General features: G+C 40.4%; 1 protein-coding gene across 1 annotated transcript; it reads left to right on the forward strand.

Moving 5' to 3' along the window:
- Window positions 1–20,410: 20,410 nt before the first annotated feature.
- On the forward strand, window positions 20,411–41,813 carry LOC136874958 (U5 small nuclear ribonucleoprotein TSSC4). The gene is made up of 2 exons (XM_067148671.2): window positions 20,411–21,322; window positions 40,085–41,813. Exon 1 carries the CDS (start codon window positions 20,588–20,590, stop codon window positions 21,296–21,298), a length of 711 nt encoding a protein of 236 aa, XP_067004772.2. The 5' UTR covers window positions 20,411–20,587; the 3' UTR covers window positions 21,299–21,322; window positions 40,085–41,813.
- Window positions 41,814–72,089: the final 30,276 nt, after the last annotated feature.

A 72,089-nucleotide genomic window follows, 5' to 3' on the forward strand; every position in this document is an offset into this window, starting at 1 on the left:
GCTCTGTGTAAACGTCAGTCAGGTCAGGTTCAGATGATGATGAACCTCATCCTAAAAGAATTCATGGAGTGACCCACCTTTGCAGATGATGTTATTCTGTACAGAGTAATAAATAAGTTACAAAATTGTGAGCGGCTGCAGGGTGACCTCAATAGTGTTGTGAGATGGATGGTGGGCAAGGGTATAATGATCAACGGGGTTAATAGTCAGGTTGTGAGTTTCACAAATAGGAAAAGTCCTCTCAGTTTTAATTACTGCATTGATGGGGTGAAAGTTCCTTTTGGGGATCATTGTAGGTATCTGGGTGTTAATATAAGAAAAGACCTTCATTGGGGTAATCACATAAATATGATTGTTAATAAATGGTACAGATCTCTGCACATGGTTGTGAGGGTATTTAGGGGTTGTAGAAAGGATGTAAAGGAGAGGGCGTATAAGTCTCTGGTAAGACCCCAACTAGTGTACGGTTCCAGTGTATGGGACCCTCACCAGGATTACTTGATTCAAGAACTGGAAAAAATCCAAAGAAAAGCAGCTCGATTTGTTCTGGGTGATTTCCGACAAAAGAGTAGCGTTACAAAAATGTTGCAAAGTTTGGGCTGGGAAGACTTGGGAGAAAGGAGACGAGCTGCTCGACTAAATGGTATGTAATGAAAATCATTTTATTTTCTGTATTCAAAGAATCTCAATAATAATATAAGAGAATTTATTGGACTCCAACCTATTCAATACATTACAGGATGTTAACATTTTTAGTTAAACATCGTTAAAGTGGAGACATGTTTCGCCCCCCAAGTGGGGTATCATCAGTCATATCAAAGCACCTCAAAATTAAACCAGACGTCTGGTTGGAAATTATGAACATAATATGTAAGAAAGAGTACCTACATTAAGAAACACTTACAAAGGTCCTGTTTTGTGGTCTGGTACAAGTTACTGAGTGGACTGTATAACGGTTTGCATTTAGTTGCGCGGCACAAATAATCACTCGGATCTTTATAATGCATAAAATATAATTCATGTTGGTTTATTAACATTGATTATGTACACTGAAACACTTAACAATGGAATTACAAGATAAAATGAAACTCCACATAGCTATAGAGCTTGATGTTCGTGAGGCATCTTAGCATTACTCGAATCACGCGTGTATCACACCATGTTGTCTTACAAGTATCTGAGACGCTCTCATCGGAAGTCAACCCCAGCGCCCCGGGAACACATTGCTGGAGGCGCGTGCTACCTGAAAGGTGCTGCACTCTGATGAGCAACTATTGAGATACACAGTAACATTCTCCCCCCTGTTGATTGTTCACAATCAAGACAAAGAGAAACACTACAAGTTTTTACACACTGAAATACTGTCACAAGAAAACACAAAAAAATAAACACAAAACACTCAAATAAAGACTGTCACTGGCAGTTATGCAGGTAGTTCATTCAATAGGTAAAGGACTGAGTTTCACAATGGGTCGCTTGAATTGACCAATTGTCATTTTTACAGTCGCTACTCTGACAAGTCCATCTTTCCCAGGATGAAGTTCTTGGACCACTGCAAGCTTCCACTGCAGGGGTGGCAAGTTGTCGTCCTTGACTGCGACCACAGTTCCAACCTTAAGGTTGGGTTGCTGACTGACCCACTTGGGCCTCTGCTGCAACTGAGTGAGGTACTCCTTGTACCATCTGGACCAGAAATGCTGCACTATCTGCTGAAGACGTTTCCAATATGTTAATCGATTGCTGGGAACAAGTGTCAGACTGGGTTCAGGGATTGAGGATAGATTGGTTCCGATCAAAAAATGTCCTGGTGTTAAAGCCTTAGGATCTGTGGGATCAGAGGACAGAGATGTGAGCGGTCTTGAATTTAAGCAACTTTCAATTTGTGTGAGCACAGTACACATTTCTTCATATGTAAGAGCTGCATTACCTACAACTCTGCGCAAATGATACTTTACTGATTTTATGCCTACTTCCCAGATTCCACCGAAATGCGGGGTTCGTGGAGGTATGAAATGCCAGTTAATGCCTTTATTACTCATGCTGTTTGTAACTTCCTCCTGGAATTGGTTTGATGACATGAGCTGATGAAGATCTTGCAGTTGCTTGTCAGCTCCGATAAATGTTGTTGCATTATCGCTGTATATGTCAACAGGTTTCCCCCTTCTCGCTATGAATCGCCGCAGGGCAGCTAAAAATGCTTCTCTAGTGAGGCTACTTACTACCTCAAGGTGAATTGCCTTAGTAGAAAAACAGACGAATAATGCTATATATGCCCTTATTCGCACCTTGCTCCTTTTGTTGATGGGGCGTAAAAGAATAGGGCCACCATAATCAATTCCACAAGTGCTGAATGGTCGAGTTGGTTGCACACGATGCTTGGGTAGGTCGGCCATGATTTGCTGCGCAGTTACTGCTCTTAATCTGTGACATCTTATGCATTTGTGTATCTGATGTCTTATCACATTTCTACCATTCAGAATCCAATATCTTTCCCGAAGACAAGCCAATAACAATCCAGGTCCTGCGTGGGACTGTTGAAGATTTTCATGTCTTATGATCAGCTCTGTAAGATAATGTTTTGATGGCAACAGTATTGGATGTTTGGATGAAAACGGAATCGATGCATTCTTCAATCTGCCTCCGACCCTTAGAATATTGTTGTGTAAGAAGGGACATAGGTTCCTTATCTGGCTCTTCTTAGAGACTACGCCTCCGTTTTTCAGGTCTCCGATCTCTTCTGAGAAAGCTGCATTTTGTGCAATACGAATGCAGACTTCTAATGAATGTTCCAATTCTTCAACATTTAAAGGTCCAATTTTCTTGTCCCTGGCATGCTTAGTGTTATGCAAAAATCTGTAACAATAAGCTATTATTCGTTGCAGTCTTATTAAGAGGCGGCCGTAGTCAGCTCAAGATCCATCTTTTATTTCAAAATATCGCCACTAGTCTCGTTGATGTCGACAACTAACTCCACTGATAGTTACATCGCGGGTGCATAGATGGCAGTAAGAAAGGCCGAGGCCGAACGAGCGATTCCCCTCTCACCCTCCAGCGTCACATAGTCTGTCACCAGGAAGTTGTGATACAGTACTTACACGGAGCTGAGGGTGTTGACATTTGTACGGAATGCGAAACATTCCAGGAAATTATTGAGCATCGGTTAGTGCTGAGCAAAGCAGTCAAAATAAGGTACTGTTTCCGACAAAAATAAATGAAATGGCGTATGGCTTTTAGTGCCGGGAGTGTCCGAAGACAAGTTCGGCTCGCCAGATGCAGGTCTTTTGATTTAACTCCCGTAGGCGACGACCTGCGCGTCGTGATGAGGATGAGATGATGATGGATACGACACATACACCCAGCCCCCATGCCAGATAAATTGACCAATTATGGTTAAAATTCTCGACCCTGCCGGGAATCGAACCCGGGGCCCTTGTTACCAACGGCCAGCACGCCGGACACTATTTCCGATGTTGAAATGAACTAGTGCATCAACCCCGTCCCCGCCTCACGTCTTTCCCCGTACCAGCCAGTAAGTGATACATAATATAATTCTATCCAATGAAAATACAAACTGATATAACAGAATAATCCATTTACGCATTTTTTAGTCACACAGTGATAATTTGGACATACGATAAAGATTGTAACGCGACCAAGAACGGAATTTTACAACAACCCTGAGTAAAAACAAGCCTTATAAATTTATAACAGTTCTTTTTCCCTTGGAAACAAAGAGTTCTGAAATATATAAACAATGTATAAAACATCCCACTGCATATTGTGTTAAAATTTGAATTCGATAAAATAACTTGTTTTCGGAGACGCAGAGGTGGCGGAATGTTGTCCCGCAAGAGTTCTTTAACGTGTTGACCTTCCAATACCCCCGCATTGAGCCAGGATCGAACCTGCCAAGAGGCAGAAGGCCTGCGTTCCATCCTTCGAGCCGTTGTGAGAGTCTCTTTGTCTTTACAAAGACGGATTTGAAGCCGTATGTTTTCGTATGTTTTAAATAATAAATGTTACAGCATGTAAAGATCCATTAGTTCTGTATTTCATGACTTGAGTGGAGTGTAATTAGAGTAACTACTAAGCTCAAAAAAGTACCACTTCATTCTCGCTCTCGGTGACGTCAGGTGCTTTAGCCAATAGCAGCGCTGCTCTTCGGAATGACCTATCTGACCTGTGAGTTATTCTAGTTATGTTGGGAAACCCCATTTCCAAGAAATACAAGGATTGTAAACGACGGTTTTGTATACCTACCCGTTATGAAACTGAAACGGTGCTGGTAAAGAACGCCACAGCTGAGGGGCACTGCAATTTCCCTCTGTAGGTGGGGGTAGTAAAATAACACCCACAGTATCACCTGCCTGTCGTAAGAGGCGACTAAAGCGGGCCCCATGGGCTCTGAACTTGGGAGTCTGGGTTGGCGACCACGGAGCCCTTAGCTGAGTCCTAGCTTTATTTCTACTTACTTGTGCCGGGCTCCTCCACTTTGATATATCCCTCTTCATCAAGTGTCATCTGTTTTTTTTTGTTAGTTGCTTTACGTCGCACCGACACAGATAGGTCTTATGGCGACGATGGGACAGGAAAGGGCTAGGAGTGGGAAGGAAGCGGCCGTGGCCTTAATTAAGGTACAGGGCGAGTTGGCCGTGCGCGTAGAGGCATTTGCCTGGTGTGAAAATGGGAAACCACGGAAAACCATTTTCAGGGCTGCCGACAGTGGGGTTCGAACCTACTATCTCCCGAATACTGGATACTGGCCGCACTTAAGCGACTGCAGCTATCGAGCTCGGTGTTAAAATGTTTAATAAAGTTTAATGTCTTATTACAAATCAAGCATTTTTCCATTCCATTGCACTCGGTAAGAAATATAACGTGCTATTGAAAGTTCATACCACAACTAGCGAGTAACGAAGTATTGTCAGCGTGTCCACTGCCGCTTGTTATGAAGCAAGGGTGAGGAAGCAACTGATAGCAGCTGAAGACCTCACTCACCACATCCCTGCATGGGTAAGAGCTAATCTGTCATCATCCCTCTTCAAGGACAAGGCTTTGTGACGCTGCGGCATCTGACGGAAACTGGCTGAACTACCAGCACTAGAATTCGGCTGACACTCGGAAGTCAATAAGCAGAGCTTTATTCAAATCACGATTAAATATATAAAGAATCCCTAATTTTGAAATATGTTAAAGTAGCCGCTTAGAGAAAAAAATAAACTTCCCTACGGTATAGTTTGCTTCTAATTTGAACACCATCTTGACTTAAAACAAGTTTAGGAAAACCGCGGTTCAGAGCTCAATTTCATATGGAGATTCGTTATTTTAACTACCATTTTATAACTATGCTTGCATTTCTTTTTAAAATGCTTTTACACTAATGAGAAGTGTATCACAGACTACCGTACGCTATAAAAACAAAATAATTCTACCTTGTTCCGTTTCCTTATAGAAACTCTTACAAACTTTTGACCCATGTTACAACAACTACTGAGCTGGTGGCCGGCCGTTCCAGCTCCGGCCGCCTCTTAATGATGAGAAGTTCTCAATAATAGTTCCAGATTGTGTCACTACTAATAGTGTGGATGATTGTCGCTGCTCTGCTATGGCGAGCGAATCCTCAACATTGTTGTTCTGCGGCCAATTTAATTCAGAAGTGGACAACCAGGCGGGTCCTGACCACCAAATGGTTGAGTTTTGCAGATCTGCTGGTCTGACGCCTCGTGAAATTAAGTCCGCTGGATTATCTTGTGATGGTACATGATGCCAGTCACTAGTGTTCGTTGACTGTTGAATGTGAGCTACCCTATTTGCTACAAAGGTCTTCCAACGTGATGCTGGTGATGCTAACCATGACAGTACGATAGTGGAGTCTGTCCACAAGTGTGTTTCATTAATGGCCAAGTTTAAGACTGGCATGGTTTTGTGTACCAACTGAGCTAATAATGCTGCACCGAGAAGTTCTAAACGAGGAAGAGTGACTCGTTTAACCGGAGCTACGCGCGATTTAGAGCATAACAGTTTGACTGATACTTCACCCTCCTGATTCACTGACCGAAGGTAGATGCATGCGCCATAAGCTTGCTCGGAAGCGTCTGAAAATCCATGAACTTGAATATTTGCTAAGTCACCCTCAATTAATACATGGCGTTTTATTTGTATATTGTCAATGTGTGCTAGCTGCCCTTGTAATTTTGCCCAGTCTGATGCTAAGGGATCTGGCAGTGGATCATCCCAGTGAAGTTTATGTAACCGTAAGTCCTGCAAAAATATCTTGTATAGTATCACTAATGGGCTGATCAATCCTAATGGGTCAAATATAGATGCTACAACTGAGGTTGCTGTGCGTTTGGTTACTTCATCTTCTTGTGAGATGTGTTTAACCTTGTTGGCAATTAAAAAGGTGTCTGATGTTGGGTGCCATGACAATCCTAAAGCCTTCACAGTGCTATCATTATCAAAGTGAAATGGTAAATTCATTTCCCTGTCTGTGGGTGGAACGCCTTCGAGAATGGCAGGATGATTAGCACACCATTTTCTGATGGGAAAACCTCCCTTGCTCAATAATGCTATTAGTTCTTTCTGTAGCTGCAGTGCTTCTGTGATGCTTGATGCTCCACACAATGCATCATCTACATAAAAATCCCTCTGCAAAATCTTAGATGCCTGTGGATAAATGTGTGCTTCGTCTTCAGCAAGCTGATTCAGACACTGTGTTGCTAAATATGGCGCTGAGGCAGTGCCATATGTAACCGTTAATAGCTCGTAGGTTTTCAGTGGCTCTTCTGGGGATTTTCTCCATAATATTCGCTGTAATTTTGTGTCATCTCTGTGAATTCTGATTTGTCTATACATCTTTGTAATGTCTGCTGTGAATACAATGTTGTGTGTTCTAAATCGCAGGACAATTGAGTACAGATCCTGTTGTACAGTTGGTCCTACCAGTAAGATATCATTGAGTGAAACACCTGTGCTGGATTTTGCCGATCCATCAAATACAACTCTAGTTGCGGTGGTGGAGCTGTCTTCTTTGAATACTGCATGATGTGGCAGATAGAACTGAAGTGTGTCCTCATCGTTAGTTATTTGTGCTTGTTTCATGTGACCTAGTTCCTCATATTCGGTCATGAACTGTACATAACATTTGTGTAAATCAAGATGCTTGTTAAATTTGTACTCTAGTTGGTGGAATCTCCGGACTGCTTGGTCGTATGACTTTCCCAACTCTTGACAATTCTCCTTTAGAGGTAGCCTGACTCTGAACCTCCCCCCACTGTCTCTTGTTGTGTTGTCCTTAAAATGTTGCTCGCATTGTTGTTCTTCCACTGTTCTGGGTTGTGTGTTCAATTCTTCGATTTCCCAAAACTGACGTAGCTGATGATCGAGGTTTTCCTCACTTCTTATGAAACATGATGTCACAGGGTTGTCATTTACAGTATGGTGTTGAACCTTGCCAGAAACTATCCAACCTAATTCAGTGTTTTGAAGTACAGGAAAATCACCTGTGCGAGTCTTTCTTTCCATTATCAAAATGTCATGAAATAGTTCCGCCCCAATAATTATATCAATGGTAGCCGGGTGGTAAAACTTAGGATCTGCTAATGTAATGTTATCAGGAATGTTCCAAGACTTGTAATCCAGTGGCATTGTGGGCATCTGTCCTGTTATGACTGGAACTACTAAACAGTTAATATTAGCCTTGAACGAGGTTGCAATGGAATGTATCTCAACGTCAACGCTGTGTGTAATTGACGAAGAGGCCTGATTAATCCCTAGCACAATTGTGTTATTTCTCTTGGTTCTTAACTGAAGTCTGTTGACAATGTCTTCAGATATTAGATGGGTTTGACTGCCACTGTCTAGCAGCCCTCGTACCTTGTGAAATTTTCCTTTGTGATCTCTAATGTTAACAACAACAGTTGACAATAATACATGTGGTGTATCATTATGACTTGGCCTGGGTACTTTTCTTGCTGTGTGCACGCTGGCAATGACTACATCATTAGATCTAGGATGAGTAATATCTCTACTTGTACTGCTGCTACCACGGGAGGTGTTAGTGTCTATGTGCAACAATGTATTATGAGATTTATTACACTTGCGACAATGACTAGAAGTGCACTCTTTAATTGCATGATCTGGTTTCAGGCAATTAAAACATAATTTATTATCACGTACACACTGAATCATTTGGTAGTGCCTAGTTTCTGAAATATTTCACATGCAAACAATTTATGCTTGTGATTACAACAAGGGCATTGACCTTCAGTGCGAGTCATATGTGTGAAGGTATGAGGTTTCCCCTTAGACATGTGAGTCTTAGAAACAGCAGGTCCTGATTGACCTTGAATGGAGCTGGATTGTATGCTTTCTAATGCTTGACATTTATGCTCTAAATGTTTAAAAAGGTGCTGAAGTGTTGGATTTTCCATAGAATCTAACTCAAATTCCCAACCTCTCCTTGTTTCATGATCTAACTGGTCTACTGCATGCTGTGCTAAGATAGTATCTTCCAATGGATTGTCTAACTGAAGGGCTTTCAAGGCTTGCAAATTACTGGAAAATGTGTTTATGAATTGCCTAAGTTCAAAAGCTGATTCTCTTTCTATAGGCTTAATATTCAAAATCTCTCTAATGTGTGTTGATGCAATTAACCTTTTATTCTGAAATCTACTGCAGAGCAAGTCCCATGCAACACTGTAATTGGTTTCAGTAGTAGGTAAGTTTTGAATTAATGCCTTGGCTTGGCCTTGCAGTGCTCCTAACAATAATGAAACTTTTCAATTGTTCCCAAACTTGCATTATTATGAACTATGGCCTTGAAGTTATCTGAAAAAGATAACCAGTCTTCGTAGTTCCCACTGAATGTCGGCAACTTGATTGCAGGTAACCTCAAATTTGAGCTATCATGTAAGGCACTGTGAGCTGAACTGGGACTACTTGCACTGTGAGCTTGCGATGGGAATAATAGTTCTTGCATCCTAGCCTTCAAACTATATATGACAGTTTCCATATTCTCCCTATCCTTAGTCTGGTCAGTGGCTACATCTTCCACCTCTAGCTGTGACTGAATGGCGTCATATTTAGTGTCTAAATCACTTAATGTATCATAGCGCACTCTGATTTCATGCAAGTTGTGTTCACTGTTGAATGAGTCCACGAATGTGCTTATTCTTGTTATTCGCGCCTTAATACTGGTTCTTTGCTTTATTAACTTTTGTAGTTGCTGCTCATCCATCTCGGAATGGAAAGGATAACAAATAAGAAAAGGAAAATCTGACCTGTATAATACTTATTTTCCCTGCATCCTTCGTCTTGTAGTCGTGCTGATAGGATGAACCCTGGACTCCACACACTGCGTTGTCGTGTTGGGTAGTCGAATTGAAGTTTTCAGGCACTAATGTTCTCGTGAACCATGCCAGTTTTGGACCACTTGCTGTAATTTGATGTGATTTCAGTAACAAAATACACGCAGCCTTGTGCTAAGCTTTTACCGCGTCTTCCGCGCCACGTGGTGTGATGTAAGCACTAGTATGCACACGATGAAGGAAGCGCCGTCGTAGATTTACTTCGCATTTTCACAAATTACGCACGATTATTAAAGATCCGGGTCCGGTGATGACCAAAATGTTTTGTGGTCTGGTACAAGTTACTGAGTGGACTGTATAACGGTTTGCATTTAGATGCGCGGCACAAATAATCACTCGGATCTTTATAATGCATAAAATATAATTCATGTTGGTTTATTAACATTGATTATGTACACTGAAACACTTAACAATGGAATTACAAGATAAAATGAAACTCCACATAGCTATGGAGCTTGATGTTCGTGAGGCATCTTAGCATTACTCGAATCACGCGTGTATCACACCATGTTGTCTTACAAGTATCTGAGACGCTCTCATCGGAAGTCAACCCCAGCGCCCCGGGAACACATTGCTGGAGGCGCGTGCTACCTGAAAGGTGCTGCACTCTGATGAGCAACTATTGAGATACACAGTAACAGGTCCTATCTTAGACGAAATAACAATAGACTAGTTATACATAGTAAAATACGCTACTGGTTTCTTAATATTAAAATGAGGCCATCATATGTACAGTATAATAATGAAAGTAATTAAAGTCTATGTGATATTGAGTTCGAAGGTAGTTCTACGTAGTATATAGAAATGTTGACAAAGTAAAATACAATTTACAATTACTGTACACTTATTTATAATTGTTAAAATTGATGAGGTGAAACATTCCAATTTTGTCTATTTGTGATTTTGGCTCCAACCAAAATAATTCGCCCTAGGATTCATGAGGTCGTCAACTCCGTTGGTCACTCTCTATATGAATGGAGTGCACAGTGCAAGTGAACAGCTTTTGTTGATTATAAAATGAGGCTGTGCTAAGACAGAATTAGAAACAACACTGGCTTCAAATGAAGACAGTTAAAATATCAATTCTTTCTAGTTGACCAGAGGTTTGCGTATATTTTTGTTGTTGAAGTGTGGAAAAGTCAGTTGTTGGTTGAATGGGCAACGGTCGAAAATGTTGTGCAGTGCAATCGGTGTTTGAGCTGTCCTACGTATGAGAGAATCTTAAAAGCTGTTACCTAATTGCTAGCAGCAATTGCTGCTAAGATAGGACCTTTGTAAGTGTTTCTTAATGTACTCTTTCTTACATATTATGTTCATAATTTCCAACCAGACATCTGGTTTAAGGCATTAGTACAGCCCGTAGACCGGCGTAATTTTTAATGTTACAAGTGAGTGGAATTAGTGAAATCTTACTTGGAGAGCGTCTCAAAGGAGAGGTGTGTTCTTTGCGATGTCCAGGAACCCACCATCCCACCCCAAGAAGTATATTTACTTTTATAACCTAATAAAGATTATTACACGCCATGCTCATTTCTGAAGTAGGTACTTGTATTCTTATTGGCCAATGTAAAGTGGCACGTGATCTCCTTCCCGTCAAGTATGTTGATGATAATCCGTTACCAACCGCAGCACAATAAAAGCGCAAGTCGTATACGAAACTAGGGGCCTAACGCCGCTTCGCGGCTTCTAACCGCCCAGAACAATGGTCTTGTCCACGGCAAGAATCCTAACCGTCCAGACCAATGGTCTTGTCCACGGCAAGAATCCTAACCGTCCAGACCAATGGTCTTGTCCACGGCAAGAATCCTAACCATCCAGACCAATGGTCTTGCCTAGATCCTATCCTAACCGTATACGAAACTAGGGGACTAACGCCGCTTCGCGGCTTCTAACCGCCCAGACCAATGGTCTTGTCCACGGCAAGAATCCTAACCGTCCAGACCAATGGTCTTGTCCACGGCAAGAATCCTAACCAACCAGACCAATGGTCTTGCCTAGATCCTATCCTAACCGTACGAAACTAGGGGCCTAACGCCGCTTCGCGGCTTCTAACCGCCCAGACCAATGGTTTTGTCCACGGCAAGAATACTAACCGTCCAGACCAATCGTCTTGCCTAGATCCTGTCCTAAACGTATACAATTTGAAGCATAGTTCCTAAGTACAGAGGTTGGCAGCACTGAACACTGGTGCAGAAAATCCTTTCCAAGGCGGCCGTGAGCGAGAAAACAAACGACAGTCGTTACGCGTTTGTTTGAATAGCGGTCCACGGGCTGGACTAATGATTGGGTGAATTTTGAGGTGCTTTGTTATGACTGATGATGCCCCACATGGGGGGCGAAACATGTCTCCATTTTAACGATGTTTAACTAAAAATGTTAACATCCTGTAATGTATTGAATACGTTGGAGTCCAATAAATTATCTTATATTATTATTAAGTGGTATGTTCCGAGCACTCAGTGGAGAGATGGCGTGGGAGCAGTAGCGTAGCCAGGATTTCAGTTGGGGGGGGGGGCATTCATCCAGAATTTTATTTTGGTAGGTGTCCAAACTTCCATATTTAGGTGGTGTAGAATACCGAAAATGGAAATGAGTGTCCTTGGATCCAAGTAAGAGTTGTGGATTCGTGCGGATTCCGGAAGCTAATAATAATTTTTTCTTCTTCTTCTTCTTCTTTCCCCCCTGCTTTTCCCACATCTGTGGGGTCGCGGGTGCGAACTGTGTCGCACATGTGGATTTAGCCCTGTTTTACGGCCGGAAGACCTTCCCGACGCCAACGTTATATAGAGGGATGTTATCAGTGTTGTGTGTTTCTTTGGTGGTTGGTAGTGTAGTATGTTGTCTGAATATGAATATGTTGGGACAAACATCCAGTCCCCATCCAGAAGAATTAATCAGATGCGATTAAAATCTCCGACCCAGCCGGGAATCGAACCCGGGACCGTCTGAACCGATGGCCTCAACACTGATCATTCAGCCAATGAGTCGGACTCCGGAAACTAATATTAATGCACATTATGTATAAAATGCTCAATAAAAGGACATTCGTTAAAACATCTGGGGTGTCTAGACTCCTTGGACGACAACTTCCCCGTTCCCCAGCTACCTCTGTCACTCCCATCCCAACATAACTGCAGCATTTCATATATTCCGAGTACAAGTGAAATGAATGCAAGAATAAACTGTTTTAGTAAGGATGCAATATTCTGGTTTAGAATAAATACGGTAATGTTACTATAATAATGGTCATGTGATAAGCAATAAAGAAGTGACATTTTATACAAATAATGTGGCAAAGATACAAACACACACACGCGCGCGCGCGCGCGTCGAATGCAGGTTTCTCGTCCTTCTTGTCCATGGCTAGATGATAAAGGCAAGAGAATGATGGCCCACCGTGACTCGTTATTTCTACATTATAAACAAACCCTAGATGACACAGACTTCGAATCTAACCGCATCTTAAGAAATCGCACAAAGCAGTTAATCAGAAATTTTAAAAAATGTATATATTTTCGGAATTTAGCTAACAATTTAAATTCTAATCGCGCATGGGACCAACTTAGAGCTCTGGGAATAGGAAAACATCAACAGAGACAGACAACTCCTGACACTCCACTTGGCGAACTGAACGATTAGTAGAATAAATATTCAACCTACCCAAATAAACTGCACCGACTCACCGCCCTCCCCTCCAGCTAATCCACAATTCACATTTCACAGTGTCACAGAAAATCAGGTTAAAAGGCTTTGTACTCGATTAAATCAAAGACTACAGGTGTAGATGATATTCCTATTACGTTTATACATAACATTATGCCTATACTGACGCACATGTTGAATTACTGTTTACTAAACGGAACTTTCCCTACTGTCTGGAAAACAGCCAATATTATATCGGTACCTAAGAGTTTAGACCCACCATCACCCTCTGACTATCGTCCTATGTCCGTACTCCCTGCGCTTCCTAAAGACTTTGAACGTTTAGTATACGAGGAAGTTCTGGAATACCTAAATAAAAATGCTCTTTTGGACCCTTTGCAATCCGGATTTGAGAAGGTTCACAGTACCGCGACAGCACTTTTGAAGGTTTCGAAGACATTAGAAACGCTATGGACAAAGGACTGCTCACTATACGTATCCTTCTGGACTTCAGTAGCGTCTTTGACACTATAGTAATTCCGACTATGATAAAGAAAATGGAACTGCTAAATTTCGACCTGGCTCCGCTTAAGGTTTTTCGTTCTTATTTGAGTAACCGTCAACAGCGTGTAACAGTAAACGACAAGGCCTCTAAATGGAAAATGAAACCTAGTGTTGTCCCACAGGGCAGTATTCTACGGCCCCTAATTTTATGTATTTATATCAATGACATACCATCTGTGTAATAACACACATGACCTCTGTGCTGACGATCTTCAAATATATAGACACTGCAAAACAAGATATTAACAGGGACCTCCGACGACTCAGTGTATATGCACAACGAAGCTCTCTTATACTAAACTGCAAAAAATATCAGACAATTATAATTGGATCACGAAAATTACTGAGCTGCTCAAACAATATCGCAATCCTGCCTATCCTACTGAATGGTAACATTATTCCCTAGAGTAAAACGGTTAAAAATCACGGCGTAATGATGAATGAAACAGTTGATTGGTCTGATCACACGAAAGAAATACGTAAAAAGATTTTTGGAGTTCTTCACCCTCTTAAACGGCAGAGGGATGTATTTCCATTTGAGCTACAGGCCAAACTAACACATACACTCATTCTCGCTATTCTTGACTATTGTGACGTTGTTTTAGTTGACATGACGAGAGAAGAAACACTTAAACTTCAACGAGCACTGAACACCTGCCTGCGATTTATTTACAGCATCGGGTACGATGGTCATATCACCCCATACTATCAGGCTGTCTCATGGCCGATGACTGATAAACGTCGGCAGCTACACATTTTAACGATGGTGATCAGAGTGGTAGCTGAAAGTCAGCCAATGTATATTTCTTCTAAATTCATCTTTTTATCATCATTTCACAACTTAAATACACGTTCTAGATTCATTCTTTCTATTCCACTGCACCGCACAAATAAAATTAATAGATCATTTGTGGTGACTGTCGCCAGATTATGGAATTCCCTGCCAGTTCAGGTCAGAGAAACTATTATAGCTTTTTTAAATCACGATTTAAGGTCACCTGCCGAGACTACCTGCTGAGAACAGCTGACTGAATGGTTGAAGTATGAATGTGTGCGTTCCTGAGGATTAGCCATGGTTAAGAGTTTTTAATATTAATTAGTTCTAATATTAATTTAGTGATTTATTTAAATTTATTTTCAATTCTCTTAATTTATGTAGTTTTAACTATTTTAAGTATCTCAGTATTTTATTTAAGATTCTGATTAGTATGTAACTGTTCCACCTCTTCAAAACACTTGAGGAGATGAAAGTTATTATCTTGGGACACATGAATATGAAATAAACTATTTGTGGCTTGCCCGCAAATTGCCACGCAAATAGAAACAATTAACATTCCATGGTTTCCCATTTCTCTATGTGATGTTTGGGCGCCATGGTTACAGTTTTAAACGAAACTGTAAACCAAAATTTATATTTACTAGCATAGAGACTTAGACTTAAATCACAGGGGTAGGATTTTAAATAATTAACCATTAAGTATCGCTTAAGAAAGAAAATTAACGCAATATAAAATACAAATGAATTTATTATACAAAAAATGAGATGAATCGGAAAAGTTTCCTTAAAGCGTGGAGGAATTTATAATTTACTGAATTTTCTATTGCTTGCTTTATCTAATTGAAGCTGACCAATTGCAGCTTCCGTTAAGTCATCTGGTTTCCGTGGTTGCTCGTTCTCTTCTTCTCGATGTAGACTTTGCTCCATGGACATCCTTCCTTCCTTCCTTATTTGATATGGTACGGGCTATTTGGACTAGCACTCCCTGCTTGCCTTGTCTTTAAATTAGACATTGGCCCTATACTTGTAAAAAGTGATCAGCGTAGATCGTATGAGGAGAAAATTCAGAGATATGAATTTTTCCATATTAGTAGAAATCTCAATCCAACTGAGCTATACTATTTATACGGTACAGACTTGTACCAAAATTCCGTAGACTTGAACTAAACATAGTTCTTCGTCCACAATATTTACTGAATATCACACAAGCCATAAGCTTGTATCGTTTCTCGTAGATCCGATAACATTACCGCAGCGACAACACATTGTACAAAAGTAACTATGTCGCAGAGCGACCACACACTGTATCAAAAATCACATCACGTCGTTCAAAGTAGATGTTCACAGTAGAAGTAGTAGTGATGGAGTATCCGTAGTTAGGTTGTAAGGTTGTAAGGCTGTAAGGTCTTAAGGTCGTAAGGTCCCGTTCTCGTGTTGAGAATCAGTATATATCCGGGCTCACCCCCATTCTTGGTAACAGTTCAATCTCAAAACTCATATACAACGAAGTATCTGATTCGATAGATCGAAGCATCAACTCCCCTCCTCTTCTTCCTCGACAAGTCCAGAAGGCGTGGCGATGATATAGCTGACCATCTTGCAAGCCTCGCGCACGGGTCGCTGTTTACTAGCCTTGGTCATAAAATAAACCCATGACTAACGCAAAATCCCAAGCTTCAAGAATAACCCTCCGTATACACAAATATGAGATGAAATGAAAACAACTATGTCTCAACATATTGACCGTATTTACAACATAATGAATTCTTATCCTACATAATATAATAATTTAAATAATAAAACGATGTTATCATATATACAATATGATTCCAAAAAACCTTGATTACAAATGATTGACGTTGAATAAATATGTTATTACAAATACTTGCCGATGGCGGATAAACTTGATATCAAATGATATCGCGTAAAATGATATTATATTAAATTAGTAAGGCTGGAGAAGCCTGGACGGTTACAAGTATGTGGTTTAAGTGTACGAGAGGGCCTGGATCTCTAACTTCGCCACTGAACTGAAGGCACTAATAAATAAATAAATAAATAAATAAATAAATAAATAAATAAATAAATAAATAAATAAATAAATAAATAAATAAATAATGTAAAGCGTATGGGTATAGATATTTTGTTAGTTGGTAAAGAAAAGTACACTTTACAACATATGCTATGTAGGGTTTACCTTGTCCTATTAGTTTCCAACGCGGTTAGAGCCACGCAGCTGTGAGCTTGCATCCGGGAGATAGTGGATTCGAACCCCACTGTCGGCACCCCTGAAAATGTTTTCCCGTGGTTTCCCATTTTCACAGCAAGCAAATGCTGGGGCTGTACCTTAATTAAGGCCACGGCCGCTTCCTTCCCACTCCTAAACCTTTCCTATCCCACCGTCGCCATAAGACCTATCTGTGTCGGTGCGACGTAAAGTAAATTGTTTTTTCCACGCAAGCCTGGGATACAGAATATAGTAGTATAAAGTTAGAGTTTTGTGACGCTAATATTCGTATGTATAATTATTAACGTGCCAGAAACCAACGACACTGAGCTGTTGCCATTTCAACACCATTTTAAGGGTGACCGATTCAAGCCGGGATTTGAACCTGCGAACTCAGACTCAGAAGGACAGCGACTCAACCAACTGAGCCACATGAAAAGGTGGCGTTTGTAATTATTGTAGATGCAGTTACTGTAGTATTTTTACAAAGGTTTTTGAGGAGCATTTATTAAGACGTACGTTTTCTTACTGTCCTAAATGCACGAGGCCGGACAGAAGAACTAGCTGGAAGCTAAGGAGCCTTGCAGGGGTGTCGCTTCCTTCTCTGTTCACTTTTCCAAACCAGACTGAATGGCGTAAGAGCCCCGAGGGGCCATCGCCTACCAAGCGACCGCTGTTCAATCCGAAGGCCTGCAGATTACGAAGTGTCGTGTGGTCAGCACGACGAATCCTCCCCGCCGTTATTCCTGGCCTTCTAGAGCAGGGCCGCCATCTCACCGTCAGATAGCTCTTCAATTATAAACACGTGGGCTTAGTGTACCACGAACCAGCCCTCAGATTCAAGTAAAAGTCCCTGTCCTGGCCGGGAATCGAACCCGGGGCCTCCGGTAAGAGGCAGGCACGCTACCCCTACACCGTGGGGACCGGCTGGTTACTTTTACGTATCCTTATTCTCGAATTTGGCTTAAGGCATCCTGCATTCGATTCCAGGCACTGACAGAGTTAAGAAAAGCATGGGATGAGGAGGATACAGGCTTGTTTTTGGGTGCAGTAGAGTTTTTCTCGAGTCTCCGGTAATCTAAATATCTACGGCCTGGAAGGTAGTCACCTTCTCGGGGTGTAGTACTAAAGTGGTTCCTTTTTTTTAAGAAGACAAATTAATTGAAGATCCTACTTCCTCACAAACGAAGAACGATATTATCAATTTTACGAACAGTTTCAGTAATGCAGCAGGTTTATGTTAAGAGTACAGAAGCTATGATTGTACATGGTAACAATCAAAACCAACAAAATCTATTGAAGATCCGTCACCGCACTCGGTAGGACCGGCTTTCTTTTCATATCCACCGGCGAGTTGACCGTGCGGTTACGGGCGCACAGCTGTGTGCTTGCATCCGGGAGATAGTGGGTTCAAACACCACTGTCGGCAGCCCTAAATATGGTTTTCTGTGGTTTCGCATTTTCACACCAGACAAATGCTGGGGCTGTACCTTAATTAAGGCCACGGCCGCTTCTTCCCACTCTCAGCCCTTTCCTTTCCCATCGTCGCCATAAGACCTACAGTGCGTCGTAAAGCAAATTCTAAATAAAAAATAACAAATCTTCTTTTTCACAACCCCTTCCAAGGAAAAGTTGTATCCACACTATTGGGCACTGAAATTATTTTGTGGGTACGCCACTGCATTCACTCACCATTTAAGGTACAAGGTAGGTCCGAATAATAGTTGGATACTCAAAATACACCACCATAAATGATGCGGTTCTGGCTCAAAAGTATAAGGAAAATAAAGGTAAGGGACGGGATCTTGTGTTTTAAGTAGAATGCGTATCAATAGAACGTGACTTCCCATTTAAAAATGCTTCATGCATCGACTGCGATTCAAGCCTGGGCCGTCCTGATGAGAAGGTAGAACCATTGGAACTGAGTTATCACGCCCGCCAATTACAAAACAGTTACCCGCACTTTTGATGCTGGCATTTGAGGTTCCAATCAGTCCCCGAGCATTTGACAAAATATATAGGCCTACCTATCGAACTTAGGCACGCATCCGCGATTGTCTTGCTACTGGAAGAATAAAAAAAGCCTTTTCATAACTTACCGAGGATGCACATAGTGTTGGCTTCTCAGTGACAAAACGGTCCCTCTTCAAAAAAGTTACTTATATGGCACAAAATGAGGAACTAACGTGCAGCTCACAATCCTGTCACAGTCTTCCCAACGCTGCAACTTAAACCCAGCACATCTCTCAACCACGGTACAACCCGAGGATCCCTAGGACATTGTTGTTTCCTGGAACCGATATGCAAAAGCTGACAAGATGTGGTAAGCTTGCAACTGTTTCTGGCCGTCGCTCCCGGTATCTCGGTGGTCACGTTCCGGCCCCCTACTGAGTAATCCCTTGCTAATTGCCCCTTTCTTCATGTCTTGACATTTTTCAACACACGGTTACATTCTCAATAGTGAGTCCTCTACAGGAAAATATCCCCGCGCATCACAAATGTCTTCCTTTCATTCAACCAGTAAAAATATGGATAATTATGTATGGCCCTATAGAGCCCTGCTAGTAGATTCTTGTCGCTACGTTAAATTAACATTTCGACGTACGTTTTTAAGTTGTTCGTACCGTACGTAAAACAACGGCTGATCCTCGCCCTAGTTTCAGGAAATAATTTTTTTTGGGGGGGGGGGCGGCCCCCCTGGGCCCCCCCTTGGCTACGCCAGTGCGTGGGAGGACATCAGTAGACGAATAAGTTTAAGTGGTGTCTTTAAAAATACATTGTGGGTGGAGAATCGCTTCAATTTGAGTACTGGTAAATTGCACGGATTATTTTTATGCTTACCGAGTGAGTTGGCCATGCGTTCAGGGGCACGCAGCTGTGAACTTGCATCCGGGGGATAGTGGGTTCGAATCCCACTATCGGCAGCCCTGAAGATGGTTTTCCGTGGTTTCCCATTTTCCCACCAGGCAAATGCTGGGGCTGTACCTTAATTAAGGCCACAGCCGCTTCCTTCCAGCTCCTAGGCCTTTCCTATTCCGTCGTCGCCATAAGACCGGTCTGTGTCGGTGCAACGTAAAGCAACTAGCAAAAAAAAAAAGAAGAAGAAGAAGATGCTTGTTGTCATGCTTAGGTGAACTTCGTGCTATGTAAATCCAAGAATTGTGTTCGTATCTTTTAATATTCGCTACAATACAGCATTGTAGCAAAGTTGCTGTGGATTTTACTTTCACTGAGCTAAGTATTGAACCTGCCAACTTGGGATCAGAAATCCATCTGAGCCACTCAACCTGGCAGTTGTAATTTTAGTTTTGTTGTGCACTCACTGATTAGTCTCACAAAAATGCATCCTCGGTTATAGGGGTGCTACCGAATTATGAATGGAGAAGCAACCGTACAAGGAACTTTTAGTGAAATGGTTTAAGTTAGTTATTGTACCGATTTGCATTCTACTTTGGTATATTTGAGACGTGAACACACATTTTGTTGTGAATCCCCTGAAAATTTTGTCATGAGCCGCCACTGATTGACTGATTGGAATTTCTAAATGAAAGAGAATACATTTAGAACATTTAGGACATTTTTTCCCGGACACCGGACAGAAGATTAAATTTTAGTGCTTGTCTGAGATTTTTAGGACGTCTGGTAATCTTATCTTATGTACAAAAGTATAAAATTTTATTAAATTAATAGTTAAATCGTTTAGATGCTAAATTATACGCGGTAAACCTTTCGTTTATTTGAGGTAAATATTGTGCTATTTAAAGACAGGTGGTGACACTGTGCATTGTGACAATTGCCTGTCGTTATGCGCAAGAGACATGAGTGAGATGTTTACAAGAGTGTAGTTGTCACAGTTTCGTGTGTTCTCACGGCTTGCGTAATATGAACAAATTTTATCTGAATAGAAGATGTGGGAATATAATAGTGCAAGTGCAGTGTAAAATTTGTGATTGTTTATGTGATACTCACGTACTCAATTTCCTCGTTTAACCCCGTAATAGTCTGAAAATGAGCGGCTTTGTGGAGCCAAAATTTTTCATAAAAAGTGGGGATATGGGGTTTCTTAACCGTCAAAGGGATATATTTCATCTGTTAAATGCTGCAGAGAAGGAAAAGAATGAGAGACAGTCTTTGGAAGGGACAGACTCTGAAAGTGCAGCAATATGTTCTCCAGAACATGAGGTTATGGATGTATGCGAACCTCCAGTGGGCATGAGGCCCAGGAAAAGACTTCGTGCAGAGACTAAACAGTTTCGTGGTAAGGAAAGTATTTTCAAGAGACCAGAAGCTCCCCCTCCCAGATTTAATGTAAGAAATATTCCTGACTATCGGAGAAATCCTCAAAAATGGACAAAATACAGTCTTGGTGATGTATCCCAGGAGGATATGTCTGAAAAAAGCAACACGGCAGCTGCTCTCTCTTTTCTACGCGAATTGGAGGCGAGAAAAAGTGTAGAACCTATGGAAGAGGATCATAAGAGCCATATTATATTTAAGCCTACAAAGAAAGTTGCTGTTGAAGATGGCATTTCCTCATCAGATGCAGCCAAATCATCATTCAGAAGTACAAAGTTAATAATGCCAGAGTATGTTGTCGGTCAAGAAAAGAAGAAAGCAAAGAAGAATGTAAAAAAATTGCCCTCTGAAAATGACAAGTCAAGCAAATCCATAAAATTGTCACATCTGGAGGAAGAAGAAGAAGATGATGTTGATGAGTAGCAGAATATAGCATACTATGATAGTGTAAGTAAACTTAGTTCAGTGACAGGCTAGTTTGTAATACATTCATGTTATATCAGGTATAAGTCTCTAACTTATGATAGACATATCAGTCTTCATCATGTTATATAGCCTAGTTTTTGATTCATTAACATCTGGTGATTCATTTGTATTCACTAAAATACCCTTAAAGTTGTGTGATGTTATGTTGGCATCAGTGGCAACTTGTACATGGTACAACTCTATTATACAGTAAGTTAGGCCTATATAGGTGTCACCTGGAATGCGGTAGGGTCGTTATAAAAGATGGTTTGAACGGAATTTTAAATGTAGACCCCTCATCTCAGTAGTATTTTTATTAATTGAAGGGCTTGCCACAGTAACTGTTCTACTAATTTAACAGGAGGGGGGTGATTCCTTACCTGGATCGGGGCTGGAAAAATTATTTAAATTATGTTTTAGAGTACCTGAAGTAGCAGAGAGGAGAGATCCTTCCTGGATGCCTGCTTGTGACCATCCCACCCGTCCCAGAAGCTACTTTTACTTAAATAGTGGGAATTAAAACTGGGACTGCCTAAATCTAGAGATCACCATCATTTTCTTTGTCCCTATTGGCTAGCATCTATCAGCTGTGAAAGACTTTGACGAAAGCAATGTTATTATTCTCTACGATAGGGTTCGTATGAATTGTAGCTACAGGGTTACCACATTCAGCGAAAGAAAGCAAGAACGGTTGTTTGAAAATATAAATGGCATATGCTGGATGTGATTACACTATTTTTGACATAAGTGTTTTGTGTACTGATCAGCTTATTATTGAATAAGCCATGGCTTAATTAAGGCTTCCATTCCCTGTGGATCGTGTGCTAAGGAGCTAGAAGTGAAAGTTTCCGGCACCAAGCTACTCTTTACTTGCCGCAAAACCACGTGCAATTTTAAGAGATCTGTGAAGGCGGGAACTTCCTTAGAAGCTCACCATTCACCTGTAAAAATAATCCGTTTTGTGGCATATTGGTTATTAGGAAATAGGCCACAGTACCCTTTCCTCAAACACAAACTGAAGCTTAGTTCAGAGACTATATTCGACTGGTGCAGCTACTGCAGGGAAGTGTATGTTTACTGGGCCAAAAGGAATTCCACTCCTATAGGAGGAGTCGGTTCTGTTGTAGTAATAGACGAGGCCAAATTTGGCACGAGGAAATACAACCGTGGCCGTAGAGTTGTAGGGCAGTGGGTTTTTAGGGGCGTAGAAAGAGCCGACAATAACAATTTCTTCCTCGTGCCCGTGGATTCCCGTGACAGTGTCACATTACTTAACATCATATTCTTCCCAGTACAACGATAGTGTCAGACAGCTGGAAGGCATACACAACTGACTCCGGAACGAGGGATTTCTTCATTTGAAAGTGACCCTTTCAATCCAATTTGTGGACACTCCCAGGAGTGAATGGGTCCACGCATTGAATCAACAACGGCTCACGGGACAGGGTATTGCTGTGCACACTGATACAATAGAAAGGAAGGGGCGTGGAATACGTGAATCCCTACCCATATCAGGGTGCAAGAAACAACATTTCATTAGCTACTTGGCAGAACATCTGTTTAAATACTGCTGCCCCAGGGAAGAACGGATCCACCAGTTCCTACTCGCAGCCAGCACGTTATATCTCCCGTGCCAATGAAGGTAAGTGAGCGTGCCGCATAATGTTACTTTTTTATCATTTTGTACTTTGTTTCTGGGTCTTGTCACTAGCTGGACTTAATCTATCCAGACCAATGGTCTTGTTACTAGGCGGACCTAACCTATCTAGTCCAGTGGTTTTGTCACTAGCCGGACCTAACCTATCCAGTCCAATGGTCTTGTCACTAGCAGGATCTAACCTATCCAGTTCAGTGGTCTTGTCACTAGCCGGATCTAACCTATCCAGTCCAGTGGTTCTTGTCACTAGCCGGACCTAACCTATCCAGACCTATGGTCTTGTCACGTGGCTTACGTCCTCAGATCCCCTTTAACTAACCTATCCAGACCAATTGCGCTCTTAAAACAATAATCACCACCACCACTCATGCCATGCGGTGACTCATAGGTTGGCAGCCTTGTATAGCTCGCTGTGACGTCAACCGAGCTGCAACATGTTGTTTGTGTAACAGCTGCGACATCGTCCGAGCCGCACTAAGTTGTGCAGAGCCGCACCATGTTGGATCTGTCACGAACCGGGTACGGAACATTTACCAACAGGAGCGACATATAACCTAATAATCTAATCAATATCAGATTTCTGCTATATTTAATTATTTGTGTTTTGTGATGATCAAAATATGTACATGCAGAAAATGTTCAGCACTTTTTTTTTTTTTTTTTTTTTTTTTTTCATTTTGTAGCATATGTAATTATTAGCTATTGATCAAGGAAAAACAATGTATATCCAGAGAACTCATAGGCCTATTCATAGGTACTTACAGTGATTCCCAGGAGGTATTATCACCCCATCAGCACAATGATTAAAACTGATAGGACTTCTCTTGGTCAAATTTACAACCTGACTTTTCAACCCGTTTACCATCTGCTGTCTGCTGTCCATCTCATAACATTGTCAGTCAAGATTGAGTCAAGACTGAGAAATATCAGAAGCTGAAGTAGTCCATTCCACTTGTCTTCATAAGGGAAGGGCTTTCTTGTGATTTCTTTTGTTTTTCGAGGGGTAATCACTGAGGAGATTGTCTCTTGGTTTTTTACTTTCCTTTCAAAGCAGCTATGGATAGAATCACACTCCATATGTGAATTTCCTTTCTCTAAGAATTGTTGTATCACATTCGTTAAAGTTCTGATTGAAAATTCCAAAAATTTTTGCCAAAATTACGTTGTGATTTTGGTAAGTGCATCCATCACTGTACAAAATTATTTCTTTTGAATCACTGCAGTACGTATGAAGGTAATCTATAATTCACGTAACGAATGTGGAAGCACTTAAGCATCCACTATAGAAAACCAGAAACACATGGCTGTGTAAATTATAGATAGTGAAGTTGTGGACGTTTAGTTTTGTAAAACATAGCACTTGCTGTGAGACTTGGTGCAACTTTCACAGCCTGCAAATCCATCTTCAAGACCACCATTTTTTTTGTCATTAGTCTTTTCCTTGTCAAGTTCTTTCTCTTGTTGTGCTCTGTCCTTCCTTATGATATGCTCCTTCCATTCACTTTCACTTACATTTCTGTCTTCATACTTCACACACTCATTACATATGTCCTCCGTAATTTGTGAAGCGAGAGTTTTTTTTCATTAAATATTGCTACATTACTACAAATTTCTTCCTGGTGATAGGATTCTCCCCAGACATTTCACATTTAATGCAATAGGGTACATACTGCGGAGCTGGCTAAGTGAGGTGATATTTTTTTCCAAGTATAATTTAGAGCTATTTTCTGGCATTATGTGATGGTAATTTGGGCAAAGAATCAATAAAATCACTTAATATCTGGTTTCTGTATCCTCTTTTCGGCAAAACACTTTTCCTTGCCCAGTTCTGAGTCTGTTGAGTCACACATACCATGCTGACTCTTTCTTACCCAGTCGAAGGCAGGGCAGGGAACATCATTTTGCACACAGGAATAAGATCATTATCAACAGTTAGGTGATACAGAAGGGTATTATTTCTTCAGGAGATGTTCTCTGTTCATCTTAATTTTAGTTCAGTTGGTCACACATTATTCACAGCATAAACCTTCCTCTGTTCCTGTGTCAGAGTTGACCAAAATTTATGAAAACTAATTTCCGTAGTTTCATCAGTAATTACATAAATTTTTTTGCCTGGTAAATTCCTGCACTATTCAGACTGACACCATACACCTAGTTCCCTCTCAGGCCTGTTAACTTTTGGGGCAGCATTTTTACATCCCCAGGGGCGAATAAACGCATCAAAGGGTTGATCCTGCATCCATAGGTTTTTATTCTCCCTTTTGCTCAAAATCCTTGGAATAAATTCGTTATTCTCACCATCACCACCTGAATGCTGGTTTCCATTTGAAGTTTCCATTTCTTAATACGTCCACTGCATAAGAGTAGAGCATAACATACCTGTCAACCTGAACAAAATATTTGGTGGAACTCTTTAAAAGCTGTAATAATTGTTGTTTTGAACGTTGTTAGGATGAGTTCTATTGAAATGATGCACTTATCCCACTTATGCGCCTGGTACGTGAGGCACACAGTGGTTGAAATCGGGAGGTAATACTCGTCATCAGATGGATCACTCGCGAGGCACGTGGGTTGATTACTGTGCATTATTTACTGTGGATAACAAATGCATAAAGTACAATTAGGAACGTAAATGTATTCATATTTTTTTTTTTTTTGCTAGTGGCTTTACGTCGCACCGACACAGATAGGTCTTATGGCGACGATGGGACCAAGAAGGGCTAGGAGTGGGAAGGAAGCGGCCGTGGCCTTAATTAATTAAGGTACAGCCCCAGCATTTGCCTGGTGTGAAAATGGGAAACCACGGAAAACCATTTTCAGGGCTGCCGACAGTGGGGTTCGAACCTACTATCTCCCGAATACTGGATACTGGCCGCACTTAAGCAACTGCAGCTATCGAGCTCGGTGTATTCATATTTACACTCCTGTGTTATAGAATTTTAGGTCACACTGTCTTTATCATTGCACGTCTCTGTTTAAATAGGAATTACACAGAATGCTCAGGAACACAGTGAAAAGTGAACTCTCCTTTTAGAACAACCAGGACCATAATGGTTACGAGGTTTTGTTGAGAGATTTTTACCTGAGTGCAGCAAATCTCGATTGACAACAACCTGTAACGCATTGGGATACGAGGAATATTGCATTGCACGTATTAAGATGTAAGTTGGCATGTGGCTTATATTATACCGGAAAAATAATTCTTCAGCAGCTTATGAGATTTTGTAGGAGGGAGAACCAACAAAGATGGTTACGAGGTGTTGCATGTGCACTGTTGATACAAGAAAACATAAAGGTCCAATAATACTGCCCTGTGGGACCCCCCCCCCCACTCTTAATCATTACAGGGTCAGGTAATGCTTCACGTACTCTAATTCTCCAAGTTCTATTTTCTCGTTTGTCTAGCCCATTAGTTCAATAACAATATAGGAGTCCATTTGACCTCCAGAATCTAAAATATCTGCTATATCTTGCCAGAATCCTAAAAGTTGAGTCTAACTGGAATATAATTTATGCTGGGGAGCATTTCCTCAAAGTTTGCTAGTAAATAATATAAATCTTACTTCATATTACATGTAGGAGAGTATGTGTTCTCGTCAAGGCTAGGTACCCACCAACCCACCCTTACAAGTAAGCCTACTGTTTATTTACTTTTACAACAGATTATATAGGGTAGAATGTGACTTTTTCGTTCCACGTATGTCAGTAGTCACTGCCATTGGCTGGAATTTTCTTAATTTACAAAGGAGGGCACCAGCTGGAATAGTCTAGAAATCACCAGTCTAATCTATTGGGATTCTCACTAACAGGTATTTCATCAACTGTTGGTAGCGTGATTGACATACGTGTAAACCATTAAGTAAGTAATCTGCTAGCAACAAATGAACAAGTGAGAAGTGGTCGCCTCCAGCAAACTATAATAAACTTCTACCATGACCATGGAAAGGTCAACTCATTATAAAGTGGTGTGAAGAGGCATTGAAACACACTTGTGTACAACATGGAATGCAAGTAGCATTTATGGGCTTACATGGTTTTTTTTTTTTAGTAGGGCCTACTAACACCTACTATTTCAAGTTCCTGGTGTTTTATTCACTGCAGTTAGTGCAGAGACTTCCTCAGCGTTCTTTGCAGTATATGTGACAATATTTGTTGCAGTATGTGGTTGTAATCCATCCTGTGTGTTGATGATTTGTACTTAGACTTCTTTGTATCAGTTTCTTCATTTTTGTGGACCACTTTAGAGTTTATCGTGTCATCGCTGAGAAAATAACAATATGAGCCAATGTTGTCAGTTTTCACTTTTATGATCTATCGTGTGAGGGTCTGAACAAAATGTATTCTGTTTCTGCTTGGTGTGTGATACCTTGAATGACTTGCAGGCTCCACAGACCAGTGATAGTTGTTCTTTCCTTTTAGAGTCTTTCTAGGAGTCCTCAGGATGTTTATTTTTCATGATAAGGAGAAAATGCCTATACTCTATTTACTTTCATATTTGCAGCTCATTGAAATTCCATGTTTACCTACGGTCTTCATATTTGGTTCAACTTATGTCACTACTGTATTTGGTGCTGGCATATCTTCACCATTTGCATTTGTAAGTGTTATGTCATTGGTCTCTATGTTATATTCATCATCAAAACTAGAATCTTTGCACGAACCACACTCTTCTTCAGCAATCTTGTTTGTAATGCTCTCTTGGAAATACAGGTCATATCTTTGTAGAATGCTCATTTGAATATAGGACTAAGTCACAATCCATTTTCACACCCATATTTCTGTATGTGACCTGTCATTGTAGATATTTACCTATTTTATTCGGAATGGTACAGAAATTTATTTTGTTACTGTGTTTACTTTGTCAGATTAAGTATAAATGGCTACAGTGTTTCATAAAATTTATGGTACATCACTCACTTATTGTGAAATAAGCATATTATTCTAAAAATGTATACACTTTGGACTACCTCATAGCCTGGGGTGTATGCAGAAGTTTTAAGTTTAGAACTTGTGCTTAATTGTGTCAACCATCTAAATGAAGATTTTAGGTAGCTCATTGTTTTGCTTTTAATTTGAACTACGTATTTGCCAACAATGTATTTCATGCTTCCATTAATAATTATGTATGCATTTTTCTTCTAAAAGCAGTCATCCTGAAACATTGGACTTCATTTCTGCACTTAACATTTTGCTACAGTGATATTTTCTCAACAATACATTGAGTACTGAAACTGCTGTACTGCCACACCAGAATGCTCTTTTTCATGCCTGGAATACAGTAATCAAAAGGTTATTTTCTGAATATGACTGCATAGGAAAGATTGAATGCCTTAGCTCTTTTGTATGATAACAAAGAAGAACATGTGACCGTAGAAAATATAATCCATGAGCTGGCCAAAAAACCCAGGAGACATCTGCTATTTTAGTCATCAACATGAATATAAATGTGTCTTAATTAAATAATTGTGTTATTTTGGAAGTTTTAATTTAGTCTTCCTTCTAATTTCACAATATGCATCCAATATTATTTTATAGAAATCCTCAAATTTTAATATTTAATATTCCTCCCCCCGAAAAAAAATAATTTCTTGGTACGCCCCTGCTCATGGCATTTTGGAAGCTACTGAAATGAGCAGCAGTAGTGTAGAGGTAGTGTGCCTGTATATGAGAGGCAGCAGGCCCATTCTCAAAAGCCAAGCAGTGCAGCTGAGACTTTGATCATGTTGCCATCTTATCTACAGGCCATCTTGCTTGGTAGCAGTCATCTTGGCAGGCTAAGGCCCTTAAATAGCCTGTTGCGACAGAAGTTCTTGGTTTTTGTAGTGGTGACTTTCATTTATCTCTTTAGGTCTTTCTATATCGTTCTGATGTTATATTATTCACTTTTTCATCTCTTTTTGTTTCTTTGATGCATAGACAGTTTCATTTCTTTTTCTCTCACACTGTCATCAGTTTTACTACAGTATTGACTGTGATGTTCATATTTTATATACACAGTTCAAAAAAATTAGGGGAACATGTTTGGTAACGTCTGGTATGTGAACGTTAATTTGATTGATGGGGTTCCAATGGTCGTAAAGCATACCTTGAGACCTTAGCTATTCAGGGTATGTCAAATCGAAGTTATACTCCATCTGTAGGCGTAACCATGCATTAAACTGTCAGGTGACCCCTCAAAACAAAGTGAATCCGCGTGTCTTTGGTAGGTACACAGATTAATGCGGTCATTTGAGCACATTGTACGTAAACCAGCACATCCCATGAGACATCTTAACAAGGTTCAAGTCGCAAGCGCCGTCACTTTGATCCAGGAAGGATGGACTTTTCGTTGTGTTGCTGTGGATCTCAATGTTTCTCCTTTAGTTATTCAACGCTTGTGGAATTGCTATAGTAAGAGTGGTCAGTTCAGTTGGATAAGGTCGTGGACGCATGACAACCCCACAGGATGACCAATATCTGACCATCTGTGCATTGCGTCGTCATTCAGCAACTTCCAGAGAACTGCAACAAGACCTCAGGGGGGGGAGTCACTGGAGTCACGGTATCTGACCAGACAGTAAGGAACAGGTTAAAAGAAGTGTCCTTACGACCCAGACGTCCTGTTCAAGTGCCCCATTTAATGCAGCAACATCTTGCAGCTCACCTTCTATTTGCCCATACCCACGTCAACTGGCAACTTCGTCACTGGAGACGTGTGTTGTTCACAGACGAATCCAGATTTCCCCTGACAGAGTGTGGTGGACGTCACCGTGTATGAAGACGGTGTGGTGAGCAGTACATGCCAAATGTTGTCCAGGAAGGTGACCGATTCGGACAAGGTTCTGTGATGATGTGGGGTGGCATCAGTATTGATAGCCGTGCGGATCTTGTTGTCGTCCGTGGTAATCTTGCCGCTGCGGGGTTCATCGAGCAGATACTGCTACAGCATGTGTTGGTTGCTGCATACGGTGTTGGCCCTGAATTCGTACTCAATGCCAGGGCTCACGTAGCGCACATCACCAGAGCTGTCTTGCAAGAACTGGATATTCAAGAGATGGAATGGCTAGCAGTGAGTCGCGACCTTAATCCCATCGAGCATGTGTGGGATAAGTCTTGACAGAAGTGTTTGTGAACGCCCTGTTCCACCTCAGACTCTCCAAGACCTCGAACAGGCTCTCATTGAAGAATGGGACCTGATACCGCAATATGACCTCTGTCGACTTATATAGAGCATGCTACGTAGGTGCCAAGCTGTGATAAATGCTAGTGGAGGACATACACCATACTGAAGCTCTCCAAGTGTGATAAAAATCCACCCTGGAGGACTGTTTTCATTTTTTCTGCCCATGTTTAGACATTTCTGTTTTTGTTCTGAAAATGAATGCAAATCCATCGATATTCTTTTGTATACTTCAACGGTAAAAAATAAAGGTTTACTTGGTAATATACCTGGGTGTCATGTATTGTTTTGTGTAGCATGCCATATGTTCAAAAATATGTTCCCCTAATGTTTTTTTTAACTGTGTGTTTGTTCCTATCTAGTTCCACTTTTTCCATCTGTCAGGATCCCAGGGTTTGAAATACACACATAGATCCATAATCTTGGTCATTTTGGTCATTGTACTTTTCTCCCCTTTCTCACCCCTATGCCAAACGGGGCTGACTTGGGCCAAAAATTTCTGGAGTGTCACTGTTCATCTCTGTGACCCCTAAAACTTCGGATTTGACTCCGATTATTTTTATATCTCACTCCCCTCCACAAAGGGGGCTGAACTTGGACTTATGAAAAAGTCGGAGTGTTACTATTTATCTCGGTGACCCCGAAAACTATGGATTTGACGCTATTTTTGATTATTTTTGTGTTTCATTCGTCCCCACCCCCAAGGGATAAAAAATTGGAGTGTCACTATTCATCTCAATGACCCTGAAAACTGTGGATTCGACACTACTTTCTATTATTTTCATATTTCACTTTTCTCTCCCCAAAGGGAGCTGAACTTTGACTTTAAACCCGGAGTGTCACTGTTCAATTCAGCGACCCCGAAAACGATGGATTTGACACTATTTACGATTATCTTTATATCTTGATCCCCCTCACCCTCCCACCTCTAAGGGATAAAAAATTTGGAGAGTCACTATTAATTTCAGCGAGCCCGAAAATTATGAATTCAACACTATTTTCGATTATTTAATATCTCAATTCTCCTCGCCCCTCCACCACAAAGTTGGCTGAACTTTGACTTTAAAAATTCCGGAGTGTCACTATTCATCTCAGCGACCCCGAAAACTATGGATTCGACACTATTTTTGATATTTTTATATCTCGCTTCCCCTCACCCCCCACCACATAGAAGGCTGAATTTGGACTTATTAAATGTCTGGGGTGTCACTGTCTATTTTAACCGCCCCAAAAACTGTGAATTCGACACTATTTTTAATAATTTTTATATATCGCACACCCCTCGCCTCCCACCCGAAAGGGGGCTGAACTTGGATTTTTAAAATATTCATAGTGTCACTGTTCATCTCAGCAACCCTGAAAAGTATGGATTTGACATTATTTTCGATTATTTTTGTATCTCACTCGTCCCACGCCGCTTATTATGCTTGGTGTGTCTTACCGCCACGCGATTTGTCTCCTGATACTAAGTCAAAAGTGTAACAAGTTTGGTTGAAATTGCTCCAGTGGTTTAGGAGGCGATGTGGTATAAACCCGCAAATATATAATTTAGGTATAGACTCACCTCTGCTTGTTGGGAATCCCCAGTTTCTCTTCGTTAGGAGTGGGTGATAACTCGTGTCATTCCACCGTTGATATTCTATATCTAATACACAGCTACATTCTTCAAACTGGGCAGACCTATCAGAGTTGGTCCTGTGACATGAAAGTACATCATGATTCTGGCATGTTGGATTGTTATTTCCAAATAACAGGCACGCGGTCATGAACCTCTTAGCAAGAAAGGTACTTTGTAAAATATGGCAGCGTGTTCCCATCCTTCCATATACAGCATGTCTTATCGGACTATCATAATATAGCGTAAGCTGCTGTCGCCTAGCGGCAATCAGTCCGTCAAGTCGATCTAATCTTGGTGCGGCTTTGCAATTAAATTAATTACATAAAATTACTCATCATAAAAAACTACCCATCGGATTTAATTCAAACCACTTTCTAAACCCTCCCAGGAGTAATAAGAACATTATGACCACCTACCTAATAGCCGGTATGTCCATCTTTGGCACAGATAACAGCGGCGACACGTCTTGGCATGGAAGCAGTGAGGCCTTGGTAGGTCGCTGGAGGCAGTTGGCACCACATCTGCAGACACAAGTCACCTAATTCCCGTAAATTCTGGGGAGGGCGGTGATAAGCTCTGATGCGACGTTCAATCACATCCCAGATGTGTTCGATCGGATTGAGATCTGGTGAGTTGGGAGCCAACACATCAATTGCAGCTCGCCACTGTGTTCTTCGAACCACTTCATCACAATCCTGGCTTTGTGACATGGCGCATTATCTTATTGAAAAACGCCACTGCCGTTGGGAAACATGATCCTCATGAAGGGGTGTACGTACTTCTCCGCCATCATCGTGCCTTGCACGAGCTCCACTGGACCCGTGGTTGCCCACGTGAATGTTCCCCAGAGCATAACTGAGCCACTGCTAGCTTGTCTCCGTCCTGTAGTACAGGTGTCAAGCCGTGTTGCCCTGGAAGACGATAGATTTGCATCCTCCCATCGGCATGATAAAGAAGGTATTGGGATTCATCAGACCGTGCAACCCTCTACCACTGCGCCAACATCCTGTGATGATGGTTGCATGCCCATTTGAATCGTAGTTGCTGATGTCGTGGTATTAACATTGGCACATGCATGGGTCGTCAGCTGTAATGTTCATCCTTAGGAGTGTTCGGTTCACTGTGTGTTCAGACACAGTTGTACTCTGCCTAGCATTCGAGTCTGATGTTAGTTTCACCACAGTTCGCTGTCTGTCCTGTTTTACCAGTCTGCCCAGGCTACGACGTCCAACATCTGTATAGAGGGGTGGCCACCCAACCAATCGACGTTTGGACATGGTTTCACCTTCACTTGTTGAAGACACTCACCACAGCACTCCTCAAACTCCTGATAAGCCATGCAGTTTCCGGAATGCTCGTGCCGAGCTTCCGGGCCCCATCACAATCTGCCCTCGGTCAAACTCGGATAGATCACGCGCCTTCCCCATTCTACACACGGACAGCACGCTCACTGATACTACATGCACCGTATGTGCGTCTGACTAGCAGTCATTCCTCATCAGGTGACACTGCTATTGCGTGGATGGGTTTATATCTGTAGTAGGTAGGTGGTCATAATGTTCTGGCTGATCAGTGTATATACAGTTGAATATATTACAGTAACAAGAGAACATTTCATATAAAGATGTCCAGCCCTTCCAACCATTTTAACACTGCCTCTGTTGGTGTAAAGAAATCATCCCAGCTACCCGAGTAAGCACGTAGCTTACAGCTGCCAGCAATGTGAGCAATGGTTTGCCGTGGGGCACCAGAGTCGCATTGTGATGACGTTATGCAATTCCACTTGTAGAGTGAGTCCCTGCATTTTCAATGGCCTGTCTAAACTCTGTTAAGAGTGACCCACTGCCTGCACAGTAGATGGAATCCACTAATAATTTGTGCACCAGAAAATACGTTGTGAAAGGACAAGTCTGTTGAAGATTCCCAGCAGTCTTTCAAAACTTTCACAGCAGTAAAGTTGTTGCAGTTCATGTCAGCACCATCACAAAGGTGGATGGCGTGACTTCTACTTTTGAAGATTGAAGGCAGGGATGTCTTCTTTTACTGGTAGTTGGGAGTTTTTGTAGATTTTATGGTACTCTCTTAAGAGCGCATTCGATCTACGAAGATCAGGTGGCATTATTCCCGTGAGCAGCGAGAGCCAATAGACTGGTGTGGATCTGATCATGCCTGATGTTGTTGATGTTGTTCACGTCCGTAGGTATAACCTTAAAGTACCCTACACGTGACCTCTGGATGGTGGTAAGCGAGCAACAATATTCTGGCAGCCAGTCTATCTGAAAAGATCTCCTGGCTATCGCATGATATCAGTAATCGGTCATATTCCATACCTTTTCATACGTCTTCTTATCTCCCTTATTTTATTTATTTATTTAGCGTATGGCCCATACAATCAAGTTGAGTACAGAAATAAGTTACATACGTATTTACATACAAGAAAACAATGAACAAGAAAAGACTCCTTACAACTGAATGTCAAGATCATTGATCCACTGTATTGCTTCTGGAGTTGCCATCAGAAACTCCACTTTGCTGCCTGTGTATGCCCGCATTTCTCACTTGCTGACAATATGGTGCATGGTTTGCCATGCAGGTCCGCAGTCACACGCAGGTGTCGGCAATTTGTTCCATTTAAACAACATGTCTCTACATCTGCCATAACCTGTTCTTATTCTGTTCAGAGCAGGTCATGTTTTACGTGGTAGCAGGAATCCACTTGGAAGTTTGACATTCGAGAACATCCTGTGCAGGTGGATCTCCGTTGCTACTTCCCACCATCTTTTCCACTCTGTAGTTGGGTTGTAGTCTCTAGCAACCATTCCCTTATTTTGCAAACTAACCACAACTTCACGTATGACCTCCATGTTATTGAAGTTAGTCCTTGGTTAAACTAGCTCTGGACCAGGACTAAAGTTAGTCTGGATTAAAGCTGGATCATCCTCGGCCTAACAGGAAAAGCTGTCTATGAATAAGAAAAACGTTTGCCTTCTCTTAATCCATAGTCCCTATGTTTTTACATGCTTTCTGTTCTTTTCCTTGGGCTGATGACCTAGATCATAGGCCTATGTAAACAGTAAGCATCATCATCATCATGTTCTTTCCCATATCAGTTATAGTAGTACAGCATATGGTTCAGTATCAAGCAACCGGAGCCTTCTGTACTAGCCTGATTCCCAAACTATGCTTATTCACTGAATTGGGTGTCTACCTTTATGAAAGGGATGGCAGCAGATACTCCTCAGGTATGCTACCAAAATTCATGATATGCTGCAATATCCAAGCTGTCATTGCCTGTATGAAACCCAATTCAACCAGAGACACAAACTGGCTGAATGTCACACACCCAGTTGGGATTTGCATTAATAGATTGTACTGTGAGTTTGATGCAACTATCAACGGTTGCTTTGAATGGACCCATAGCGGGATACCTCATCTTCTTTGTGGACCTAAGATGAACATGGATGCTTCTATTCATTCGAGGTATTTCCATGATTTTGTTCACACCAATATCTAGATGCATGACTTGTCTTCACAGATTGTTCTATGATACAAGAGAATGCTGGCTGCTAGTTTGGTTTTGGATGATCTCGGTACCAAGTTCTTGCTTCCTGGTGTCTGTGGCGTGTATGCAAACTCTGCAGTTTGTGCTGAGGCACGAACGAGGCCACTTTATCATGAATACCTACTTGTTAAGTTCTCTGCAGACCAATAGATTCATGTTTCCTCCAACACCCACTGGTGCAGTAGATTCATGACCTTTTAGCCAAGTTGTGCGATCCTGGCAGCAGAATCACCTTTGCATGGCTTCCTAGCCATGTGGTGATCGTGGACTACGAGCTAGCAGATCAAGCTGCGAAAGAAGCAGTACTTTTACCACCTAGATCTATAAACATACCCGCAAGGGATATTTGTTCGCACCTATGCTTAACCGTCTTGACAACCTGAGAGTCAGAGTGGGTAGCTGTCCGAACTCCCAACAAGCTGAGAGCAATTAAGAAGACAACTGCCATGTGGCACTCATCTTCATGGCTCTCACGGAGAGAGGCCATAATTTTGTGGAGGCTGAGGGTTGGTCATGGAGAGTCTCTTCACTCTTACCTCTTGAATAGTGAAGAACCCACCTAAGAAGACAATTGTCATGTGACACTCCTCTTTATGGCTCCCACGGAGAGAGGCCATAATTTTGTGGAGGCTGAGGGTAGGTCATGGAGTCTCCATGTAGGTAGTGAATGTTCATCCAAAATTGAACTTGAATGACAGACTCTTTCTTAATGTTTGTTACTAAGTCCTAAATGTTGCTGGTTTAAAATGAAACCAATATTTGAAATTGCAGGTTTATTGGTCGGAAATTGTGTTAATTAAGAACTGGTTGCCAGTTAGTAAGGGGAAAAGACAAGGTTGCATGCTCTCCTTTTACCTGTTTAACTTTTATGCTGAGTACTTCAGGAGAAAAGCTGAATTGGATGAGACCACTAATGGATTTAAGATAGCTGGTATGAATATAAACAGCCTGCAGTACACAGACTACACCACTCTGAAAGTAAGAAAGTAAGGAAGATTTGGAGGATATCACATTGAAAGTTAAAGAACAGATGAAAGGATGGGACTGTATTTCAATGTTAGCAAGACATAAATTCTAACAATAGGTTCACCATCAGATATCACAATAAATAAGGAAGTTATCAAAGTGGTGGATAAAATCTGTCTGCTGGGAACTGTCATTAGTCGTAATGGCTTTAGCTGTCCAGAATTTCACCAGAGGTTGGCAATTGGCAGGGCAGCATTTAAAGTCCTAGATAAGATCGTGAAATGCTTGGATGTGTCTATGCACAACAAGGTCAGAATGGTTAAAACAGTCTTTCTCGTAGGTACATATCGTTGTGAAACCTGGACCATAAAACAGCGAGATAAAAAACATATTCGTGAGCTGTCATGCTGGCTAATTATTTTACACATGCCTTGGACAGCCAAGAAGATAAACAGATGGGTAATTCAGAAGGTCAATCCAGATATATCTTTTGAGGCTTATATTACTTATGGTTCCTTAGAAAAAATTGATTATGCTTTGAAAAGTGGATGGAACTCAGGAGCGAGGGCAGTCACCATTGAGATGAATAGACGATATCTCCTAAAGTAGGATGAAAATGTCATTTTGCAAATGACATTTTAATCTGCATTAGTTACTTGAGGTGAATAAACAATTTATTTTTTCATGAGAATTAAGTAATTAATTTTAAAAGTTGTTTCTAAATTTGACGTTTTTCTACAAACTGTAACATAGAAACTGCTATAGTGGGCTATGTGTTAAAGATAGATATATGCTGTCACAAACTTTTTTGTAGAAATTTTTAGGCTGACGTATTCTAATAGTATAGATACTGTTTAGCCAGCGTAAGGTAGAAAGGCGCACGGACAGTTGTTTTTCCTTTGACTTGCTTCACTTAAATCATTACTGTTTGGCTTCCTTTTGTAATAGATTGATGTTTCTGTACATAAATCTTTCTCAAGAAATGCTTAATAGAATGGTGAAAACTGCATCAAAGTCCATCCAGTGGATTTCGAGATTAGCCTTCACAGACAGAATCGAGGACTTTATTTTCTACAATTTATTTATTGACTTTTAGTGCCAGGAGTGTCTGAGTAGATGTTTGTTTCACCTGCTGCAAGTTTTTCTATTTGATGCTCATGGGTGACCTGCACATCTGGATATGGGATGATAATGAGGTAGGGAGAGGATGAAACCTTGTATCGACACACAGCTTAATCCTGTTGAATATCACCAAGCGGCCGGCTCAGTGTTTAACATCCCTATTCGATGGATTAATAGTGTCAAATGCTCTCACTCCATATGAAACCTGTGGAAAGGTTTTGGATTGAATCCAGGCTTTTGGCATGCAATCTAGTGACTAAAAATTGTATACCACCAGCACCATCCGTATCCTGTTGGCCATCATTTTGATAGTAAAAATGTTTTCAACTAGCAGGATGTGAACTCCTAACCACAGTGTCAGGTCATATAGGCTTGACACCTTAGCAATCATGGCCATCAGGAAGGCAGACTTGGAGAGCTTTGTGATTAAGGAGGCTAGCAAAGAGTTCCTAGGACCTAGGAAAGGGTCTAGGGGTGGTTTGATTTAGTGAAGGAGAAGGACGGGGTTGCGACCTCTTGGCTAAGTGCTTTATTAATTTCTTATTAAAATTTTATAATATTTACAATAGAGCTTGAATTTACAGTTCAATATAATGGTGATTAATTACGACTGAGATTTTGCATTGGAGATAAACATACAATGACAGGATTTTTTGTAATGAATTTGCAGTTGAATACAATAGTGATTAATGTACAGTGACGGAGTACTTACATTGAAGATTAATTTACAATGATGGAGTATTCGAGATTGCAGTTGAATATAAAGGTAATTGATTTACAATGACAGGGTTTTTTGTAATGATGGTTTTTTTTTTTTGTTTTGTTTTCACTGACTCTTGACAGTTTTGCATTTGTTATTTACAAGGAGGCTGAAAGTTTTACAGTAGGTGCGTACTAGGAGTTGTTGTTTTGAGCTGGGTCTCAGTCCTCTCCCACCGCCGCAATATCAGACTGGTATGCGAGGTTATAATTGTTTATAAGAATAATATTTTACAGTATTTACAGGTTTTGTAGTACAATTTTAAAATTTTTTTTGGTCTTACAGAGAGTATTTACAAACCCATATGGGGAATATTTACAAAGTTATTTACATGATACGATTGGTCTTGCCGAGCTAGTTGGCCACGTGGTTAGGGGCACGCAGCTGTGTCCTTGCAACGAGGAGATAGTGGGTTCAAACCCCACTGTCGGCAGCCCTGAGATTTTCCATGGTTTTCCATTTTCATACCAGGAAAATGCTGGGGCTGTACCTTAATTAAGGCCACGGCCGCTTCCTTTCCATTCCTAGGCCTTTCCTATCCCATTGTTGCCATGAGACCTATCTGTGTCGGGGGAGCAACGTAAAGCAAATTGTAAAAATTGTAAAACAAAGAGTCTTTCCGATATGAGATGGGTGGTGCGCTTAAAATGTTTACAGCACAGTATTATTATTTACAAGAAATAATTTACAGTTGGGTATTCAGAATATTTACAAACTTGTTTACATAGTGAGTTGGTTCATTTCGACGGTAGATTGTTACTATTCTGGAGATATTTACAATTGGTTTTCTGTGATTGTATTTACTGCAACAGTGAAGAGTCGTCTAGAATGGTTGGTTGTTCTTTAACAGTGGGAGTAGGGAGGATGTCGCCAAGGGCCCACCTGGCCATTAATATTCATTGATTGCATGTCCTGTTGGCTTGGATTGGGGTGATGTTTTAGGGGTTAAGGGGAAGACTGTGGGGGGGGGATATCATCACAGTGCTCTTCCTTTCTCTTCTCTGGGGGGCACCACCGGGGGGGAGGGACCAGTAGACCAGTATAGATGGAAGGGTGTTTGTATGAAGAGGGGAGAGGGTGACTGCGGAGAAGTTGGTTTAGGGCAGGGTGGTCGCGGTTGAGGGCTTGGCGGAAAGCACATTGGAATTGAGTTAGGACATATGAATTGAGTGTAGAGAAGGGGAAGATGTGGAATAGGTCGGCAGTGGGGTATCGTAATCGGAGTTGGAGGACGTGGTGGACTGTGCAGAGTTCGATGGAGAGGAGGGGGACGGTATAGGTTTGCGTTGGAGTTGGCGACAGCTGCCCAGGTTGTGAGGCCGTAGGTTATGGGTCGGAGAAAGGATTTGTAGGTGTGGAAGAGGAGGGTGGGGTTAAGACCCCACTGGGTCCCGGCTAGGCAGCACACTAGCTGGACTCGGGTGGCGGTCTTGGACTTGAGGTGTAGGAAATGGGGTCGGAAGGTAAGGTGGTGGTCAAATAGGATGCCTAGGTATTTTAGGGTGGGTTGAGGGTTGATAGGAGTGTTACAGAATCTTGGAGGTGGTTGGCTTTGCGTGTGATGCTGGTTTTACCACCTTTGCGGCAGAAGAGGACTGACTGTGTTTTATCTGGGTTGAGCTTGAGGTGCCAGGACAGGAAGGTGTTAAGGTAGGGTGGGCGGTTCGGTTGATAGCTTGGACTGAGGTTATGGGATACTGTCAAAATTTAATATGCTGACCTGTTAACATATTTCCAGTCCTAGATAACTGTTAGCAATCCTAGCAGTGTAACTTGGATTATATATTCAGATATTCCAGGTTTATATATCTGACAATAATTGTCATCCATCTCTGAAAGGGTCTTAAAATATTTAATCAAATGCGTACAGTGTTATTGATGGTGTGGTTTCTGTTTACAGATTGGAGAATTTGCAGATAATTTTCACAGGAGGATGTTCTTTGGAAGGAAAAGCAGCTGGTGCAAAGACAACTACATTCATCTGAAAGATAAACGCTTTCTATTGAAATTCTAGTAGTTGTTTTCATTGAACAAATTTGGTGAATAATGTTCATAAACTTACAGTAAGAAGATACCTTCTTTATTAAAGAGGTTTTTTACAAGCTCAGAATCATCTCTGTGAAACCAAAGTATCATTTCTGTATAATATCATTGGATATGAAAGAATCAAAGTGTTTTATATCACAGTGTATTCTCCAGTGCAAGTTAACTACAAACTGCTATCAATATAGTGCTTCTTAGAAACTGTACAGAAATACATGTTACAAGAGACACTAATATGAGAAGTAATATTGACTGCATACGTGAAGTATAATATTGGTACTTCCTGGTAATCATAATATGTATCCTCACATACTGTAACTGTTTTGTCAGGATATTTGTGAACCCCTTTAATTATTTAGCAGTGAGCATTATTTTTAAGAACTGTTTTATGCAATACTGTATATAGCTTCTCTTTGAAATATATTGTGACATAATTATACTTTATTGGAAGATATCAGTGCCATTTATCTGGTTAACAAGCTGAGCAGTTCGAGCCTAAGGTATTGGTTTGAATCCCAGCTCAGTCTGGTGGTATTTGAAAGTGCTCAAATACACCAGCCTTGTGTCAGTAGATTTATGGGCATATAAAATTGCTTCTTCAGGACAAAATTTCCATCATCTTGGCATCTCCAAAAAGAATAACATTTTGTTCAGATTAAGGATAAATTTCCAGATCCCAAAGGATGGTAGCTCATAGTGAGATGAGAAGGTCCCCAGTTAGATCTATGATAATTGTGAATACTCCAAGGTAATGTAAGATGGGTGTCCTATAGAGAACTGCAGAATCAACACTTGCATTTAATTAAATTAAATTTTATGAACCCTATCAAAGACAGGGAATCCAGGAGGAAAATAGGGTATTAACTGGAGCATATCCTTTATCAATCATTTGTTATTTTGTTGTGAATAACCTTGGTTGCTTAACCCTATTTAGCACAAAGACTGGGGGATGAAAAATGTGCTTGAGGATGATTTCAAACTATTTTGTGTATTCTGATCGCAGTTTTCGCTCATTTTCTTCCTATAGTGGGAATGCTGTAGAAGATAACAGCCCTTCAAATTAAGACAACTTGGTGGTGATCATGAAGGCTAAAGACTCTGTGTAACATTAATATTTTAAATCTTAATGAAACTCAGTTTGTTTTCTTTTCTACAAACAAGTTGAATTAAGTATCTCAGTCATGTTATTGTCTCTAGCCTATCACAAAAATGGCTATAGTTTTAATTCCAGTTAATCGTGCAAGTTTTTCACATTACAATGTTACATCTATATGGTGCAGGTCTCATGTAAAACTGAAGATCACATGATTGCTAGATTTAAAGTTACGTAGAGTGGTAAGTTGGCTCTTGAAATAAAAAAGCACATTTTTGTTAGACCTGTACATGATCAAGTCACTGGCAGTGTGAACCATTTGATATTGAACAGGAAGATGATTCAATTTTAAATTGGCAGTGTTTGTATCAGAAGATTTTAAGTTAAATGTGAAATGTTTATACTGTTACTCTAAATATTTAAGAAATAAGATATTCTTATGAGGGTTAATAGGAGATTCATTGCCCACAATAAAATATTGTCAGTTTGTTCATCTCGTCTAATTTACTGCTTTACCCTACATATTTCAAGAAACCTGTATGAATATCGATCACTTAAAAAACACTTTGTGTCCATTAAACATTAGAAAGTCATATTGAAATTATGTAGTAGAGATGAACAGAAACCTGTTCTCATCTGCTTAACCCACTCAGTTGGCAAGTACTGCAAGCTTGTTCCTACCAGTCTCGACGCAAGTGCGTCTGCTCTCACACCTGACCCGCACAGTTAATTAGAGATGTACAGTATGGTCTCGTCTCACTTGTATAGTGTTTTTTTTTTTTTTTTTTTGCTAGTTGCTTTACGTCACACCGACACAGATAGGTCTTATGGCGACGATGGGGCAGGGAAGGGCTAGGAGTGGGAAGGAAGCGGCCATGGCCTTAATTAAGGTACAGCCCCAGCATTTGCCTGGTGTGAATGTGGGAAACCACGGAAAACCATTTTCAGGGCTGCTGACAGTGGGGTTCGAACCTACTATCTCCTGAATACTGGATACTGCTGGCTGCACTTAAACGACTGCAGCTATCGAGCTCGGTACTTGTATAGTGGATAATGTTGAACCAACAGGAATAGCCAGAGAGGGAGAAGTAGGTATTCTTACAAGTATAGTCCAATGTGGTTTAAGGTTAACAAATACACCAAAGTCGTCTCTTAGATATAATCCAAGATTACAATTCAGTAAACTCAGGCACACTATAGAGGCAACTACTGGAGTAGCAACACATCACAAGGCTAGGAAATGGATAATTTAATTAAACGTGGCTTGTTTAAATGTAATGCCAATTTCTTACACAATTTCCACTTGGAAACTCTGTTGTTTTTTCTCATTTTTCTTGTACAGTACTGTTGCAACAACTTCCAGATTTTCTATTACTGATAGCAAGTGTATAACCTTCATATTGGAGAAGGGAATATTTCAAGTGATGAACTCACACTGTTTCTCATATCTTTCAGCATTCTGAGTCTGCAGCTACGGGACTTGTGTAATCATGTCATAATGGGCTTATTATGCATCAAAGGTCCAAAAGTAACATTTCGCCCTCGTGTGCTAGGTACCAACTGATGAGCCCAACCTAGCACACGAGGGTGAAACGCTGGCAACCAGGAAAGAGTTAGCTGGAAAATTTATAATGTCCAATTACGGACCATTCATATTGGTATTATTTCTCTGTCCATCACCCATCATTTTCTAGCCGTCCCCTATCTGCTTCTCGTCGTCCTCCATCTTCTGGCCATCTTCCGTCTTCTCCTGGCCGTCCTCCATCTTACTCTGGTCGTCATCCGTCTTTTTCTGATAGTTTTCCATCTTCGCCTGACCATCTTCTGTCTTCTCCTGGCAGTCTTCCGTCATCTTGTGGTCGTCTTTCATCTGCTTTATCCACCTAGCCTGGCTTTCTACTCTCCTATTCTGGCTTTCTTTCGTCTTCCTATAGTCTTCATCCAACTTCTCCATCATCATTTTCTGGCCTCCTTCTGCCCGTCCTTTATCTCCTTTTGATACTTTCCCATCTTTTCCTCCATCTTCTTTTGATTTTCTTCTGTCTTCTCCATCTTCTTCATCATCATATTGAAGAGTGCATGTAACTGTGCTTCCTTTTTCGTGTGGCCTCTGGTCTCAACTGGCATGCAGTAATTAAAAAAAGATGGAAAAAAAAATATTTATATGAGTGTGCATTTACTGTACACCAATATTCTGGAATGTTAATGCCAATATAAATGGTATAAATTTTCCAGCTACTCATTCCTGGTTGCCAGCATTTCACCCCCGTGTGCTAAGTTGGGCTCCTCAGTTGGTACTTAACACACCCACCAAGACGCATGGCTAGTGCATACCATGAAGGCCACTGCGTAGGATACTTGGAGCCACCGGCATAGCCAGTGCACTATGAGAGACTTTGTCTCATTACCGAAAATTGATGCCTGCTTGGCCATCAGATGATATAGATGTTGATTCCCATAGGGAACCTGAAATATTTGTCCTGAATGAGTAAATTTATTATACCAATATAAATGGTCCGTTATTGGACATTATAAATTTTCCAGCTAACTCATTCCCGGTTGCCAGCGTTTTGCCTCCGTGTGCTAAGTTGGGCTCCTCAGTTGGTACATAACACACCCACTAAGACGCATGGTTAGTGCATACCGTGGAGGCCACTATGTAGGCTACTTGGAGCCACTGGCAGTGCCAATGCACTATGAGAGACGTCTCATTATGAAGTCTCTCGTAGTTAATTGGCACTGCACGAAGTATCTCATAGTTCATTGGCACTGCGGGTGGCTCCAAGTAGCCAACGTAGTGGCCTCCACGGTATGCACCAGCCATGCGTTTTGGTGGGTGTGCTATGTACCAACTGAGGAGCCCAACTTAGCACACGGGGCAAAATGAGTTAGCTTGAAAATTTATAATGACCAATAACGCACCATTTATATTGGTATTATAAATTTACTTATTCGGGACAAATATTTCAGGTTCCCTATGCGAATCAGCATCTATATCATCGCTCTGAAATTTTCCTCATTGGTTGAAACCTGATGTATCTGGTCCGCTGATTCACGCTGATTACAATGATGTATCAGACATGGGGTCTATTCTAACTTCATACGCCATTTTGTTACGAATAAAACTCCACCTGTTTCATTACTCGGATTTATTTCAGGATGACCTAAAAAATGCACACACCCATTTATAAAAACACACAGTTCTAACCAATTATTAATTTCCACACTTATTAATTACTGTCTATTTACAAATTGCTCTTCCTTGTGGCGCAGCAGGCGGTCCAGCCTGTTTGTCTACTTGTGGATGCTTAATCCTCACTTTCACTTCCCCATGTCCATTCACCTCATACAGCAGCTTTGTGTAGACCACTGGATCTGAACACAGGGTTATGGGCCACTGACACACCACGACTGTTCGTTGATTCAGCTCCACAGACAGTCCAGTAATTCACACAGTCACATGCAGTGAACAACTAAACAGCTCAACAGTATTCAACAGCAGGACGATACTCACAACAGCGAACATTAACAAAGGTCCCTTTACCTTCACACTCACAATAGCGTCTTCCCTCCCTTACGCAGAAATAGACGAACATACTGTATAATCTTCCATTCCATTGCCTCCAGTCCACGCACCTACTGGTCTCCCCGACACCACAAAAACAGCTTCTCGTTTAGATCTGAGTGGGACACTGGCGACAGCCAACATCGCTGTAGCCCTCATCCCAATCACCGAACCCCAATTCACTGAGTGTTACACTGACTCCACCATGGAGTCCAGCTCTGACTGTCCACGGCTAGCCTCCTTTTTGTAGCTCGGGTGATTTCAGCCAGAATTTTTGCGAGATCACTAGAAGCAGAACATTTCCATTGAATCTCCAAGAAACTCACAGGTAGGCCGGCCGACGAGAACAATACACGGAAAGGCCGGGCCCTCCCTACAAGTCCGCTGGGAGATCTCAGGTCGTGTGAGTCACTAGCCTCTTCCTGAAAGTACCCAAAGGGGCTACCACGAGGCTGGCACATAACAATATTTTGAAAATAGCAATGAAGTTTTCAATTCCTGTAAAAATAAATTGACACCCTTAGCTGATGGACGGTAGTTCTAAATACCACCTACTTTTTAAGTCTCTGTACATATGTCTTGCCACCAGTTGTAACTAGTACAACATACAAATGTTCTGGAACTATTATCCCTTTCAGAAATTCACTAAAATGCAACCTGGTAACTCTTCATTTCATGACTACACCAGATTTCAACAGTGGTCTCCATGCCATTTATGTTATGAGTGTAGGCACATTGGTTTGGTCTCGATTTACGCACCAGATACTTGCTAAGAGAACAAATGTTATCAACCCAGCTGCAAGCAATGCTGATTGTCTTTTGTAATGAGTAATAACCGTGGAAACGGGTTAGTTATTATGTGGACTCAGATGTACCGTCGGTCTGTGAGTGACTGAACTAGTGTTGTGAAATAGAATTGCTTTCTTCATTGACTTCTGAGTGTTCATTTATACTTAGTGTTTGTGTAATTAATAACTCAACATGTATATTTCTGTCCTGGCCATTACGGCCAATTCTGTTTCTGAAGATGAGCTTACAGATATTTTGAACTCTGAATTGGTGTTGGACATTAACTTACTCACTGATATAGAAGACGATACCGACAGAAATAATAAAATCAAAAACAGTGTGCGTAAGCCCAATGAGAGACACAGGTTTGGTACGTTTGATGCTATATTTGATTACGAAGCAAGCAGACTTGTTCAAAAGATACTGCTCGAAGATAATGAAGCAGAAGAAATCGCTATGGCGGATACCACAGAAATCTGAAGTGCCTGCCCAAGAGGATTGCATACTGGATGATGCTCCTGCCACAAATACAACATGCATTGTTGCTGATATGGCATTCCAGAAAGTGGAAAAAGGTACGGAAATTCCAGTGTGTAGCAATATATCGGACATATGTCACAACATGTTTGCCAATTGCAACACAGCATCAGATGTATTTCTGATGCTAGTTGGAGATTCATTGGAAGGTATTGCATACCAGAGTAATCTTTATGCAGTTCAAAATAACAAAACCCTACCTATGACAAAACACCAATTACAGTATTTGTTTTCTTAGGAATAAACACGGTTATGGGTTATCATGTTCTTCCAGCATGGAAAGATTACTGGAGTGGTGCTCCAAATCTCAGCGTAGCATTAATTTCAGTCAATGTTCAAAATATGTTTGAAACAATTCCAAGTAATTTGCATGTGAACGACAATTCAACCATACCCTCGAGCAGCTGGGATGAAGTTTACAAACTGAAACCAATTATTGAAAACCTAAATGAAATGTTTGCTGCTGCATATGAAGGGTTGATGAAAGCTTGTTTATGTTGAAAGGAAAATCAAGCAAGAAGCAATACAATCTGAAAAAGTCAATAAAAAGGGGGTTCAAAATCTGGACTATGGCTGACATGAAGGGTTATGTAAAGAAATTTTGTATCTGCCAAGGGAAGGATGAAGAAATGGAAGTGGATTTTCAAGAGTAGTGTTATACCTAACTAAAAATGAATGGGGCAAAAATAGGCTGATATTCTTTGACAATTACTTCACCTAGTTATTGTTGCTAGATAAACTTGAAACTGAGAAGATGCCTGCTTGTGGGACGATCTGTTCAAATAGGAGAGAGCTTCTACTAAACCAGACGGATGACAAGAAGCTTCAAAAGAAAGAATCTGACTTTTGAATTTCAAACACTGGGTTAGCGATCTTCAAATGGAAAGACACAAACTGTGTACTGCTAGCTTCTAACTACCATGGTTCAAAAACCAGCAATGTTCTTAGGAAGAGGAAAGATGGTGAAAGAAAAGAAGTGACCTGCCCTGTTTCTTGAGCAGTTCAATAAAATGGACTGCCTCTGAACGAGTTCAAAAGAGAAGTTGCTGTAGGTTTCTTGCCGTATAGTGAGCCAAAACGGTGAGTGTCTAGGAAAAGAAGTTCTGAGCAGGACATATCTCCCACCAGGAGGCATGGAAAGAGTTACTCTGTATTCAAAGAGATGCGCCTTGGTAATCGAGGAGTCCATTTTCCAGTCTTTCTTGACAAGCGAGGACAATGTGAATTGTTCAGTATGAACAAGTTCAGTCCCCGCTTTATTGTAAATGTCGACATTGTGGAGTATACCTATGCTGTAACGAAAAAAAAGAATTGTTTCAATACATACCATGACATGCCTGTATAAGAGAAAGTAGCTAAGCTAACAGTTGTACGTTATTGGGAAAGTTTTCAGTTACCAATTATCAGGCAAATATATGTTCATATCAGCTACTTTTGCTGTTGTGAATTGTTTTATGTTCTTTTCAGTAAGATTTTGATGGGTGTTATTTCATTTAAAACTAAATAAAGCATACATATTATAGATACCGTACAATAATTCTTATGTCTAAAGTATTACGTGCACTTTAGCGACCCCACAGACCAATGGTACTTCTGAGTATCATGCTGTTTTTTACAGTGTCATTTCTGATAAGAAGGTATTTCTAATTCCTGTATCAATTGATGCATTTTCAGTATATTCTAAAAAATAACCATAATTTTGGAAAAAGTATCTATGAGTGGGCAGCTAAGGGTTAAGTTCCTGTAACTGACGGCCCTGCAGTGTAGGGTTAACATGCCTGCCTGTTAATCGGAAGCCCCGGTTTCGATTCTTGGCCAGGTCAGGGATTTTTACCTGAATCTGAGGGCTGGTTTAAGTTCCACTCAGCCTAAATGATTACAGTTGATGAGTTATCTGACGGTGTGATTGCGGCCCCAGTCTAGAAAGCAAAGAATAACAGCCGAGAGAATTCTTTGTGTTGACCACACGATACCTCCTAATCTCAAAATGTAAAGAGAAGAAGAATTCCACTTAATCAATACTTGTTTATTGTTATTATTAAAAATACAGGACCGGTTTCGACCCTAGCGGGTCATCCTCAGCTGACCACACATATACATATAACACATCATGCAAATGCAAACATTACCATATCTAAAAAGGAATATCTTGTGACGATAACATGTCGGGTTTTACTCATGAGTAGGGCATTCCTCAAATTGGAAATGCTCCATGGAGTTGGGTTTGATAAGGTCATATGAGGAGAGTTGTAGTGAGTCGAACATAGTCTATAATGAACTCTACAGTAATTTGAATAAGTAGCAAAAATCTATATAAATACATTTATAATTTTGTCTGTGGACTTCAGATTTTTGCCTCTTGCCTTGCTTTAAGGATTACAGTAGGTTATACAAATTTTGAAAATAAATTCCGTTCAATTTTTCTTTGTATGCTATGAGATGACCACAAAAAACAGCTCAACAGATTTTCTTAAAACTCATTATTTAAGTTTTGAGATAGCCAGGTTATGCAGTAGGCAAGATATTATTTGATTAGTATGGTATTCAGCAGCTTACCAATATCAGGGGTCCTAATCAGGAAATGTCAAATTCTTCCATTATCAAAACTTTCTACATAATAAACGTGCAACTGTTATACTGTTATTTCCAATCTTGAATGTTTCTTCCCTTTTAATCATATGAGGAGTGATAAGGGTGGTATTCATGATTATTACATTTCTTACAAACATTCAAATACTATATAATGCTGGAAAAATAATCACAACACCTCGGAAGTTCCAAGATCAATTAAGAAAAGACTAGGTAAATGACTGACAGGCAATCTGCCATCTGGGTGACAGCCCTAAATGCAGATCACTGACACTGTATGTTACCTGGGGGATACTTAATATAGGTTACTGATGAGGGTTTCAGCATTGTTCACCAGCAGGTGGCATAGTGGCATTGCTATCAGAGCACCTTCTGCGTCTACCCTTATAAAGTGAATGTCCACTGCAAATTTGTAGAGCAAGCAGACACCATACCACACAGATGCACTCGTGATTCCTTACAGCCAACTAAGCAAGATTCAGAGGGGTCAAATTGGGGTCTTTTTAGGTGGCTGGGTGGTCCTTTCGGAGAATTGCCACACAAGTTGGACATGCCATGTCAATTGCGCAGCAATATTGGCAAGAGTAGACAAGTGAACATTCTCACTCTCAGAGACAAGATTCTGGATATCCATTCAACATAGACGCCCTCCGAGATCGCCATATTGTAAAGGCAGCAGAGCCAGATGTTACAGCTACCATAGCACAGATAAGAGCAAATGTGACCCCTGAAGTATCAACACTATCTGTTGGTAATCAGTTACTAACAGTGGGATTACAAGCATGTACAGCTGTAGTCCTTCCACTCACAACACAGCATCGATATGCTCGACTTGAATGATGTCAGAGGAATCACATGGAAGATGAAATGACACTTCATGGTCTTCAGTGATAAAAGTAGATTCTTTCCTGCACACCCGTAATGACCATGCGCATACTTCCATGGGCGCCCATGCCCGGGGGCAAGATGGGGATGCGGCCCCCCACTAGCTCTCAGGGAAAGGAAAAATCTAATATAGTCAGGTGTTATTCTTTCAAGAAAATAGTTTAAAAATTGGTATTACGTAGAAGTGATAAGGGATACCGTGTGCATACCTGCCAACTTTCCCGATTTAGGCGGGAGACTCCCGATTTTCGACAGTTCTTCCTGCCTCCCGATTATTCTATCTTTTCTCCCGATTTTAGCTTATTTTTTGGTGAACTTTAAACATTTGTTTTCAAATCCCGCCATTTCAGCTTTTTTACGCCAGTGGCCGGAAGTCCTTCGCTCATTGGCCGCTTTCAAACGAAATATCGAAGTTTATTAATGCGAGAAATGTGCGCGAATATGCGATGTTTATGGAAACCTGTATATCGCGACGCGTATATCGATTGTCAATCTCTTGTTCTCGCGTGCTGTGTTCGTGTTCGTTCACGTCAGTCTAGTCGATTCCATCCTCTTTGGTCGATTCTAGAGACTAGTCGCTTTCTTAGTAATTTAGCGACATAATTTCAAATGATAACGTCTAGTGACTTTTCTAGAGATTTCAGGAGCCATTTGGAGATGACTAATTTTAATTTATCTCAGTATAAATAAAATGTTTTGTCTGTACATTGCTCAGAATTTAAAAATAATGATATTTCCGTACCGGTCGTGGTCATAGTAACAGGGAGAAATACAAGTTTTAATTTTCCGTAATGTCTGTCTGTCTGTCTGTCTGTCTGTCTGTCTGTATGTATGTACGCAGGCTCATCACGAGAAAACGGCTGAAGAGAATTTAATGAAAATCGGTATATAACGTTGGGGAATAAGTCGCTACAATCTAGGCCATAAATAATTTTATTCACGCTGAGTGAAATGGTAGTTTAGGGGAAGGCCTAAAATTTAATTCTCAAATATTTGTTATTATTGGCCCTAGCGATAAATACTATGTAACTAAAGTTATATGTTATTAAATTTCCTATAATTTATAACTTATACATTTTGACCGTACCGGCTGTGATAACAGAGATATTCATGAATTTGGATTTTTTTTTTCTTTTGCTAAGTCCATATCAGCGCCAGGGTACGAGAAAATGGGTGAACAGAATTTTATGTAAAGTCAGGGAATAAGGAACTACAGTGTATGCTATAAATAATTTTATTCACTCTGTTTGAAATGGTAGTTTAGGGGAAGCTGCCAAACATTTCATTTTTAATTACCTATCTTAGTGGTCATATTGAAAAGTACTACATAACCAAAGTTACAGAGAATGCAATTTCCTAATATTTGTCTTATTCAGTTTTGCAAGAGAGAATTCTCATGATTGATTCGTATTGAAACTGACTTAAGCATATTATCGCAAAAATAATTTATTCTATTATCACCACCTATTCAATACAAGCCACGTGCTACGTGGATGAAATCTACATAGTACTATATACAGTACACTTCTCAGGGACATTTTTCGCCCCTTGTTAAGGGCATCATCAACCTTTAGGTACGGTAACCTTGAGTTCAAACGTCTGAAATGTAATCCATGTATGAATAGATAATGTTTCAGACATTTGACCTTAAGGTTACGTACAGGCTGATAATGCCGTTAACAAGGGGCGAAACATGTCCCTGAGAAGTGTATATAGTATTATATAGATGTCATCCACGTAGCACGTGGCTTGTATTGAAAAGGTGGTAATAATAGAATAAATTATTTTTGTGATAATTTGCTTATTCAGTTTTACCGTTCCGACTGCAATAATATTGGTGGTAATGGTGATTAAATTTTGAAGATTATAAGAATGAGGAAAGTCATGAAGGAACGATCGCTTGAATAATAACACAAGAGAGAGTCATGAAAGAAAGGACGACTCACTTTACATTAGATGATCTAATATCACAGATTCGGAAGAAAACTAAATGTGAAGGTCTCCAATATAGAAAGCTCATAAAATTGATAAAAAAAAAAAAACATTACATTGACCATTGTTTGTTGTGATGGTGCTTTGTGTATTCTGCTGCCATTTATCTACGATAGACGGGATTACTGCTGCGTTTCAAGTATAACAGCATGCCTGAATACTGACGGGAAGAAGCTGGGGAGTGGGGAGTTAGATCTCTCTTATTTAGCATGCCATTCTTCTGGTTCATAAATTTTCTGATGCTACTGGTACGTAACACACTGGATCATCATAGTATTCCAGCTATTCGATCCCTACTCTGAGGTAGTGATTTGAATGAGCAGTGTGCACACTTAGGGAATAATTACACAGGAGTGTTCGCGGCTGTCTGCAGCCTGATCATTCTAGCTCTGAAACTTTGAACTGTTAGATTGACACCGTAGTACTTTTCGCTAAAAGTGAGAAAATGTGCTGTTTTCATTTTATCGAATATGTCGTACGAAAGCATTGTTTTTAATCGCGACATTCATACTGGCGTCGTTGTAATGACATGTTGACTTCAGTTGGGAAAACTATAAGGACAGTCTTTCTGAGAATTCCGTAGCGAAGCATGGGTACTAGGGTTGGGCAGACCGGAACATTCACTTGTTCCGCAACATTAGGAACTTGAGGCGGAGTGCTTCGGTACAGAGTGCCGAGACACGGGACACAGGACACAGGTCTGTAACTGCGTCCTAGAGAGAACTTCGAGAGGCAACAGCTTCCGCTGGAATGTGCCTGAACCGAACGTGCTGTGCCAAGGCCGCACTAGATAGATTAGTTAGCCTTGGCTGTGTCTGCCTGTCGATACCGGCTGTGTTCCGCCCTGTGTTGGAGTGTCAACATTTTTTCATCTAGTTATATCTTTAATTCCAAAGCGATGACCCGTATTTTTCTTGGGCTTAAAAGTTTCCTTGAAGTCCAAATTAATTTTTAACATCAATCCCCGAGAAAGTGTTGAGGGAAATTTTCGAGATATTGAAGAAAGTAAATGGAAGTTGAGAGGGAAGGAATTCGAAGTGCAGAGAACATAAGGCACATTGGGACGCAGGCGAAGCAGCTAAAGCAGTGCAGCGCAGAGCAGATTTTTGTAATCCACACAAATCATTGCACCATCGCAAGTTGACAGACAGGACAGGGCAGTACAGAGAGCAGAGCAGGCCGGTTCTACACGTACTTCCGCCTACCACGCGATGTCTTCGAAACACAGTTTCCTGCGCACGTGTCACGCAGTTAAGAAATGGAGGAGAAAATTACCACAGCCATTCAGTCTCACCATGTTTTGTAGGCACTATGTGAATCATGTGGACTGCAATGCAGTATGTACGTATATATGTATGTATGTATGTATGTTCGTGAGAAAATGGCTGTACAGAATTTAATTATAATCGGTATGTAAATTCGGGGAATAAGGCACTACAGTCCAGGCTATAAATCATTTTATTCACGCTGCGTAACAAGGTAGTTTAGAGAAAGGCCTAAAATGTAATCCACCGAGCAAGTGGCCGTGCGGTTAGGGTCGCGTATCTGTGAGCTTGCATTCGGGAGATAGTGGGTTTGAACCCCACTGTCGGCAGCCCTGAAGATGGTTATCCGTGGTTTCCTGTTTTCACACTAGGCAAATGCTGGGGCTGTACCTTAATTAAGGCCACGCCCGCTACCTTCCCAATCTTCCACCCTTCTTCCGTCGCCGAAAACCTTCGATATGTTAGTGCGACGTTAAACAAACAGCAAACAAAAGAATGTAATCCTCATATATCTATGAAACAATCCGTGACCTAAGTTCTCGCAACATATAGAATTTAAGACAAAGATCTAATGCTGATTATGGAGAGCATCATCGCCGACTCCGTCGCCGTCATCCATCATCACATTTATGTGAAGAGATAAATACGGAAAATCATTTATCATGTCTTGTCAAATATAAATGCAAACGCGTTCACAACAGATTGTCAATGTTGATTGATTTTAGTATCTTGTGTCTTGTGACAACTAGATGAAAATCTAGCAGTACATTTGTAAATACATATTTTTCCTTCTCCCCCACTGTGATCCTATTAATGAATTTACCATGCAAGTTGGTCGTGCGGTTAGGATCGCCTTGCTATGAGCTTGCATTCGGGAGATAGGGGGTTCGAACCCCACTGTCGGCAACCGTGAAGATAGTTTTCCGTGGTTTCCCATTTTCACACCAGGCTAATGCTGGGGGGCTGTACCTTAATTAAGGCCTCGGTCGCTTCCTTCCCATTCCTAGGCCTTTCCTATTCCATCGTTGCCATAGGACCTATCTGTGTCGGTGCGACGTAAAAAATATAAAAAATAATCATGAATTAAATTCTTTGCTTAGTCCATATGAACGCCGAACATCGGTAACATAGAAATATTGTTCAGTCTTGTAAACTGGCGAAGGTGGTTGTTTTTATTGCGATTGTCTTAAGCTGAATAACCGCGTTGCCATCAGCACAAGGGAAATTGTGAAGATGACTAACAAAATGAGAAAAATCGCGAATGCTTGAAGAAAAAGAAAAAAAGAGCCTCTTTATACTGGATGCCCCAGTATCACAGAGTCTAAAGAAAACATGTTATTTCTGAAAACCGACGAGACCCTGCGTGGCAATGTGCGCTCACGTCCACTTCGCAATTTCGTAAGCTTCGCGGTGTTCTGCTCTGCCCTTCCCTGCTCTGCGGCCAACTGCTTCTCAATGTGCGCCCGGCCTAACAGCAGGAAAGTACAACAATGTATTCATCCAGTTATATTTTTAATTCCAAAGCGACGACCCATATTTTTCTTGGGCTTTAAAGTCCAAATGAATGTTTAACGTCAATCCCCGAGAAAGTGTTGAGGGAAATTTTCGAGATATTAATTACTCACTAATTACTCACAATACAGGCCAATACATTCAACTGGTGAAAATATTCTTGAATTGGTTGCTTTTAAACACCTGCACTGCCATTGTAACCTTATTAATCTCGTCAAACTAATAAATTATGTTTAATATAAAACTGTATGGATGATAATTAATTAAAATATTGGTTGGAAAAACAAGAATTAAATAAAATATTCTTAAAATTAAGCCATGATTAAAAAATCAAATAAACGGAGAAACAATCAACAAGCTATGCACAATAGAAGGATAAACTAGAGCTTCCACTTATCTTGTGTATAAACGTCGTGCTGCATTCTGAATTACATTATCAGTCGATCATGACTCCGTTATTTCCTTCTCCGGGGCTTCGATCCCTCGGCTTAAATATTCACTACCACTTTATGACCACTTTTTCCTCACTAATGGATGCATCTTGCAACTGCTGCTGGTACCTGAAAATTCAAATATGTGGAGTTAGCTCTACATCACACATAGTTTAAGTAACATTGCACCACGTCTGAAGTACTTATTATTTTATTAGTGTCTGTATAAAAGAGTTACACCAAATGAATTTAGAGTTGCTATAGTAGCCCCAGTGTACAGGGAAACGGGTGATAAACATAAATCCGATAATTGCAGTCCAGTAAGCCGGATATTTGTTGCATACAAGCTCTGGGAAAACTTTCTTTCTGAAAACATTAGACACATTTGAGGAATTACTGACTGATTTGATAGAAGTCAGTTCTAATGAGGCTCAGCTCTTAGGATTCCAGTAAGATATAGCAAATATTTTAGATTCAAGAGGGCAAATGGGTTGTATCGCTACTGACTTAGCCCAGGCTTTTCATAGGATAGATCTTGGGAGACTACGATATGACACAGTCACTTTGCCTAGAACATATTTGTCTTTAAGAAATACAGAAATCGCGGTCATGAGACGTTCAATACATTTCTCTTGTAAAGGAGGGATTACTATATCTGGTTACCACGTTATTCCAACATGACAAGACGAACGAGATGTTGAATTGGTGGCTAAATTTATAGGAAACAGAACTCGTAGAATTAGTGTAGGTGAAGCATTATCTGATCCTGTAATGATCAAGAGGGTTTCCGCAAGCAGTATTATTGGACTTTTATGTAGTTAGAACTCATGCCGATGGATTGGGCTATGCATGCCATCACTACGATATGACACAGTCACTTTGCCTAGAACATATTTGTCTTTAAGAAATACAGAAATCGCGGTCATGAGACGTTCAATACATTTCTCTTGTAAATGAGGGATTACTATATCTGGTTACCACGTTATTCCAACATGATCATTTATGCATTCTGTAAGAGTGGATAGCTAGCTAAACATCGTGACGTCCCTAAGAGTTCACCGTTGATTGCTGGTGCAAACTCTTGTGACAAGCGCATCATTTTCAATTCGCTGCTCATTGTGTAAGTTAAGGATTTGTTTGAAGCTTTCTCGGAACGTCTGCATCCTTCTTTGTGAAGTATACCAAATACATTACACAGACGGTTGCTCTCTGTACTTCCCGTCTATTCATTTCCTGTCGTTCTCCTAAGCACGTGATGAGACATTAGCAGCAGACTCACAGATGAAGGTAGTTTGAACTCATGCCGATGGATGTCACACGAAGAATACGAACTAATACTATACTATGTTTTACCTATATACTGTGTGTGTATGGGATTGGCTAGTATTTCCGTAGTAAAAGGTCTCTGTTCCCTTATTTATTGAAACATCCTCGTAATTACTGTTGTGAAGAACGTATATAATTACTAGAGCCCGGAAGTTAGGCATTTTTTTTTTCTGGGTGGATATATCGAAGTGTTACATAGAGACAAACATGTTTCGGTACGTTTGGGAACGGTAGGACCAGTTAGGCTACTATTTTGCCTTTATTGCCTATTTTAGATTCTCTGGCATATTTGATAGTTTAATGCCTTTTTTGGCTTTTCCAAATTGTGCATATTTTCTAATGTTATTTATGTATTAAAATTAATCAATGGAAAGAAAAAATATGGTGTACGACATTTTGGGGATACATTCATATTAAGATGTAGGTGCTCGCTAAGAGAGGATTCTTCGATATTCCGTCGCTAAGGGGGTGAAAAGGCGGGTGAAATTTTAAAATGAATGTATCTATATCTCAAAACTTTAAAAGTTTACAGATGTAAAAATTGGCGTTTAGAATCTTCTTTAAAAATAAGGAAACACGTATTTTTTTGTTTTCGGAAAATCCCGATAGGAGGGGTGAAAAGGGGAGAAAATGGGTTGAATGCCTTTAATCAGGATACCCGTACTTATATCTCAGAAAATGAAGATATTACAGACCTGAAAATTGGTATTTTTGATCTCTTTTAAAAATAAATAAACACGGATTTGTTTGTTTTTGGAAATGGGAGGGTGAAAAGGGGGTGAATTTTTAATATGCGTGTACCTATATCTAAAAACTTTGAAAGTTTACAGATGTAAAATTTGGTATTTAGAATCTTCATTAATAATAAAGAAACACGTATTTTATGTTTTCGGAAAATCCCATTAGGAGGGATGAAAAGGGGTGAAAAATTTGGTTGAATGCCTTTAGTGAGGATACTTGTATCTCAGAAACTGAAGATATTACAGACCTGAAAATTGGTATTTGGGATCTCCTTTAAAAATAAAGGAACACATATTTTTGTTTTTGGAAAATCCAATTAATGAAGGGGTGAAAAGGGGTGAATTTTTAAAATGAGTGTATCTATATCTCAAAACTTTTAAAGTTTATAGATGTAAAAGTTGGTATTTAGAATCTCTTTTAATAATAAAGAAACACGTTTTTTGTTTTCGGTAAATCCCAATAGGAAGGGTGGAAAAGGGTGAAACAGGGGTTGAATGACTTTAGTGAGGATACTTATATCTCAGAAACTGAAGATATTACGGACCTGAAATTTGGTATTTGGGATCTCCTTTAAAAATAAAGGAACACAAATTTTTGTTTTTGGAAAATCCAATTAATGGGGGTTGAAAAGGGGGGTGAATTTTAAAATTAGTGTATATATATATCTCAAAACTTTTAAAGTGTACATATGTAAACATTGGTATTTAGAATCCCCTTTTAAAATAAAGAAACACATATATTTTTGTTTTCGGAAAATCCCAATAGGAGGGGTGAAAAGGGTGAAAAAGGGGTTGAATGCCTTAAATGAGGATACTTATATCTCAGAAACAGAAGATATTACAGACCTGAAAATTAGTATTTGGGACCTGCTTTGAAAATAAAGGAACACCTATTTTTTTGTTTTTGGAAAATTTAATAAATGGGGGTGAACAGGAGTGACAACTTAAATTTTGGTATTTGGAATCTCCCGTAAAATGTTATTTATGTATGAAAAGTAGGCGATTTGTTTTTGGAAACGCCACTTAAGGGGAACAAAAAAGGGGGTGAAATTTTAAAATGATCATTTCTACAGTTTATCTCAAAAACTTAACATGTTACACTATTGAAAATAAGGAAAATGTATTTTTTGTTTTCAGAAAAACCACTTGTGTGGAGGGTAAAAGTGACTGAAAAAGGGGTTGAATTCTTTTAATTAGGATATTGATATCTCAAAAGCTGAAGATGTTAAAAGACGTTAATTTCGGTTATTTGGAATTTCCTTTAAAAATAAAGGAATACGTATTTTTTGTTTTAGGAAATCCACCTAAAGGTAGGAGGGAAATTGAAAAATTGGTTGAATTATTTGTATGATAATACTGTTATCTCAAAAACGAAAGATTGTACAGACGTGAAAACTGGTATTTGGAACCTGCTTTAAAATTAAACAAGCACGTATTCTCGGAAAATCCAATGAAGGGCGGGGGGGGGGGGGGGGTGAAAGAATTGAAAAATTAATTGAAGTAATTGTATGAGGATACTTACATCTAATAAAAACTAAAGTTGTTACAGACGTAAATTTGATATTTGGATCTCCTTTAAAAACAAAAAGAAAGCGTTCTTGGGCGAAATCATTTTGGGGGTGGGGGTGAAAAGTAGTTGAATTCCTTTTATGTGGGCACATATCTCAAAAACTGGGGTATTTAGAAGATCCTTTACTATTAAAGAGACAAACATTTTAACGGGAAATTCACTTAAAGTTTGGGGGAGTGTGAAAGTAAGTGAAACAAGTGAATTCTTTTTATGGGGATACTTATATCTCATAAGGTAACAGACGTGAACATTGGTATTTGGAATCTCCTTTAAACATAAGGAAACACGCCGTCCTTTTTAGGGGGGGGGGGGGTGGTAAATCAATTTAACGCCAGTGGGGTGAAAAAGGGGTGGAGACCAATTGATTTTACTGTTCACAGTGTACTTATTCTGATCATAAACTGATCATTTTTAATCTTTCCTGGGTTCGTTTCCAAGAACCATCTTTTCCTTTGGAGTTCATAGAGTTAGATTGCAGTAGATTCTCCTGGCATATAAATAAAAATTTAAACACATTTGAAATAAACGATATGAATGATATTGACCGTGCAGTTGTTCACCTCTATAATAAGGTCAATAATTCACGGAAGTATATCATTCGCGTCGCAGAAATCTCGTGCACTTGCCTACGCGCGACGATGGTGCTGGTCACATTTCCAGCCATGACAATGGCAAAGGATGTAATTTACCACCAAGTAGCGATCTTACATCTTGCTGTGGGTTCCAGACCATGAATAATAATAATAATAATAATAATAATAATAATAATAATAATAATAATAATAATAATAATAATAATGTTCTGGACCGTCGTCAAAATGTGTGGACCGCGCTGGAAACGGATCCTGGCCGGGTAATGACTATGATTGCAGCCCGGCCGCTGGTTCAGTACCGCCAAGGCACCCAAGATGACACCAGGCCGGATCTCCTCAAGGATTTGATCCATATTAAAGTGCTTATAGGAAAAGATGGCAAAGATTTAGGGACCCAACTGGCCGGGTGGAATACCTGGACCTACCCGGGAAGTACGAAATCGATTGCTGGAAAGAAAGATTCAAAAATGGGGGGAACGTTATCGTAATCTCTCAGAAAACGAGTAAGATCACGAAATTTGGCGGATTCTCTCAGAAAACGAGTTAGATCGCGAATTCCGGCGGATTATATATAAAACGTTAAGCATTCAATTATAAATTTCATTATAATACCGTAGCAAAGCACGGGTATTTTGCTAGTAATATCATGTATGTAATTGAACACGAACTAATGTTATGCAAGATACTTGGATTTTCAACCGCTAGATGCCCCTGTCATAGGTTTTGTTGCTCCTAGCGGGTCGAACTCTAATTTATTAAGAAATTTGTATTGTGACGGGTGGCAAGCCTTAAGTTTGTGAAGATTGTTTTGTTCTTGTGTCAAGGTTGTCAAAACGTCTGCCCCTTCCAACTCCTGGACCTAACAACCAATCAAACATTTTGTGAATATTTTCTCCAGCCAATTAAAATTGGGGGTGTGTACAGGCATCCAGGCTATCTGTAATGGGCTCTGGAAACTTCCCCTCGAAATGCTATAAAAGCTGCGTACTTTAAGGCCGTATTGTCATCTTCATCACTCCAATTGATTGTGTGCGGCGTATACTAAGGAGGCAGGGGCCACAGGTCAGCGTTCGAAAGATAGCAACTCAAGGTAATGGCAGAATTTTCTTAACATGTAATAGCTCAGGTAGATAGCTTGAGAGGAAGGTTCAAAACTTCTTCTATTTATGTACAGTTCTTATTTCATCGTTTAAATGTAGATCTTCGGTAAGTCTGAGGACTCTGTTCAAATCCCGGCGGGGAAACATGTAAACTAAGGGAACAAAGCTTTGTTACCCCCTGTTGATTCCCATTTAACTTGGTGTGGGGTGACCAAAATTTTCTGAACATCTAAATTCATAACACACTTTTGGAATTTAATATTTCTCGTTTAGTCACCCCTCTGTAGAATAGGCTTAGCCTATGGAACTTCGGGCCTTAAGCCCACTTAGGGTTTTGAGAGTTTTTCTAGGAGTGCAAGTGTTTCACCTCATAGCCTTTAGTTCATGGTCGATCATGTTAAACCTTTTCTTTTTACATTAACACCCTCTAGAATGGGCACTCATTGCTCATGTTTATTTCGTAATAATTGTTTATAGACCAGTGTGTAACGAACTGTTGAGCAGAAACAGGGCTGCGTGACTGTAAATAAATTATTTGAATATTGCTAGGTATAACGTTGTGCGCTGTAAGAAGAACCTTATACCTCCGAGAGGCTGGACTCCTAGGCTATGTAAATTAGTCGAGCAAACATGCTCTTATAAAATAGTGTAACTGTTCATGTCTATATAGCTCATCCCCTTGTATATTATCATGGTGATAATTCTCTCAAGTTTTGGATCTGATATTTTGGACTTCAAGCCATTGTTGGGGCTGACGAGCTCTTTATAAGTTGTTATTGTTTATGCAGGTTTTCTAACTATCAAATTTTAAACTCTCGATAGCTGCAGTCGCTTAAGTGCGTCCAGTATCCAGTATTCGGAAGAGAGCGGGCTCGAGCCCCACTGTTAGCAGCCCTGAAGATGGTTTTCCGTGGTTTCCCAGGCAAATGCCGGGGCTGAACCTTAAATAAGGCCACGATCGCTTCCTTTCCACTTCTAGCCCTTTCCCGTCCCAGACGTAAAGGAACTTGAAAAAAAAAAACACTAAAAAAGGAAAGAAATAAAATTTCGAAATTTAGTGCCTTAACTTATACTCTGGTCATTTCCTTGTCCGCCCATTTACCCCGGAACCTTCTTACACCACTGTAATCCACATAATTTCCGTATCATATATAATTCCAACGAACTGTATTAATACCAAAGAAAAAATGCCTTTTAAATTAATAGATAAAAGTAGCATTTACTCAAACCATATTTTCACATTACACAAATCTCCACAAGCCAAATAGTCGAGAGGATGTCTAGGTGCCGTCCTTGCTACGTAAAATTAAGTGCTGGTGGTGATATTTTTTGCTAGCGGCTTTACGTCGCACCGACACAGATAGGTCTCATGGCGACGATGGGCTAGGAAAGGCTCAGGAGCTGGAACGAAGCGGCCGTGGCCTTAATATTAAGGTCGAGCCCCAGCATTTATCTGGTGTGAAAATAGGAAACCAGGGAAAACCATTTTCAGGGCTGTCGACAGTGGGATTCGAACTCACTATCTCCCGGATGCAAGCTCACAGCCGCGTGCCCCTAACCGCACGGCCAACTTGCCCGATGCTTATTGTTTTAAGAGGAAGAACAACTTGGTAACCATCCTCTACTAACACTAATGAGAAGGAAAATGGAAGAAGTCCGATACTTCCAGAAATGAAGGTATCGGCAAAAGGAAAGGAAATGACCACGAAGAGCATGAAAATGAGACTCCCTTGGCCTCGCAAACCTAATATCGTCGGGGTCGGAAAAGAACAAGAGTTGAGCAAGGGAGGTCAGACAGGAATGGTAAGAGCGAGGAACCTGACAGAAGTAAGTGGAAGCAACGCCAGACTCATCTAGGGGAACCGCGGTCGCCAACCCTCACTCCCAAGTTGAGAGGCCCTGGTCCCCTTTTTAGTCGCCTCTTACGGCTGGCAGGGGATACCATTGACGTTATTCTATTATTACTCACAAATAGAGCGATGTAAGATTAAGTTTATTTATTTAGCGTATGGCCCATACAATCAAGTTGGATACAGAAATAAATTACATACATATTTACAAAACAGGAAAATACTGCACAAGAAAAGACAGCTTACAATTGAATATCAAGATCATTGATCCACTGTATTGCTTCAGGAGTTGCCATCAGAAAATCCAATTCGCTGCCTGTGTATGTCAGCGTTTCACACTTTCTGACAATGTGGTGTATGGTTTGTCGTGCAGCCCCGCAATCACACGCGGGTGGCGGCAACTTGTCTCTGCATCTGCCATGGCCTCTTCTTATTCTGTTCAAAGTAGTCCATGTTTTACGTGGTAGCTGCAATGCAATCCACTTGGAAATTTAGACATTCGAGAACATACTGTGCAGGTACATCTCCGTTGCTGCTTCCCACCGTCTTTTCCACTCTGTAGTTGGATTGTAGCCTCTAGCAACCATGTCTGAGGCGTTACGTAAAGTTCGATGACGTGAACGTAATCTGTTTTGGTTGATAGTTCGTAGATCTTCATGTACAGGTAGATCGGGGTTCCTTAAGATTTTGTTGAATTCCTTGATTAGAGCGGCGGATCTGCATAAACTACTCCTGGGCGGTGCTAAGCGAACAGCAACAATTTCATAAACGCCTATTTTAATTATTTCATTCCCTATTTCCTAAATGTTAAGTGCCTATTTTAGCAAAAATGCCTAAGCTTCCGGGCTCTAATAATTACAGAAACCCGAATAAGTGCTATTAATACAAAATAACTTAAGAAAAAAATGATGTACCATATTTATAACACTCTTGGTTTCTAACTTGCAAATACACGTTAAGTCAATATGAATTGGTACTTAGGATGCCAATCAACTCAGGTGTAGAGGCAGATTGACTGCGACGTGATAGACGAAGGCAGAAACATTCAGGATCGCCAACTTACCACCAGCAGAAACGCAAGATCGAGCAACGTGGCACCACAGTGCAGAGAGACCCAACCCCAATTCCTTATACTAACAGTTTGAAAAGATCCTTACTAGACGTTAAATTTACAACATTACACTCAAGTAAGTGACTCATTAAACAAATATAAGGACAACCTATATGCAGAATACGTACCAATATCATACTATATATTATATATGTGGGGTAGCGTCGTATATTTATGCAATTAAATGTCTCTGTTTCCTTATTTATTGAACCACCCTCGTAATTATTGTGGTGAGGAACATTATATAATTGCAAAGCCCAGAATAAGGGCTATTTAAAACAGAGTAACTTAAGACAGAAACACGAGGAAGAAGAAATCTAGTTTAATAGTTCTTGTAATGTGTGGTTGATATGCCAAGTGAGGCCCTGAATATTGCAGCTAGTACGAGTCTCTGGGCTACACATTTTGTTTTAACATATACCTCTTGTATTAATGCATTTGTTTTGGCACACGTTTGGAGCGCTGACCCACATTATCATGACCAGCTTAATCCCTTGTACAGTTGCAGCGTCGATATTACGAGTGTCCAACGGCTTTTTCTGAGCTAACTGTTCTTTCTTCTGCATCGTTAAAGCAGTTGGACACCTACTCTTGTCACTTCAGAAAAAGTATTATTATCCCATTATAATATAACAGTTGACGTAACTATGTTGACTGCGTGATTAGGGGGAGGATTGATAGGAATTACAATACTAAATGTAGGCAGCCAACCAGGCATATACAATTTACAAAATAGGTCCCCATGTTGACAACAGAAGGGTAGATAGAGGAAATCCACAAGGGATAGCTGCTCTAGAACAAGGCGTACAGTACGGTAACAGTATAACATTGATGGTGTTCTAATGTACTTAATGCCATTCCAATTTTCACACTCTTTATCGTAGGATGAACTGAGCTCACATATTTTTTAAATTTTGAAATTCCCCTGTTCGACAACTACCCCCAACAATGAAGACTATTTCTCTTGCATGTACCGTATAAATTATGATTTACCATTGCCAACGTAATACGCAAAACATCTAAACAAATATCTTTTAAAAACGAAACAGAAATCCCAAAACGAAGGAAGACATTTTGTGACAGATCCTCGCGCACCGAAGAGCCATCCAATCACCTCCCAGCAGCTGGCAGGTTTGTGATACTTTTCTTTAAAGTACTTAAAAGAGGGTTCATAGCGTCTCTTCTTTTCAGAATCAACCTCTTTGGCCTGTGAACTGTTACTCTCAAACCTTATTGTTGGATCAATAACAACGCCGATGTTTCTCTGTCTGCACGTTTACTGGATCCATCGCTGGAGATACAGTACACTTCTTCAAGACTTCAAGTCTGCCAGGTTTGTTTTTGAGAAGTTCTGCAATACTTCGTTTATTACAAATTGCTTTACGTAGCACCGACACAGATAGGTCTTATGGCGTCGATAGGATAGGAAAAAGGCTAGGACTGAGAAGGAAGCGGGCGTGGCCTTAATTGAAGTACAGCCCCAGCTTTTACCTGGTGTGACAAAGGGAAACCACGGAAAACCATCTTCAGGACTGCCGACAGTGGGGTTCGAACCCACTCTCTCCCGATTACTGGATACTGGCCGCAATACCTCAAGAGGCACTGGCAGAATAAAATTTAAACTCATACAAAAAATTGATCCACTAGTGTTTATACTACTCTTAGTTAGCAAGTTGTGTATACACTTTGAAATAATACGAATTGGTACTTAGCATATCAAATCCACTCAGGGGTAGAGGCAGATCAATTGCGACGTGACGAAGACAGGAAAATCACGGTTTCTCAGTGTGAAAACGGGAAACCACGGGAAATCTTCCGGGGTGCCAAACCTACATCTCCCGAATGCAAGCTCACAGCTACGTGACCCTAACCGCACAGCCATCTCGTTCGGTTTCTTTAATTAATTATTGCACGATAACCGATAACTGAGCTAGGAAACGAACTGATTGGTGATCTGTTTTCAAACCTTAACTGGTGTCAACAGGTGACATAAGAAGTAAAGAAATTTATCTCGTTACGTGAACAATAATTTTAGGCTATAATATCATTAAATCTCGCAGCAGTGAGGTTACATTTGGGAGAAACTGAGTTGGAACCCCACTGTTGGCAGCCCTGAAGATGGTTTTTCCATGGTTCTCCATATTCACACCTGAAATAAGGCCATGGCCACTTCCTTTTCACTCCTACCCCTTTCCTATACCATCGTCGTCATCAGACCTATCTGTGTCGGTGCGACTTAAAACAAATTATAAAAAAAGGAATGTTTTTAAGGAATCGCTAGGTAACCTGCATTTCGAATTAAAATCGGCTCTCATTACGCCGGGCAATGATATAATGGTACAAAGACATTGAAATTTCTTGCAGAAAATGTTTCGTGTCATTCTTATTCTTCGTTTATCAAAAGGCTTCAGATTAAGCACTACATAATTTTCTTCCAAATTACCAGATTTTATTTGGCGCTATTCATTAAAATTCAACACAAGATGACTTTTATAAAACACTAGATCTAGTGACAAAATCACAAAATTTGTCAACTTTGGTCAGTATACAGGGTGGTCGAATACAACGTCAATCGTGTATATGAGCGTTAGAGGGTTGGTCATACTGATAAATAATTTGAAACGAATTAATTCGATATCTCGTACCGTTATCATTTTATCAGCCGCTGAATTTAGCCAATCTGATCGCTTCGCGGGTGAATTCAAATGGACTTTGCTCGCCATGATCATCGCTTCGGTAGCAACCACCACCATAGATTTGCTGACCAGGACATGACAAGAGGTCGATTACGGTTTAGATTTATGTTGTGCCAAAAATGGGGTATATATGGAAGGGTACTAAATTGAAAAAAAAGGACAAAAGTACTTAACAATATTACGTTTCAAACCACGTATAAGGCATTATCCTTAATTTTTGATTTCATTAAGATATTTAACGTCAAAACCGCGGTGTTCTTTTATGGATACCATGATTGTTTTACATTACTCTCAAATATGTCCGGCTCTGTGGCTAAATGGTTGGCGTGCTGGCCAATGGTCATAAAGATCCCGTGTTCGATTCCCGGCAGGGTCGGGAATTACAACCATCATTGGTTGATTTCTCTGGCACGGGGGATGGATGCATGTGTCGTCATCATCATCATCATCATCATCATTTCATACTCATCACGGTGCGCAGGTCGCCTACGGGAGTGAAATCAAAAGACATGCACCTGGCGAGCTGAACATGTCTTCGGACACTCCCAGCACTAAAAGCCATACGCCATTTCATTTCACATTAGTCTCAAATACATTTTTACTGTTTACTCGTGATATCGTATAAACTATGCAGGTCTGGACCGGAGTTCACCGTTTGAAGACTCTGTCTTAGACTATTTTCTGTGTGAAATATTTACAACTAGCATTTGCCTACGGTTTTCCATGCATGGAATTCCTTCCAGTTTGATATGATTTTCAAACAATACTGTAGTTGCTCGCAGCTAGTTTCCCATGAGATGATGACAGTACTTCAGCGCTCCATGCGAGCAGTATGTGAAACTGGTCAATATGAGCGTTGCTGGCGGTATCTACAGTCTAGTAGATAGCTGATAGGAATGCAAAGAAGCCCAGACTTTGTGGTAGCGGATTAATTTTCCCCATTCTTTGCTTCCGTCACTTCACTTGTAGAAGGGATTAACCTTCCTTCTCTCCGTGCCTCCTGAGGCGAGGGCAAGTGAGTTGCATATATGCCATAGAGAAACGGATATTTTCTAAAACACTTCATAAAGTTACACTAATGACCAAAATATATATATTGTATCGTACGAGTATATTGATGATTCTTATTAATTTATTTTTTGCGCTCCCATTTTCACACCAGGAAAATTCTAGAGCTGTACCTTGATTAACGTCACAGTCGCTTCCTTCCCCCTCCTAGCCCTTTCCTATCTGTGTCGCTGCGACGTAAAGCAGATAATTATTGTATACAGATAGTAATTGTATATTTCACGCTGTAGTTCATTTCCTGAAGATCTGGGAGGGTGTTTCAATATTGGTCTGTGCATTTTACGTACGGTTCGTTAGACTTCTCGTTGGACGTGAAAGTGTCCTTGGCCGCATGCTCGAAATGCCCCATTAAAGTATAAAAGAGCAATTCTCTGGAAAGGCATTAGTTACGAAGAAAGTGAATTTTGGCATTTTTATATGAATATTAATTCTAAATCTTGTATGTATGCTCTATTTTTTTTTGTTGGACTGAGAGTTAACAGGTATTTGGGTTCCGTAAGAATATCATATGCATCAAAACACACCTGGAAACTGCTAGAGGTAGGGAAAAAATTAATATGAACTTCTTTTTGTGTGTGTGTGTGTGTGTGTAGAAAATGGAGTTTTAAGTATACTTGCTGTGCTTCATTCTTTAATGGGATAATGCAGAGCATTCAGAGGGTCCAGGACAGACTTACTCTACCTTCTTACATTTGAATACTAATTTAAAAAGTGTGCAAGTGCAAAAACGAAAAAGCAGAGCAAGATTTATATATGCTAAAGTTTTAAGACAAATTAGCGCACAAGTTTGACAAAAAATCATATCCATAGAAATGTATTAAGCAAGAACATTTGCAAAGAAAAAATATTTCATTGCAAAACACACGAATTAAAACTGAAAACTAAAAGCTATGTGTGTGTGATGTTCTTGTAACTAATCAATATCTCAATTTTCGTATCAAAATTATTCTATTTTTAATTTTGATACACATACAATTAAAGTACACAAAAAACTGCAAATATTCATCGAGAGATTGTGTAATTACATTGTATGAGTTCTTGCGGCAAGTAAGGGATCGTTTTCCTTAGGTGCCTTTTCTCGTCAATTGTGATGCGGTTTATGCACTGACCTTGCTGCTTCTCCGTAGTTGTTAGATCTTGCAGTCGTCTTCCAGTTTTTGCAATGTTGCAGGTGTTCCAAGTAGAAATATAAGTAAATTCCTTGCAAGCAACTCAACGATATGAGTTTATGACCTTAATCCAGAAAGCTTGAGAAATATTGAACTTTCCAGTATTCACAATAATCCTTCAAATCAGATTACACCATATTTAGCATCCGGGATATAGTAGGTTCGAATCCCACTATCGGCAGCCCTGAAAATGGTTTTCCGTGGTTTCCCAGTTTCACACCAGGCAAATGCTGGGGCTGTACCTTAATTAAGGCCACGGCCGCTTCCTTTCAACTCTTAGGCCTTTCCTATCCCATCGTCGCCATAAGACCTATCTGTGTCGGCGCGACGTAAAGCCCCTAGCAAAAAAAAAAACACCATATTTACAACATAATGATAATTTTGACAGCTAAATATGATTAAGAGTTCTAAGATTTTCGGCAAAAATATCCTTGTGGATTCTAGAACTAGCCTATCAACTGATATCTTTAGGAAGTTACGCGATCGCAGTGAAGGCAGCTGTATCTGGTGAAGAAAATCGGAACTTCGGGACATTTTTCTCACACGTACTTCCGTTGATACAGCCAGCTCCACTTGTTCTAAAAATTACTTTCTCCACGTTTTTGGTTACAGGCCCTTTACACATGCATTGGGCTTGTTACATAGACCATTTTTAATTGAAAAGCTCAAAATTTTTAATTTTGTCACTTAGAACTTTTTTCGTTCATAGTATTCATTTGTGAGCCTTTGGTGTGATCAGGGGAAAAAGCGGCGATTAGGGGGTGGGGAGCGAGGAGGCAGTCGCCCTGCACTTTGTGGAGAAAAATACATTTTTATTCCATTTTAGTCGGCTCAAACTAGGAATTATTTAAAACAAAGCCCTCTTCTCTTATCGACTAATTCTGTCCTTTATTTAATTGAATTATTAACAAAATTATTAGCGGAAATACGTAGCAAATGTCGTTCGTCGCGGCTAACCGATTTGTATAGCGCCGCAGCAAGTAGTGGACACTTTGCATGTGCTATGAGGAAGGGTAGCAAGGGGTATATATTTTTTTCAAATCATGAACACTGAGGTATGATTCACCCCCTTGCCGCGCGTGTACGGAAGTCTGGCAGTCTCTTTAGTGTCTGTTAGTTTCTTAGTGGGTAGTCAAACACTGTGTAATAACTCCGTACTTCTATTTAATTGTAATACATGTGGAATACTGTTCCTTTGGTGAAAGTTTCATTGTATAGTATTGAATCAAAATCTCAAAAAACTACCATTACCTCATTTAATTTGGTAAAGTTTCAACCTATACCTCTCTGCCTAAATTTGCTCAGAGAGGATAAGAAACTTACCACTTTTAATGTATACAGGTTACCACGCCCCGCTTCCCCGATATATCCACAAACCTAGGTATTATTTGCTGTCTGTAGATTTTTGTCCCCCCCCCCCTCCAATCCCCCACCACGCACTTGTAATTCCCAATCGCCGCTACTGGGCAGGGCAGCCCGAAAGTGGGACTCGGAGGTTCTCAGGTTGCATATTGTATTTCTGACCATTTGCGTGGCGCTCTGACATTGGTGATACCTCCCTTAATATCTGCCCCACCGAAAAGAATAAAATGGCTCTTTTGTTTTTCCCGTTATCCACCTTGAAGTGACATGCATGCACGACATACCTCACGGGCCTTAGACTAAAATCCAATTTTTCTTAATCATCTGCTTATTATCCGATGTACGATAAAGGAACGGAAATAACATATATTGTAACGTTTCTTATATACAGTCCTTTGATAGACCTAATGTCAACGAAAATATTTGAGAGTAATCTTCCTATATATACCAACTCCATGTGATTGCCATGACATCATATTAACCTCATAACACAATGCGCAGTGAGTAGATTTGGTTGAAATAAGTCCACCAGTTTTCAACTTTTAGGAGTACACAGACGGATAGATAGATACACAGGCAGACACCGAAAGGAAAAGTTCTACCTCATGTTTCCTTGGTGTTCAGTTAATTTAGGTGGAGTTAATTTTCAAGCCGAGAGAAGTAGTATGCATCCTCTGATTTCCTCCTCTTATGGATCCTTCAAATACCTGTAGGTGTGCGAGGGTGTCCGTCACTGGCTGCAGAGCATGAAGCCCGGAGAATATAGTACTTTTCTCAATCATTTAAAGAGTAAGCGAAATAATGTACGTAACAAAATTACTTAAAATGAAGGGGCGTTTCACATATAGACTACATGTAATAAATTGTGTGAGAGGAAATTAAGAAAAACCTCTACTTGTCTTCCTATAAATCCCCAGACTACTCAGTGATTTTAGTATATACATATCAAAATTTGGTCCTGGACGATTAGACTGTAAATATGAAGTCTGGTCAAGAAATAATCAATAGTGCAAAAGAAATTTGAAGATCTCTTGTTTTCCTTCCCCGGAAGGAGTCTAATCTAAATATGAAGTTTGGTCGACATCTTATATAGATATATGGCGGGGTTGAAATATTGCTTCTTTTATTCTATCTCGTACAAAAATACAATCCGAAAAAATTACGGACTGTCCTATCATGACAGCATCTGGAGCTTCCAGGGTCAAGTAATGACCCTGTTATTTCCAGAGAGATCAATACGTTATCTGGGAAAGAAGAGATCGCGTGCTCCGGTAGGCAGCTTCCTCCCAAGCGAGTTATTTTGGATCCTACTTCTAAGTTCACTTTGTGTGATTTGATCTTAATTGCTGCATGCATCTCTTCAAATGACCGTACTTCTTCAAACAAAAATAACCTCACGTACAGAGGGTGATATATCACACAGTCCAACGAATACCTGAGCTTAACAGACCAATCTTCTTGTATGAGAAATGCCCCGGAGAACAGAGTGCTTTTTCATCTTGAGTGGAACATTTTTAATTGAATGGAAGTACCGTTTATATCAGTGTGAGGAAATTGCTAAGTCTTTAGCCCCGGAACAGAGAGGCATTGAGAAGGGGAGTATCTGATCTTGAGGATCATAAATATGAGAGGGACAGACCAAAAAGGTCAAAGGCGTGTGCCCTTTTCTTTTTTTGCTACTTGCTTTACGTCGCACCGACACAGATAGGTCTTATTGCGACAATGGGAGAGGAAAGGGCTAGGAGTGGGAAGGAAGTGGCCGTGGCCTTAATTAAGGTACAGCCCCAGCATTTGCCTGGTGTGAAAATGGGAAACCACGGAAAAACATTTTCAGGGCTGCCGACAGTGGTGTTCGAACCTACTATCTCCCGAATACTGGATACTGGCCGCACTTAAGCGACTACAGCTATCGGTGTGCCCTTCCTGGTCTTCTCGTGAACAGCAATAGCCCATCTTTGAAGTCGGTGCTGAAGGTGATATTACAAAGGGAAGAAGGGATACTGATCTGTCTGCCTTAGCTACACTGTTCGTAGTAAAGCATTACTTATGCAACTTTATACTGTATTTGATGACAGGATTGAAATGTTGCTTCTTGTTTCTATCTTATGCAGAAGTAAAATCCGAAAAATATACAAACTTTCCAATAATGACAGCTTATTTTCCTTATTGCCTTATTTTCCGACCCGTCTCAAGAGAAATTCGAGCACTGAAAATAAAAAAATGGCAATTATTGATTTCCATCTCATAAAATAAGCCTTTTCCTTAATCTTTTACCATCCAGTGTTGGATTTTCCTTCGGACTTAGTGAGAGATCCCACCTGTACCGCTTCAAGGACAGTGTCCTGTAGCGTGAGACTCTTTTGGGTCGGGGGTACAACTGAGAAGGAGGACCAACACCTCGCCCAGGCAGCCTCACCTGCTATGCTGAACAGGGGACTTGTGGGGGGATGGGCAGATCGGAAGAGATAGACAAGGAAGAGGGAAGGAAGCGGCCGTGGCCTTAAGTTAGGTACCATCCCGACATTTACCTGGAGGAGAAGTGGAAAACCACAGAAAACCACTTCAAGGATGACTGAGGTGGGAATTGAACCCCCCTCTACTCAGTTGACCTCGCGAGGC

Source organism: Anabrus simplex, chromosome 5, assembly GCF_040414725.1.
Source record: "Anabrus simplex isolate iqAnaSimp1 chromosome 5, ASM4041472v1, whole genome shotgun sequence".
NCBI classification, from domain to species: domain Eukaryota; kingdom Metazoa; phylum Arthropoda; class Insecta; order Orthoptera; family Tettigoniidae; genus Anabrus; species Anabrus simplex.

Bases quoted from the DNA above. Each gene is read 5' to 3' on its own strand.
- LOC136874958 (XM_067148671.2), top strand. From the start codon at position 20,588: ATGAGCGGCTTTGTGGAGCCAAAATTTTTCATAAAAAGTGGGGATATG.